This window comes from Bos mutus, chromosome 7 (genome assembly GCF_027580195.1).
Source record: "Bos mutus isolate GX-2022 chromosome 7, NWIPB_WYAK_1.1, whole genome shotgun sequence".
NCBI lineage: Eukaryota > Metazoa > Chordata > Mammalia > Artiodactyla > Bovidae > Bos > Bos mutus.
The window spans coordinates 93014217-93085720 of NC_091623.1; the positions used below are offsets into that span (position 1 = coordinate 93014217).

At 46.8% G+C, this 71504-nt stretch overlaps 1 protein-coding gene across 5 annotated transcripts; it reads right to left on the minus strand.

The window, feature by feature from the left end:
* Positions 1-30127: 30127 nt before the first annotated feature.
* On the minus strand, positions 30128-44643 carry SPRY4 (sprouty RTK signaling antagonist 4). 5 transcript variants are annotated; one of them, XM_070374535.1, is made up of 5 exons: positions 44442-44643; positions 41462-41526; positions 39373-39453; positions 35218-35278; positions 30128-34747 (listed from the first exon to the last, which is right to left on the minus strand). In XM_070374535.1, exon 5 carries the CDS (start codon positions 34698-34700, stop codon positions 33801-33803), a length of 900 nt encoding a protein of 299 aa, XP_070230636.1. In that variant the 5' UTR covers positions 34701-34747; positions 35218-35278; positions 39373-39453; positions 41462-41526; positions 44442-44643; the 3' UTR covers positions 30128-33800. The 5 variants fall into 5 exon arrangements, with proteins under 5 accessions (XP_070230636.1, XP_070230632.1, XP_070230634.1 ...); XM_070374531.1 differs by lacking the exon at positions 35218-35278; XM_070374533.1 differs by lacking the exons at positions 35218-35278; positions 41462-41526.
* Positions 44644-71504: the final 26861 nt, after the last annotated feature.

The following is a 71504-nucleotide window of genomic DNA, read 5'->3' on the forward strand; positions in this document are numbered from 1 at the left end:
GAAAGAAGCAGATCTGAGAAGGCTACTTGCTGTATAATTCCAACTATATGACATTCTGTAAAAGGTAAGACTACAGAGGCAGTACAGGATTAGTCAGTGGGTGCCAGAGTTCTAGCGAGAGAGAGGGATGGATGAATTGGTGGAGCACAGAAGTTTTTAGGGCAGTAAAACTATCCTGTATATACTGTAGTGGTGGATTCCTGACATTAATGCATTTGTCAAAACCCATTGTATGTACAACATAAAGAGTGAACCTTAATATAAGCTATGGACATTAGTTAGTAATAATGTATCAACATTGGTTCATCAGTTGTAACCAATGCACCACACTAATGTAGGATGTTAATAATAGGGACATGATGTAGGAGACAGAGAATAGGACATATGGACTTTTTCTATATTTTCTATTCAGTTCTTCAATTAACCTAAAACTGCTCTAAAAAAATAATGTCTATTTAGGAAAAAAAAAAAGATGGGAATATGTGGTGGGTTGGTTACAAGAGAAAACCTTTCTAGAAAACATAGCCCAGATGTCCCTGAGTGCTTTGTGTTAAATGTTCTCTGAACAAATCAGTTGTGAGGTAAAGATTCTTTAAGGATAATGATGTATTTGGGATAGACAAGAAGCAACAGTTAGAACCAGACATGAAACAATGGACCGGTCCAAAATTGGGAAAGGAGTATGTCAAGGTTGTATATTGTCACCCTGCTTATTTAACTTATATGCAGAGTACATCACGCAAAATGCTGGGCTGTATGACTCATAAGCTAGAATCAGGATTTCCAGGAAAAATATCAACAACCTCAGATACACAGATGATACCACTTTAATGGCAGAAAGCAAAGAAGAACTAAAGAGCCTCTTGATGAAGGTGAAAAAAAAGTGAAAAAGCTGGCTTAAAACTCAACATTCAGAAAACTTAAGATCATGACATAAGGTCCCATTACTTGGCAAATAGATGGGGAAACAATGGAAACAGTGACAGACTTTATTTTCTTGGGCTTCAAAATCATTGCAGATGGTGACTGCAGCCATGAAATTAAAAGACCCTTGCTCCTTGGAAGAAAAGCTATGACAAACCTAGACAGAGTATAAAAAAGCAGAGAGCACTTTGCCAACAAAGGTCTGTCTAGTCAAAGCTATGGTTTTTCCAGTAGTCATATATGGATGTGAGAGCTGGACCATAAAGAAGGCTATGTGGTGAAGAATTGATGCTTTCAAACTGCATTGTTGAAGAAGACTCTTGAGAGTCCCCTGGACTACAAGGAGATCAAACCAGTTACTCCTAAAGGTAATCAGTCCTGAATATTCATTGGAAGGACTGATGCTTCAAGCTGAAGCACCAATACTTTGGCCACCTGATGCTAAGAGCCGACTCACTGGAAAAGACTCTGATGCCAGGAGCAATCAAGGTCAAGAGGAGAAAGGGACAACAGAGGATGAGATGGTTGAACGACATCACTGACTCAATGGACATGAGTTTGAGCAAACTCCGAGAGACAGGGAAGAACAGAGAAGCCTGGCGTGCTGCAGTCTATAGGGTCTCAAAGAGTCAGACATGACTTAGCAACTAAACAACAATCCTGAAATGAGGGCCTGGTTTGAGTGACTTTGAGATTGTTTGGAGATCTCTATTTTAAGTGCATTTGAACTGGAGGAAAAAAGAGGAGCTACTGATGTTCATAAATTTCCTCTCCTGTACATCCCCACCCTACCCCTGCTCTCTCCCTCTCTCTCTCTATTATCATTACCATATTTTCCCTCAAAACCTGTGCTATGAAGCTCCAGATACCCAAAGGAAACTGGAAGCCTGTTCTAAAAAGACAGAATGAGTCATGCTCAGTAAGTAGGAATTTTCAGAGAGGGGCATTGTTCAAAACCAGCACTGATACCCCAGCCCCCACACCCACCTTGCTGACTCACACCATCACCTTTAGATTAAAAGTGCATTTGAGGACACTAAGCCTTCAGAGATTCCTGGGAGACAGATGACACTTCAAATAACCCAACTGGGCACTGACAGTGGTACTGCTCTAGGGAGGAATGGTACCGTCCAGTGGCCATAGATCCTGATTGGTCTGAATCAGTGTATCCTATCCCATGACCATGGTCATTGTTTGGAGAAGGGCATGTGTCCTTAGTTCAGCCAGAAGTGTAGAAGCAATCTCAACCTGTGTAGGAACCACTAGGAAGACCCTCTTCCTTCTTCTAGAATGGGAGATATAAAGACATATGGTTTGAAACTGTGTTGACCATTTGGCTACTATGGGAGGGTGAAGGTGACACTGTGGAGGCAGAGCAGAGACAGAAAGATGTGAAGTCCTTCATGATGTCACTTGAAATGCTGGATCAAACCTCACCTGAAGGCAAATACTCCATGACATTTTTAGCTACATTAGCCTATATATCCTTCTTACTGTTTGAGTTGTGTTTTCCCATAATTTGTAATTAAGTGCGTCTTAATTTATGGTGAGGAAAGAAATATATGAATCAAGATAAGAAAAGTGATGAGTGATATTCCATACGTCTCCAAGAAGCACAGAGAAGTCATATGTAGTCGAGAAATTGGGGGAAATCGGGGTCGCTAGGAGTCGGACACGACTGAGCGACTTCACTTTCACTTTTCACTTTCATGCATTGGAGAAGGAAATGGCAACTCACTCCAGTGTTCTTGCCTGGAGAATCCCAGGGATGGGGGAGCCTGGTGGGCTGCTGTCTCTAGGGTCGCACAGAGTCGGACACAACTGAAGCGACTTAGCAGCAGCAGTGTGTAAAAGTGATAGAGCTCCCTGTGGCTACCCAGCATCTGAACCCCCTCCTATGGAATCCTGCATTGTAAGAATCCTGATGGTAGGATCTGCCTTCTACTCCAGAAGCCCGCTCCACCCCCCGGAGGTGAGGGTGGGGCCAAGTGAGTGATGTGCTGCCAATCCCATGTTCCCACTGGGGCTTGGGATCCAGAACAGGCAATGCAGAGAAGCTGGAAAAGAGGATTCATCCCAGGTAGTGGCAGCTGCATCCATTTTCCAATAGCAGCAAACTGTCCATTGATGTAGTAAGAGCATTGGTGTCCTCACCTGGTGGATGACTGGTCTACCTGGATTCCTGCTTGTTTTCCAAGCAATTGTTTCTGGCAATTTCGTGAGCTACCTCATAACATCCAAATAAATCCCTCTCCTGCCAAAACAACCAGAATTGGTTTCTGGTGTTTACAAATGAGAACTGGCTCGCCGAGGTAGAGGTCAGTACTGCTAGGAAAAGAGGGACTAGTCAGGAGAGGAGGCTGTGAACATCTCCTGGAGAGAAACAGCCTCCGTGTCAGTTGCCAGGGATGTGGGGACAGACACACCCAGATTGAATCCCAGCCCTGTCATTTACTCCATGGGTAACTGTGAACAAGTGACCTTGATCTGTCTGAGCCTTGGTGTCTCATCTGTGAGGGGGATGTGGCAGTAGGGCCTACCTTACCGCACTGTGGGATGATTAAATGAGACGATACACACAGCAGTCTTACTCCAGATTCTGGCACAGACGTGGTCTTTAAGGAATGGTAGCTGCTGCCATTACCTTGCTCACATGGGGTTCCACTGAACCCTTTTATGAGTCTACTCAGGCATAATATTTACCCTTTATTTACAGGCGGAAGGGAGAAAATACTCCTGATGTTCAGTGGAAGACATTTCAGTTGGATCCAGGCACACTTGTGCTTTTAAATGTTTAATAACCAGCTCCCTGTGGAAATAGAAACACTGATTTGTAGCATTTTCCAGTTGCCACGGTGTAAATACTTCGAAGCAGCCAACATGATGTTGCTAAACATGGAAGTGGGAAGAAATGTTCTCTAGCAGCTGAGGTGTGTTGAGAGCCAGTACTGGTAACATCGCTGGACCCAGGGAAAGATCTCTCTAAAATGCTGGAGAAAATAGGTGGTTCCTGAACTCTGGTGCAGATTGTCAAAAGAAACTCCCTAAGTTGAAAAGATGGGAGATGGAGCCATATTACGCCTTCAAACAGCAGAGTTCTCTTTAAACAATACATTTTGACATCCAACACTTATAGCTAGTCAGCTTCCAGGCCCTGACTAATCCTTCTTTAAAATCTCTCCTACATTCACCCACCCCTTCCTCTTTATGTCCGCCATGGCCACCCCTGCTCATGGACTCAGCCTGTCAACTCTGCAACATTCTCTCTCCCTTCTGTACCATTGATAGACTGGACCAAGTCTGCCGTCCCTGTCAGCTTTCAGTGTATCATCCCCACTCAAGGTTTAAGGTCACATCCACTGTAAATGCTGCTGCCCAGCCTTCCTCCAGTCTCACTCAGTCTGAAAGTGGTCTGAGTGGAAGTCTCAGGTCCTATGCTTGCTAACTGTGAGCTCCCATGCAGATTACAGAACACTCTCCTAGCCTTAACTTCCTTCCCTCTCAGATGGTCAGCATGTATGTGGGGAGAGATGTTCTCTAAAATGATGAGAATAAAAGAACTTTCTTAGGGTTGTTTTGAAGATTAAACAAAATAATTTTTAAAAAGTCTTGATATAATACCTGGTCCGTTGGAAATGATGATAATGATTATTGCTGCTCCTTCTAGTGGAAAATGGTAGCTGGTACAAGGATGACCTTCCTCCCACCTGGAATTCTACCCTACTCTCTCTCTCTTGCTATTCCAATTTCACTTTCCCCTCAGCTTTGATTCTTTCTTTTTCTGATATGGTTTTTCTCTGCTCTCATTATCTCCTTTTTTTTTCCTCTGAGCTTCTGAGGCAGTTTCACCCCACCATGGAACATTTAATTCAATACTGTCCCTTATTGTTCCCTGTTGATGCCAATCATGTCATCCTGGCTGCTCTGTAATCATCTTGCAGGGAGTGGCCCATCTCCTTCATTTTTCCCCCTGAAGGGTCTTGAGACACAGCACAGAGCAGCGGCCACAGTGCCTGATGCTGTTAACGGTCTGGAACTGTGCTGGATATTTTTCACTTGCGTCATCTCATTTTTTTTTTTTTTTTCCATTCAGCCAAGATTTATTTGAGCACTAGCTATGTGCTAGGCACTGGGACCACACAGTGAATAAGGGCCTCTGCCTTCTGAGAGTCTGCAGCCTGCTGGGAGGAGCTGGCCTTCAACAATGAGATCACCCAAATTGGTGTCTGATGATGGATGGGGCCAAGTGCTGTGAAAGGAAAGAAGAGCTGTTGCAGGGGGTTAAATCAGGAGCCCGATTTAGAAAGGGCTGGTGTTAAGTTAAAAGTTAAAACTGGAAAGAGTTACCCAAAGAGAAGATTTTCCGGGAAGCTGGTACAATGGGTGCTGAGTGGAATGGCTCAGAGTGCTGAGGACCTAGACAACGTCAGAGAGCCCGAGGTCCAAGCTGGAAGAACAGAGCAGGCTGCCATGGCAGGCTGGCAGATAACCTAGGGCCTGCTGGGCTTCCTAGACCAGAAGGTATGTTGATCTCCAAAAAGCAGGAAGCATTTGTCCTCTCAGAAATGTTATGAGGTAGTTGCTATGATCAGTCCCATTTTCCAGCAAAGGAAACAGAGGCCCAGAGTGATCAAGTCACTTGCCCAGGGTCACACAGCTATTTGGTGCCACAGCCAGAATGTCATTGTTGCTCAAGGTGGTCTAGATCCCTACCTGCTGAGTGACTAATGGCAACACTGATCACTCAAGACCCACCAGCCTCATCCTTCCCACAGGCTATTCGGAAAGGGCCCTCTAGTTGGGCCTCTTCTCAGGGGAGACCCAGCCTGATACCCATCGGGCACAGAAAACCAGTTTGGCAGGAATAAAATGTCAGCAATTTTCATGTCATAGTCAGGTGTGTATAGTGCCTGCCTTGGACACGCTGAGGGCTTCCCTGGTGGCTCAGATGGTAAAGAATCCGCCTGTAATGCAGGAGACCTGGATTTGATCTCTGGGTTGGTAAGATCCCCTGGAGGAGGGCATGGCAACCCACTGCAGTACTCTTGCCTGGAGAATCCCATGGACAGAGGAGCCTGATGGGCTACAGTCCATGGGGTGGCAAAGAGCCGGACATGACTGAGCAACTAAGCACAGCACTGGGCACATTGCATCCCGTGGTCATGTCCCTTCCCGGGCTCTGCATAGCTCAAGAGAAACTGCATGTGTTTTATTTTGTTTGTCAGAAGTCTGGGGCTGTGGACCCAAGTCAGGGAGGTGGTGGTTTACCATGAGCGGATTTTCAGGAGTTTTGCTGGGATATCTTGGCTGAGAAGCCCAGGCACAAAGAACCTAAGGAAGTCTCGTGGAGACAGGATGTGCTCAGGAATCTGAAATAGGCAGCGTTTGTCCTCACAACTCCTCGGAGTCCCCTTCAGCCTAAGACCTCCTTCCTTTCTCACCACCCCCCAGGGAGATTCAGTCTGGAGCCCCTTCCTTGGGCCTCCCTTACAGCCTCGGCTCCCAGCCTGACCTCCACGGCCCCTCCCAGAACATTAAAACTTACTTAAGATGCCAGTAGGTGATAATGACACCTCCCAGGGCCTGGGACCCCCAGCAGTAGTTAAGGGTGGGAATTTCAGGCACCAAATGGAGCCAGCCTTTTGGCCCCCCTCAAGTCACCCAGTCACCTCTGGGAGGTAACTCCTTTTATTTCCAGAGTCTTCCATAGTTGGGAGCTGTCCCCTTATCTATTAGGAGCCCCCCACCCCCACCCCTGGTTCTGTGGTGAGGAAGGAGCCTGCAGCTCAGTGAGCCGAGGGGCCACTGGCCCAGCGAGAGGCAGGAGAGAATGAGGCAATTGATTGAGCCTCTGGGCGGCTTCCTACCAAGGAAGGTCCCTTTGTTCACCCTGAGCCTGGCCCTTTGGCCACAACATGACCAGAGACCCTTGGGTCAGGAGGCTCGCCCCCTTTATGGCCTTCTAATGGACCTTCCTTCCGGCCACTTGACCAAATGCCCCAGCCTGTGGAGGGGGAGCAGCCCCATAGCTCTGCCGTTGGTCTCCCTCAGGACCCCTCCCCCCAGCCTCACCCTGTGAAAAGAAACTAGCACTTCCCGGGCTGGAAGAGGAGGATGCAGCCTGTTTTCCCACGGGCTCTTTCGTCTGTGAAGAAGCTGGAAGTTTCCGTGTCTCCCAGCCGTGAGGAGATGCCCCCCATCCCCATGCCTTTCTCTGTGTTGTTTAGTTAAGTATCCGTTCAGGGCTTCCTGGTACTGCGTGTCTGAAACTCCAGCACCATTTAGTCAGGAGGGGTTGGCCTGCAGTTTTCATAATGCAGAAATGGTGTCAGCAGGTTCCAGGAGCCACTGGGTGCCCCCAAACACCACCCGCCAGCAATACCTTCAGCTCACCCTGGCATACCCTCTGCCTTCCTTGTGTCCATTTACCCCCAGTATGTGCCTTGTATCCTTCCCTCTTTCCTCAGAGCCACACTCTGATTTAGCACCTACTTGACTAATCTTCTGTCTCCTGCCTCCCTGAGCCATCCTGTAAATGACCAGCATTTGTGTACCTAATCACAGTTGCTGCCTCTATTGAGCCCGTACTAATGGCAGCTAACATCCTGTGACAATGTCCTGTGAGTCAAGAAGTGTACTAGAAATGTACATTAAGCTGCCAGTATTACCTCCTCTTTGCACTTGAGGAAACAGCCCAAGTCACACAGCTCGTGAGCAGCAGTCAGGATTTGAAGGCAGTCAGCCTGCGCTCATGACCGTCATTAACATGGTATTTAAAAATTTTTTTCCGAAGTGTTTATTATGAGGAAAGCCGGAGGTCCTGAGAGCATTTAAACATGAGTGGATGAAACGTGCTTCCTCCTGCAGCTCCCACCTCGGGGAGCTGATGATAACAGAGGTCATCGGGGAAGATGAGTAAGAGATGACCTACTGCGGGAAAGGGCAGAGTACGTGCCGTGGTGAAGATACACAGAGGGCCTTTGGTACAGAGGATGGAGAAGCCACATCCGTTTGGGAGACTCAGGAAGTCAGGGAACGTTCCAGGGTGGGGGATGGTGTGGAAAGACAGATTGGGGTTTGTGGCATGGTCCTTGGGTGAGGAAGGCCCATATTGGAGTGAGGGTGAGGGGGAATTGAAGGGTATGGAGAGGGCAGTCCGATGCCTAAAAACTGCAGAAGAATGAGAGAATCAAAGGGGAGGTAAAAGTATTCTGATTACAAGACCCAGATCCCCAAGAACTGAGTGCAGTAGTTGAAGACCATGCACTGCTTGGGTCTAATTTCCGCTCCAGCAATTAACATCTCAGCTCTGTAACAAGACAAATAACCCCTCCCCCATGTACCAGTTTCCTCATCTGTAAAGTGGGTTTAATTCAGGGCCAGGACCAAGGTGAGGTGGCTGTGGCACTTGCCTTGAGAACAGAATTTAAGTGATGACTCACATCCCCCACCCCACCCCTGCCAAAAGCTCAGAGATCAAGACAAATAATAATCTCATGTGATAATTTTTGAGAGTCAAAATCAGTGTCAAAAATCCACAATGAGCACATTGTCAAAAATTTAAATAAGGAAGGGTCATGCAGAACCATATTGGAACCTAAAGCAAAAGGAAAAATCAGTAATACTGATCCTGTTTTTAGTTAAGGTAAAGGCACTCAGCTTACCCTTGCCCTGGCCCTGATAACAATACTAGGCTTTGGGTGGCTGCAAGGATTCAGTGAGATAGACATGGTGACTGGCATGGCGACTGACCAGGGAGCACCTTGGCGAGTCTAGGAGTCTGAGGCTGGTGGTTGGGGTGAGACAGAACTGTTTGAGCACCTGCTCCACAACTCTGCACCTGTGAGATTCTGGTGGGAGCCTGTTCCTTCATCTATAAATGGGGAGAGCAGCTTGCTCATCAGGCTATAGGGTAGCCTGGGATGAAAGATGCTCGGTGCTTCACCCAGGACCTGCACGTGGAGACCAAGAGTCCCCTGTGATACTCAGCAAGTGGACCTACACACCAGGCTTTCTGGATGTTCTTGGCAAATTTCTGTTTGTTGGCTTAAAAAAAAAAAAAGCAACAAAAAAAACCCCTGGTTTTCATTTAATTAGACATTGAGGTGAGGGATTTAGCTTTATCCCATGGTCCTAACCAGTAAACCAATGCCTCACTCATATTTCTCTATGGCATTTGCTTCTGTGTGCTTACTCCTGACCAGGCTGTGAGGGGTTCCATGCCTCGGGCTCACAGAGTCCTGATGCTCTGACTATAGCCTGGTCCACATCTGCTGCGTCTCTGTAGGCCGGGAGGGGTTCTGGATTATCTGGTAGGATTATCACTTGAATGCTAGGGGCCTTGGCCTGGCCCTTCTCTGGTGCTTTAGACCAAACCATTGCCATTCAGTGAATGTCATTAAAGTGACCCTTTTAAAATTCATCCCTGCCAGGGTCAACAGTCAGACTTAACTGTGAAATCAGCAGAGCCATTTCCCATTCTGTGGCCCTCAAGGCCATCTCAGAGATGAGGTCTGACTCTCCTATACAGAAGGGTAACATGGTTCTTGCCCTACATTATACCAGTTTCCCAGGGTAGGTCAGTCTGGGTTAAAACCTGGACTCTGCTTTTTACTGGTTGTGGAACCCCAAGCAAATCTTTGCATGTCTCTAGCCTCAGTTTCCTCATTTGCAAAATGGTGCTGGTCTCTGTGGCTTTCCATGAGGATCAGATGGAAAATCAGTGGCCACTTCCATGTCAGTTGTTTACTTGACTCGTTTAGAGCATGGATTGAGTGAATTCACTCACTGGGCATGTACTATGTGAATAGTTCTAGATTGTACAAGGAGATACAAAGATAATATATAATCCTTGCACTTAGTCAGCAGTCACATGGAGGGGAAAAGAAATAAGAGCAAAAGATTGTACTGCAAGATAGAACTGCGAAGTGTCTGACACGATAGGCACACGATAAGTATTTGTTGAATGAATCAAAGAAAAAACTAGAAAGACATTAACATTCAAGAGAGATTTCCATGGGGGCAAGCAGGCAGGCTTTGTGGAAGAGACTGAATTTAAGCTGTCAATATGTCATAGTTATTAAAAGATCTTTTTAGCAGGCACCAGAGATAGAACAATATATATGACAGATAATACCCATACCTTTAAGGAGTTGACCCTTTAATGGGGAGGATGAATCATAGCAAATACTTAAGCATAACTCATAGTCACAAGTGTAAAAAGTGTTAGGCAGAGATGCTGGGGGACCGTCAACTCCTGAAAGACAGGAACTGTGCTAATGTGTTTTGCTTTCTTTTCCTCTGTGCTTATGTAAGCTAGACCTGAAGGACAAAAGGTTTTAAATTTACAAATAAATTTTTAAATTTATGTCTTCTTTGGATAGGTGTTACTTATCCAAGTGCTAAGTGGTACAAAAATTGTAAATGCCAGAGTGTATAATGAAAAGTCTCTACGCATCTCCCTGGCAACAGTGAGGATGCCACCTGGCCTTGGATATCACCCCAGATGTCCAGCCAAAATCCAGCCATGAGGAGTCACAAGAGTGGGGTCATGCCATTAAGACTTACCTTTCTCTTAGAGATTGTTCTCAACCAGGACATAATTTTTATGACTGATTTGTTCTGTTACAATTGGTGGACACTTGGTATGTTGTTTTCTTTTTTTCACTTAAAAGACTTTATTATTTTTTTTAATATTTATTTATTTAACTGTGGTGGGTCTTAGTTGCAGCATGTGGAATCTAGTTCCCTGACCAGGAATTGAACTCAGGCTCCCTGCTTTGGGAGCTCAGAGTCTTAGTCACTGGACTACCAGGAAATCCAAGACTTCATTTTTTAAAAGAAGTTTTAGGTATACAGATAAATGAGCAGAAACTACAGAGTTCACATGTTACCCCTACCTCCCCCCAATTTTTCCTATTATTCACATTTTATATTAGTGTGGTGCATTTGTTACAATTGATGAACCAATATTGATACATTATTATTAGCTAAAGTCCATAGTTTACATTAGGGTTCACTTTGTTATACAAATATATAATGGCATACGGGGCTTCCCCAAGTGGCGCTTGTGGTGAAGAACCTGCCTGCCAACGCAGGAGACTTAAGAGACATAGGTTCAATCCCTGGTTTGGGAAGATCCCCTGGAAGAGGGCATGGCAACCCCCTCCAGGATTCTTGCCTGGAGAATCTCATGAACAGAGTAACCTGGCAGGCTACGGTCCATAGGGTCGAGCAGAGTGAGACACAACCAAAGCGACTTAGCACACATGCATAAAGACATACAGCCACAGTCACAGTATCGTACAGGACAGTGTCACTTCTTTAAAAGTGCCCTGTGTGTTGTCACTCTCCATCCTTCCCTTCCTCCCTGAAAACACCTGGTGAAATGCAGTTTTTTCCAATCAAAGGTATTTGTAGCTCAGCTTCAGAGCTTTTGTAACCTGCTTGAGCCCTTCTCTCCAGCCTTACCTCCTGCCCATGTACTCTGGCTGCCCCATGTTACTCCTGCTCTCTGAAACATACCAGGCACTAAGACATATAAGCGTCCCCTGGCTCGCAGTCCTGGGGGCTGCTCTTCCCACGGGGTACTCTCATATGCCACCTTCTCTCTGACACTTTCCCTGGTCCAGTCTCACCTTCCGGCCCTCACAACATAGTCAAGGTCCCTCCTCTGTGTGATTCTTGTGTTAAATTATTCATCCATGCAACAGATATTCAAGGGAGTGCTTTCCACATGCCAAGCAGGGCGCTAGCGCTAAGGATCTGGGAGGGATTTGGGCATAAAGCCCAGCTCACAAATGGCCAAAAGTTCCTTGAAGAAAATAAAACCAACTAACATGATGAAAGATGCCAGTATGGTCAGGGACGGATTCTTGGAGGCGGTGACATTTAAGAACCAGAGAGGAGACTATTCAAGGTAGATGAAATAGCATTTGATGCAGACCTGGTGGAACACTTACCATCACTCACATAGCTGCCTCTCCTACTCTTTGAAGGAAGGGAATAGCCTGGGCAAGAGGTGACCTGTGTGTGCTCAGTGACCAGCCCGGGTCAGGGATGCAGGCAGAACAGGAGGACGGGCTGGGCTTGTAGGGGCTCCCAGCGCACACTCCTCACCTCCCTCTCCCAGCTGGGTGCTAGCAGCTTTGTTTGCTGAAGCAATTTGAGCCCTTGCTACCAAAACCCCAATTACCTGTGAGAAGGCTATTGCCTATTTAAAGAGTTCAAAAGCCCCAGACTTCTCTTTCTTTCTTTTTTATAAATAGCTCGTATCCTTTCACCAACCCTTAAGACCAGGATTTATGGCCCACTTCCCCAGAAGCAGACAGACCAACAGACAGGTTACTTCCCTTGGAGTCCGGGTTCTTACAATTGTGGGATGCTCCCACTTCCTCTTTGCATTTTATGACCTCCTGGCTGGCTAATCCTGCAGTGGGTTACACGGGAAGGAGGTGAACTGTGTGCGGCTGCAGCTGCCTGGGAAGCCAGAGGGCCACGCAGACTCAGGAAAGGGTTGGCAGGGGTGAGGAGCCAGGCAGCTCAGCCCCTTGGCCACACTGGCTCCTCTGGTTCCCAGGACCTTTCTCCAGCAAGACGCCCTGAGCGGAGACCTCAGGGTGATGGGTGCAGGGTGGAGTCTGCCTCAGAGGACAAACAGATAACCTCAGTTCATAATCTCAAGATCTAGTGGGGCGATGTGGCACAATTAAGGAAGAGTCTCGTCACAAAGAAACGTCCCCCTTTCACCTTTAGAACATGGGCATATTCCTTGTCGCCTTTCATTTAGTTCTTACAGGATTCCAGTGAGGTAGGTCTATGACATCCTCACGACAGACAAGGAAACTGAAGCAGAAACTAGGCCCTGGTTGCGCAGCCAAAATATGACAGATCCAGCTTCAGATCTTGGCTTCCAGTGTGAGGTCAGGTGGGGGTGGGGGGCGTCAGAGGCAGCAAGAGCAGTGGGAGGTCAGGAGAAGGAGTGGACATTGGGACAAATGGGTCCGCTTTCAAGAGACCATGAGGAGGGGCTGGATTTTCCAGGAGGGGACTTTGCATGTGGAAAGGTGAAACCGCTGTCAGGGACAGAGATGTTGCCCTGGAGCAGGCTTGGGGAGGCACAGACTTCTGGACATATCTCTGCAGGTCTCTTCCATTGACCTCCGGCCTCTCCTTTTCCACAGCTTTTTCACTAGGTCCTGACATCTCACAGAGAAGGGCGAGGCAGTGATCAGGAGTTGGGCTGTGAGTTTGAATCCCTTGCACCAGCCATGGGGCTTCGATTGCACCTCTCTGAGGTTGGTCTGCAGCACAGCCTGATGACAGTAGGGCTGGAGCGAGCCCAGGGCTCCGCTATGAGAGCTGACACTATATTCTTTCTGGGGTTGTTGCCCCTCCCTCCCTCCCCCAGACAGTGCTTCTCTGTCAAATACAGCTCCTAACCTGTCATTTGTCCTGCTCAAAAACCAAGACTGGATGTGCTGTTTTGGCCCTCAAGGCCCCTTGACCTTTGATCCTAAATTCCCTCCAGTGAGACTTTCTGCAGATGGTCTGAAATCCTCAGGGGATGGGGACATACTATGTGACACAGAGGAAGGAATAGTAGCTTGGGAGTCTAGAAAAACCAGTGTTCAAATCCAGGCTCTTCCAGCAGTCCCCATATGAGGGGCACCTGGCGTCTTAAAATCCAGCAGTCTTGCCTGCATGGAGGGGCCTTCTTTTCTGCCAGCTGCTCTGAGAGCCCAGGACTACAAGGTGCTTCATCTTCTAGAGCATCGTGGGTGCTTCAGTGTGTTACCTTTCCTTCATTTCAACAATAGTCTGTTCATTCCACATCATCTCTGCTTTTACCTGTAATCAGGAGACTCACCAGTAGAACTGGCACCACGCCCCCTCCACCTAGGTGGCTGGGCTTCCCAAGGGTGAACCTCAAGCCTGTCTTGCTCATCCCAGATCCTGGCCTGACAAGCAGTCAGTGCTCAGTAAGTATTTGTTGGATGAATTAATTATTGAAGAGAAGCCCTGAGCGCTGTGCTCAGTGTATGGAGGCATGTGTGAAACACGTGTTACGAATCTTAAAGGCCTCTGAAAGTAAGCACGTGCTCATAGAAGTAGGCTTGGCAGGTACCTTACAGCCATGGCGCCTGAACCAGTGTGCTTGCAACAGGAACGGGGACCCCTTGTGTGGGTGGCGGTTCTCAGTTCGGCCCTGGACCTCCTGGCTGGGCGTGCCTCTCCCTCTGGGGAAATGAACTAACATATGACAGTGCCCCTACCTTGTCCTCTGTCCTTGGCATTTTACAGGCGCCGTCCCTCTTAATCCCAACAACTGTGTAAGGTGAAAATTATGATCCCCACTTTACAGATGAGAAAATCAAGACAAAGGAAGGACAGAAGTTCGTTCCGATTTCCCAGTCAGTGGGTGGTAAAGCTGTGCCAACCCCTGAGCCCATATTCTTTGGACCAACTACTCCCTCCTTCCTGCCTCCGCCCAGTGAGCCCGCTGTGGCTTTCAAACTGTGTATCTTTCGTCCTTTTCTTGGCACCCGTTTCCCAAGCTAGCAGGACCACTTTTGAAAGACCAGACCAACCCATCAGAGTTTCTTTCCAGCCTCGGACAAGTCCAAACTGCTCTGTGTGCTGGGTGCTGGCAGCGCTCAGGCGCGCGCTTCCGACAGTCCCCGAAGGGGGTTGAAACACAGGGCAAGTGGAAACTTCCCCCAACATGGTGTTCAGAGATGGAATTTTTTTCTCTCTTTCCCAATTTTGAAACCGTCAGGGATCGGGGCTGCTCTCTGGATGGGGCTCCTCCGGGCTGGATGATTTATTCATCAGGTGGCTTTGGTGTACACATTCTTCCACAGGAATTTGTCGTAGAGGGAAGTAGCGATACGAGGAGTCCCAGGGGCCTTGTGTCCCCATCGGCCCCTCAACCCTCACCCAGAGGTGAACAGTGACAGTCCTCTGGCTCTGCACCCCCACCCAAGCCGGGTGCTTGGCTGCCAAAGCGATAGCATCTGGGCAGCAGGAAACAATTAGCTGCCGTTATATTATTTAGGCTGGAGCCAGAGCGAGGCTGGGGACTGGGTGGGAGATTTGCAAGGTTATTAGCGCTCTCCTTCTCTTTTACACACAAATGTACACTAATCCCCTGGAGCCTGGGGTTGGCTAAGTCAGTAGTAAGGTCAAGTTTGGTTTCCTTCCTTCCTTCCACGTTGAATGCTAGCTTTATCACTTGAATGTCAATTTGCTGAACGCCTCAGTTTCCTAATCTGTAAAATGGCAACATTTATAGTGCCGTGTGAGTTTGTTATGAGGCTCAAATGAATGAATCCATTTTAAGTGTTTGGCACCTGGCCTGGCCCATAAAAGGGACAAACTAAATGTAAGCTTTCACTATTACTGCTGTTGACTTAGCGAACAGTAATCATGAGCCTCCCATGTGCCGTGCACTGTGCTGGGTGTCAGAGAGGCTTCACGCCTTCCAGTAACGTCCAACTAGTAGGAGGAGATGATGGCATATTAAATAACCAATTACAACACAGAATGGCAAGCAAAAACACAGATGGAACATGGTATTAGGACGTATATGCCAGACAATTTTTGGAGATCATTACTTATTTCGTCTAATCTTCACAACAGTCTCATGGGGCTGGAACTTTTTTTTTTTTCTGCACTTTTTGAATGCAGGAACTGAAGTACAGAGGAGTGGAGTCACCTACCCAAGGCCACCCAACTGTTGGAAGTAAGACTATTGAATAGGAAGCCAGGCAGACTCGCCTGGGTGCCAGAGGGGTGCCTGGCCCACCTGGGCAGAAGAGGCTGCGTGGAGAAAAAAATGTCTCAGTTGACCTGGAAGGTCCAGTAGGCCAGGAACACCAAGCAAGAGTGAGCATCGGCAGGGGGAGCAGCATCTGGGGCCCCTTCTGCTTGGGGCTCACCCTGCTGTGGAACGTTCAGTGCTCGGCCAAGTTACCTTTGGCTTTAAAATGGAAGCTCCACTTAGTAATACAATGATTTGATGACTGAACAAAAGGATGTGCAGTGTGTAAAGTGCCTGTCACAGTGTTAGGGTGCTTCAGTGCTCAGTCAGTTCATGTGTTCATTCAGTCATTCATCCATCCATCCAGCATGTTTTTATCAAGTTCCTACCATGAGCCAGGCACTTTCCTGGGCGTTTGGAATATAGTGGTGAAAAGGACACCCTCCTTGTCCTCATAGAGCTTACAGCCTAGTGGGCAAGAGAGAAGACAAACAAGGGAACAACGTATGCATATGTAATACAAGAGCAGGTAGTGGTGAAATACAAAATAGGCTAAGGGGAGGCAGGAGATTGAAGGGGGGACTATTTTGGGCAGGGAGGTCTGCTGAGGCCTTTCTGAGGAGGTGATAATTAGGCCAGGACCTGAATAATGTGAGGGAATGAGCTATATAGATGTCTGGGCAAAAGGCTTTTTGGACAAGGGACCGGCAAGTGCAAACGCCCTGAGGCAGAGCATGCTTATTGTGAAGGAAGGCCAAGTGGCAGGAAGGAAGTGAATAAGGGAGGGGTGTTGGAGCAGATACAGTCAGGGACAGATCATGTGAAGCCTTCAGGGCCAGAGTGAGGCTTTTAGATACTGTTTTAATGAACGGGAAGCCACCAGGGAGGATCTGAGCAGAGGACTGACTTCTGGCTTTGTGCTGGGTGGTAGGTACGTTCCATGACTTCCCGTAATACCCAGTGTAGCGGAAAGAGATGACTCTTAGAAAACTAGTTACCATACAGCATGATGAGGGAAATGATAGATCGTACTACTAAGCCTTACTGTGTGCCAGACACTCTTATTTCATTTACTCTTCACAGCAGTCTCATGAGGCAGGTCTGATTATTTTCTGTCTTGTTTAGAGGCAGACTGAAGTGCAGAGCAGTGGAATCACCTGTCCGAGGCCACCCAGCTGGTGAGTCTCCTCAGTCAGTTCCCTCTGGCCACTACACAAAGGGTCAGTGGACTAGAGAGGCCACAGGAGCGACGGAAGCCGCTGCAGCAATTCAGAGGAAAGAGATGATAGGTGGCTTGGGTGGTGGTGGGGGGGCTGGAGGCGGTGACAACAGACCAGATTCTGGGTATATTTGAATATAAACCAATATGATTTGCTGCTGGAGCATCAGATACGGGGTGGGAAATCAAGAGAGACGCCAAGACCGAGCCTAAGATTTTTGGCCGGAGCTATTGGGTAAATTAAATATTTACTGAGATGGGGAAAGCTGCAGGAAGAGCAGGTAGGGAGAGAAAGTCAAGGCTTTGGCTTGCTTCATATGTGTAAAAATACATGTTTACTGAAGGAGGACACTGTCTGCAAAACGTCCCATATCCGCCCTTCCCACACTCTTTTGTTACCTTTGAGGAGCATCTGTCATTGAAATGATTGGAAAGTGCTCTTCAGTCAAGTCCTTTTCACACCATCCACCACCCCAGGGTTCCAGAGAGAGAGAGACCCATCCCATGTGACCTTCTCACTTTGCTTTTACACCTTTCATTTTGTTTTGGCAGCTTTGACCTGAAGAGAGCAATTTCAACTCAACTTGTGCTCAGGGTCAAGGGGAGGCATCTTGCCTTGAATTCTTTCCCTGGCTTCCCCTGGGCCCCCACCCCTAAGCATTTTTTTTTTTTTTTTTGGTCTGTAGATTATAGTCCTGTTGGCCTTGGGGCAAGGTGGAGGTGGGTTGGGGGTCTGTGGGGCTAGAAAGTGTGAGTCTCCCCAAACCCCTGCAGCTGTCAGAGGAAGCCTGGGTGATTCAGTGAGCGAAGGGGCTAGCATTAGGAAGGAAAATAGCATGCAGTGGAGAAATTTCTATCTGGGCCATTTGTCTGTGGCCCCCTCCTCACCACGGAGGGTGACCCTGAGGGCTGGCAGCCTCTCCTGCCTGGGGGGTGGGTGGTGACTAAATTGTGAAGAACTGGCTGTCTAGTTCATCTCCGGCCTGTTTTATTTGGGCAGTTCCTGCAGATTTCTTTGACTTTTCTTCGTGGTGTGTGTGTGTGGATCAGGTTCTGCAGGTATCTCTTTGACTTCCCTTTGTGGTGTGTGTGTGTGTGTATGTGTGCGCGTGTGTGCGCTTGCATGTCAGGCCCAGGTCCTGGGACGGCCAGTGAGTGAAGACCATTTATCTTGAGGCTCAGTTCTTAGATTTCTCACTGGGTTTCAGCTCAAACATGCCTTCCTCAGTGAGGCCTTCCCTGACTACTCTCTGGGTCATTCTCCACCAGGTCCCCCGATTTCTTTTCCCAGAAGCACTTTTTACTCTTTGAAGTGATGTTGACCATTTCTCTCAGACGGGGTCTTCATCTGTCTTTCACTCTGTACTTGTGAGAACCATGACAGTGTTGTGGGTGACTAGCCCTGGAGCCCAGGCCTGTGCCTGCACGTGTGTGGCCCTTGGTCACCGCAGGGGACGGCAGAGTCCTGGGGCAGGGCCATTCGCCAGGCACTGCCCCCTCCTCTGTTGGCACTCCGCTTGCTGTGTGAGAGGACCCTGTTAGGACTGTGGCACAATCATTACCCTTAAGGCGGTGGGGAATCTGAGGTGAACATTAAGCTCAGCTCCCAGCATAAGGCCCAGGCAGTGATTTAGGGACCCACTAGGAGAGGAAGCCCCTCTGCCCCACGTCTCCCCTCAGGACTCCTGGACTCCAGCTCCCTGTGTTTCTCTCTGGTTCTGGGCTCTGCCTGTCTCTTCCCGAAGCTCTGTGTCTGTGATTCCCTCTGCTTCTCTTTCTTCTTCCCCCATCCCTCTTTCTCTCCCTCTCCTCCTTTCCCTCTTTGTTCTGCCTTCTTTCATTTACTGAATTCTTCCTCATGGTAAATGCTGGTCACACAGACTGTCACTGACCCCTTACAAGAGTCCACGTAAGACAGATTTTTATCATGCCCATTTTTCAGATGGGGAAATGCAGGCTTAGGGAGACTTGGTGACTTGTCTGTTCCCACAGCCAGCGTGTGGTCCAGGCGGGATTGGAATCCAGGTCCTCTGGTGTTTATATCTGTGCTGTGTCATGGTTCTGACAGATAACCAGTGCTACCCTGTGAGAACATGGGGACCTCAGGCCCACTGCTCCAACAGGCTTCTAAGCACAGAAAGAGAAAGAGTGAGGGAGACGAGGCTGGGCAGGCTGAGGAGGGTCTGGGGGGGTAGGCTGTGAGGTCGTACCCTGCAGTCACCCTCCAGGCACACTGCGCGTCTGAGCGCTGCCCGAGGAAAGAAGTGAGGAGCCCCTTGGGTCTTGGGCTAGGTGCTGCCTGCCAGCCAGTGTGGGTTATTTATAATCCCAAGGCCAGAGCAACTGGGAGAAGTTAAAGCTGGAAGGGGAGAGGCAGCTAAACACAGCCTCCACCAGTTCATCTGTGACAGATGTGAGAGGCTAACTCCAGCAGATCCTTTTTTGGAGGGAAGTGAGTGGTGAGGGCAGGAATAAAATTCTCTTCTTATTCAACCTACTGGGAAAATGAGCTCTCCAAACTTCAGCAGGAGGATAGAATGGCCAGGATGGGTCAAGCGCAACCATGATCTCCCAGACTGCATTTTCAAGAGGAGTCTGGGACAACCTTGGAAATAGCTACTCCCCAGCTCTTCTGGCAAGTAGAAATTATTGTTAGAGAGGGAGGGAAAAAAATGCACCTAATGCATTACGCTCCTGGCCTGTACCACTCAGGTGACCGGTGATGGTTATTTACAAGGCTGGCTTATTCATGGCCACTGAAGCTAGGAGAGGCAGGATGGAGACAGGATCTAACAAACGAGTTATTTATATCTACCCCCCCCCGACCTCAGAAGGAAAATTCCCATACTTAGGCATTCCTAGATGGCCTGCGACACAGGATATTTAAAGTAACAATGGGCCAAATTCCTGCTCACATTTTTGGCTGTGCGCCAGTCTGAAAGTCCGCATGAGAGAGACTTGTCCGGGCTGGGTAGCTTTAGCGGGATGGGGGGGAAAAAACTGTTTCTATTTCGAGACTTATTTAAGATCTGACTTCCCCCCTCCTTCCTGGAATTACGAGGAAAACATGAATTAGAGACAACAATCCATGTAATATACTCTGGAAGATTTTAGGAGCTCTGAGGGTACCCCCATCTTGAATAAAGCGAGGATGTTAAACAAATGAATAGGACACACTTTGAAAAACGCTTGAGCTCCTCCTACATTTCTTTACCTGGGGTTGGAAATAGCCACTACCTGTGGGCAATCTGATAGCCAAACTCTGAATGCTGCAACAATTGTGTGCAGCTGGATGGACATGGCTATAAAACAGTCACTGGCACATTTAAGTTATGACCCTGTGGCATTAGTTTCAAGGAAACCCCAGGAAGAGCTGAAAATGGTGACTTCTTGTACTTACACAGTTGGAAGTTACAGTTGACTTCTTATAGCCCCTCCGAAGCCTATGATATGTCTAAGCACCAGCCTTGTAAAGAAGTAGAAAATCTACAAGCTCTATTAGCAAGGATGCCTTTGACAGCAAATCACAAAAATTACCCAGCTCAGACTGGCTTCAATTATATGAAAGTGGGACTTCCTTGGTGATCCAGTGGTTAAAACTCTGAGCTTCCCAACGTTGTGTGGCAGCCTGGATTGGAGGAGAGCTTGGGGGAGAATGAATACATGTGTATGTATGGTGAGTCTTTGCTGTTCACCTGAAACCATTACAGCATTGTTTGTTAATCGGCTATACCCCAATACAAAATAAAAAGTTTAAAAAATAAAAGCAAACAAAAAACCCCTCCTAGCTTCCAATGCAGGGGTGTGGGTTTGATCCCTGGTTAGGAAACTAAGATCCCACATGCTGCATGGCCACAATATATGTATATATACTTCATATACATATATGAGTATGAAAATTTTATTCACTTAGATAAAACTTCAGGTAGAATGACTTCAGGACTGGCTAATTAGGCTGCTCAGTGATGTCAAAAAGGACCCAGGTTTTTTCCCTGTTTTCTCTCTGCCATCCAATTTCTGGCCTTTATCCTCAGGCCACCTCTGTTCATGGTACCAAGAAGGCTGCTATTTCAGTGTCATAAGACACTACCGTATTTTCCTTTCTTCTTGGTTTGTCATTTTAACAATGAAGAAACTTCCTAGATTTCCCCTCCCATCCTATTGGTCATTTCTGTATTACTTGTTCATTCATGAACAATTCACTAGCTAGGAGACTGGGGTCAACATAATTTGATTACACTCCTTAGGGCTTATCCGTGCAGCTGTAACAGTTACTTCTGCCTGAACCCTGGAAGAAATCCAAACAAGAACAGGGAATTGATATCAAGGTGTCTGCCTCATTAGCTATGAGAGCAAAACTTTGGAAGTAACTTAAATGTCCATCAATAGAAGATGGGTTCCTTTGTAAAGAGGGAAAAATGATAATCAGTATGCCAAGAACTGTTTAGACCTGTAGATACAGCAGTGAATAAAACTACTCTTGACGGGGGGAAGACAGATAGCAATAAGTACATGAACACATATGTGTATAATTGCAAATTAAGCGCAGTGAAGGAGAAGACCAGGACAAGAGACAGCCCAGGAAGTCCTCTCCGAGGAGGTGACAGTTCAGCTGAGAGAAGAGACAGGTGAGCCATGGAAGAATATTTTAGCAGAAGCAAGAGGCAGTGCAGGGGTTCAGGAGCAGGAAGCGGCTTCTTGGGGTTGAGAGACAACAAGATAAGGGTGGGAGGGCTGGATTAGGTAGGATCTTGTGGGCTTTGGTAAGGAGTTTGGTTTTCATTCTAAATTAAGTGGGAAGAAACTGAAGATTTAAAAGTACATATTCCTTTTTAAAACTTTATTTTTTAAAAATTAATTTTATTGAAATAAGTTGATTTACAATGTTGTATTAATTTCTGCTCTACAGCAAAGTGATTCAGTTATACATACATACATACATACATACTCTTTTTCATATTCTTTTCCATTATGGTTTATCACAGGATGTTATAGTTCCCTGTGCTATTCAGTAGGACCTTGTTATTTATCCATTCTATATATAACAGTATGCATCCGCTAATCCCAACTCCCAGTCCATCCCCTCCTTCCCCCTTGACTGTTACAAGTCTGTTTTTTATGTCTGTGAGTGTGTTTCTGTTTTGTAGATAAGTTCATTTGTGTCGTATTTAAGATTAAACATTTAAGTGGTATCACCCGGTATTTGTCTTTTTTCTGACTTACCTCACTTAGTATGATGATCTCTAGGCTCACCTGTGTTGTTGTAAGTGGCATTATCTCATTCTCTTTTATGGCTGAGTAATCAGTCCACTGTATATATGCACCACATCTTCTTTATTCATTCATCCGTTGATTGGACATTTAGGTTGTTTCCATGTCTTGGCTCTTGTGAATAATGCTGCTATGAATATAGGGATGCACGTATCTTTTTGTATTATATTTTTTGGGGGATATATGCCCAGGAGTGGGATTGATGGGTATATGACAACTCTATTTTTAGAAAAAACTTTGTATTTTGAAATAATTTTAGATTTACAAAAGAGTTACAAAGATAGTACAGAGAATTCCTGTATTCTTCACCCAGCTTCCTCTAATGTTAACATCTTACATAAATCATGGTAATTTATCAAAACTAGGAAATTAACATTGGTATAGGAAAGTTATGACCAACCTAGATAGCATATTGAAAAGCAGAGACATTACTTTGCCAACAAAGGTCCGTCTAGTCAAGGCTATGGTTTTTCCAGTGGTCATGTATGGACGTGAGAGTTGGACTGTGAAGAAAGCTGAGCGCCGAAGAATTGATGCTTTAGAACTGTGGTGTTGGAGAAGACTCTTGAGAGTCCCTTGGACTGCAAGGAGATCCAACCAGTCCATTCTGAAGGAGATCAGCCCTGAGTGTTCTTTGGAAGGACTGATGCTAAAGCTGAAACTCCAGTACTTTGGCCACCTCATGTGAAGAGTTGACTCGCTGGAAAAGACTCTGATGCTGGGAGGGATTGGGGGCAGGAGGAGAAGGGGACGACAGAGGATGAGATGGCTGGATGGCATCACGGACTCGATGGACGTGAGTTTGAGTGAACTCCAGGAGTTGATGATGGACAGGGAGGCCTGGTGTACTGCGGTTCATGGGGTCGCAAAGAGTCGGACACGACTGAGCGACTGAACTGAACTGGTAATACTCTTTATTCAGATTTCATCAGTTTTTCTACCATGTTACATGTCTCCTGTTTTTCCTAGTATGTGAAAATTTCTTACTCTTTCCTTCTTTTTATGGCCTTGACATTTTGAAGAGTACCTATCAGGTATCTCATACAATCTCCCTTAATTTGAGTTTTTCTGCTGTTTTCTCATGATTTGACAGAGTTTATGAATTTGGGGACGAATAGGAGAGGTGACAGGCCTTCTCTTCGTGTGATTTCAGAGAGTATATGACATCAATGTGACTGTAACTGGTGATGTTTAACCTTGATGACTCGGTCAAGTGGCATCTGCTAGGTCTCTCGCTGCAGAGCTACTGTTTTTCCCTTTCCATGCTCTATTGTTTGGAAGCCAGCAGAAGGAGGAGCTGGACGGTTTTAAGGGCAGTGGCAAGAAAAGATTGGATAAATGGCTGTCATTGTGGAATACAGGTCTCTAGTACAGACCTGGAGCTGTCAGTGAAAGTTGTGTATCTTAAAGACGATTGCCTTTCACATTACCCTTCAGTTTATTTTCATGGCCATCTGTAGGGTGAACGCTGTGCCATCTAGGATTCTGCACTATGTGAGAGATGCTCCACTTGGCAGTTCTTCTGAAGAGAGAGGACTTTGCTGTGTCTCCCAGTGGATTGCCCTGTGCACAGCCCTGCCACCCAGTTTGCCCCATCACACACACACACTCATGGGCCCATGAGGCTCCTGTTTTTAACCACTGGCCTCCTTGGGCAGGATGAGCAGAGAGTGTGTCGAGTGTGGTTTAGTTAAGGTTGGGTGGTTGGTGTGGAGAGCAGTGCATATGAAAGGGAAGGTTGGAAGAGGAGGTGGTGAGGCAGAAAATAAAACGACATGTAATATCAGCTATTAAAAATCAGAAAGTGGAGTGGTGGAGGTATGATAGAGAGTCCAGGTGTGTGTTGAGTGAAGAAAGCATTTTGCAGGAACAGCTTTATGCAGTGTGATCCCATGTATGACTTTAAAGATGGAAGGATAGTCCCTAGCACATAGTAAACACTCACTGTTTGTTGAATGAATGAATGGTATACAGCAAAATGTTAAACTGACACTGGGAATGGGGCGGGGGGTGAGTTTTTCCCCGTTATATTTTCTTTCTTTTTTTTTTTTGGCAACATTCATGTTATTTAAAAAAAAATTAAGTACCACCTTGATTTTCCCCTTGAATCTGATGAGTAATAGTTCTCAGCTGGCCTGGTTTGAGTGGTGTATATTTAGTACTGACCCTTAATAAATGCTTTTGGTAACCATACCTCTTCTAGAAGGGCCAGGAGAACCCAATAGCTTAAGTTCCTAAACTGACTTCCTTTTTCCTTCCTTGGGGTTGTTCTGTCACAGGCAAGTGATGAAGGGAGCAGAGGACTGGGAATTTGCCAGATTCAGTTTTGCAAGCTACTGGCCCCAAAGACCTTTGCATTCCACAAATGATCCTACAGCATGTAGCCAGGGCTCAGGCCTCTTCCCACACATCAAACATCCCCATAATCCACTGACCAGACACCCTCTTCCCAGTGTCCAGGGATGGGAGCACAGGTAGGAAAGCAGGGGCTCTGGAGTCAAGCCTGTGTAACCTTGGGCATATGACTTCACCTTCTAGAGCCTCAGTTTCTTCACCTGTAAAATGGGTCTAATAGAAGTATAGGCACAGAGTGAGGATGAAAAAAATGGGTCAAAAGCACTTGGTTGGCATCAGGCCTTAAATACTCAAGTGTCAGCCACCAGAGGTAAAAGCTGGTCCTGTCGTTCACATCATCCTGGGTATGAGGTGGAAATCCTCCATCCTCTCACAAGGCTGGCTTTGGGACAGAAATAAAGCCTGAGGCCACTTGTCCCTTCCCCTTTGACTCTCCTTTTGGTATATCATTAATTAATTAACACATTTAACAAATATTTATTGACTGCTACTCACATGCCAGATGCTGTACTGGAAGCTTCCCAAGGGGTGTGGTGTGTATGGAAACGCTGATCCCCAAGCTTGGGGCAGTGGGTGTGGCTGGGGGCGGACAGAGGCCTGGACTCTGGAGTGCTGCCAGTCACCAGCAAGCGACCTGCTGCTTTACCACAGTGGACAGTTTCTAAGTGCGCCGTGACAAAGGCCAGGTGGTGCTGAAGTCGAGAACAAGAAGCCTCAGAACAAGAGCTCGTCTGCTGGGGGGAACAGACAGGCTGTGAACAGACAGGTGGGAAGAGGTGGGAAGAGGTCATCACAACACTGCATGTTGCAGGAGTGTCAGGAAGGAGCCCAGTAAAGACCAGAGAGGAGCAGGGTGAGACGGAGTGGGGAGGTGTGGTGCTGATAGCATCATTGCTGTTGCTATCACTGTGGGGAAGTTTTTGGTAGAAGATACTATAGATTGGTACATAAGTGCTTGGAAACCACAATTTCCTAGGGAGACAGAAAGCCTGGCTCCTCTTCTTGGCTTTGCAGCTAACCTGTGGTGTGACTTGGACAAGATGCACTCAGGATCTCACCCATATGATGGAAGTGGGTGGATTGGACCAGCGATTCTGAACACTATAGTGGGTCATATACTCCTCAGAGAAGCTGGAAACTGTCTCTCAGACAAAAAGCAAAAATACACAGAAATTTACCTACAGTGTCAAAGGGCTCCTTTTACCCCCTCCTCCACCTTCAAATCCTAGGTGAAAAATCTCCAGTTTCCATGACCTCAGATATCCTTTCTGGCATTATGACTCTGACACCTATGCCTGAGAGACATGCCTGGAGGGTAGGCATCCTTAGGAAGCCTTCTAGATGGGGGTTGGGACATCTTGTCTTGGGTTCAACTGCCCAAGGAGGCCAGTCAGACTTGACACCAGCTGGCATTAGGAACGGAGAGCCAGGAAGATGATGTGAAAAAGAGAAGCAAGATTGGGCTAAGGGACATCAAGGTACAAACACCATGATCAGTGCCAACTGGCACTCAGTGCAGGGGATTTGGACAGTGAAATGGGTGGGGGGATGCTGTGCGAGAGTGAGGGGATCCTGCCCAGTTTGCAAAGTGTAATTAGTTGCCTTTCAGCTCCAGCCATCTGCTGCCACAGGCGATGGGGGGCCCAGAGCAGTCAGTGCTTTTTGTTTTTCATGAGAAGTTTTAGATCTGGCTTTGGAAGCCTCTTCATTTTCAAATAACAACCAAGTTTCTGAAAACACTGTGAGCCACTGTCTGATTTCTTGCCTATGTGATCCATGTGTCTAGGCTACAGATGGAGGAGACACTGAGGCTAAGGGGAGAGAAGACCGAGTTCTTATACTCTCTACTCTTCTATGAACCATGTTTCTGCCTCTAAGATAATGAGTAACAACATTAGTGCTGCGCACAATCACCGTCAAACCCGCCAAGTGTCATTAGAAGGGCAGTGACCCTCCCAAGGTCACAAGAGAGAAGGTGGCAGAGCAGGGACCCGGGCAGTGGGACCATAAGGCTCAGCTGCTCTTCTCCACACACGGTCCTAAGGGGAGGGGTCTGCGGAAGTGGCAGCCACTTCTCAGAGAGCCCCAAGGCCCTGGCTGTGCCCACTCTGGGAAACGGCTCCACCTGGATGGACACTAGTTCTTTAATCCGATTAGATCCGGCACCTCAGAGAGCCTTGGTAATCCAGGGCTGGCTGGAGCATTGCCTGGAAACTCGTCAAGCAGTGGCCTCGGGTTGGGAGGAGCTCTGCTTAGAAACATGGGGGTCCCCAGCCCTGCTGCCTTATGCATCCACCCGGGCAACTGTGGCTCCTTGGTCTGTGCCTTCTTTGTGCTTTGCCCCTGGAAACCCAGAGAGGGGGCCTGCGCCCTTAAATCATGTGTATGCATCTCTCTGCACACAGCCGCGGCAGCCCCACCCACCCACAAAGCCACCAGACCACACTTCTGAATTATCTGGGGCAACTTAAACTCCCCCCTCACCCTGTTAAGATTCTTGCCTCTGGCCACCACAGACCAAGTAATTCCACAGGTTGGGGAAGCAATTCTCTTTTGATTGCAGAGGAAATGAGAAAGGCTGGCCAAGAGCAGTGTTGGGAGGGTTGTTACCATGTGGTGTGGTGACGCAGCATCCTTCCTGAGATCTGTTTGAGGGGGCCTCAGTATTTTATATGGGATGTTGTGAAGTGATGCTTAGACCCAGGTTCCAGTCCAATCTCAACCAGTCTATGTAATCTTGTTTAGATACTACCTATCCTATTGACTTCTGTAGAAGCACATGGTGGGGGGGTGGGTGCGGGGATCCTAGGAGAGGTGCTATTTAGGGAGTGTTTGAAAGTTAAGAGTAGGCCCTTAGCATTCAGTACACAGGCTGTGGGGGAAGGCCTACCACTTATCAGCTGTGTGGCCTTGGATGAGTGACTTAGTCTCTCTTGAGCCTCAGGGTTTCTTATCTATAAAAGGAGACTGATTATATCAACCTATTTTGATTGTTTTTCAAGATTGTAAATGATAATGCAGCTCAGAAGCAATAGCTTTTGTAATGATTTCCTAAGGCCACTTGACCTCTATAACTCTGAAGGCTTTCTAGAATACTGACTCCAAGTAGAGCATCACCTGGAGCTCTTCTCTTGCTTTGTCCTTGGTGGATCTTCTGTTCAGAGTCTGAAGCCACTCACTCCTTCCTTCCCGAAGCCCAGTGAGAGAAAAGCCAGTTGGGAGACTGGTTACCTAGTCTCTTCAGGTACGGGGAAGAAAGAGGGTAGACCCAAGGGAAAAGGCAGGGGAGGAAGGGAGCAGGGAGGCTTCCAACCTTGCAACAGTTAAATGTTAATATAGGTGTCTGCATAGGAAGTGTCTTCTAATGACAGAAGGAAACGAGGGAGTTTTTCAATCATCTCCTGCTTAACAGATACAGATGTATTCATAATTACCCCTTGCCTCGGGCCTTGAGGCCCAGGTGGGCTCCAGAAGGCCTGTGTTCCTGCCAGACAACAGTCCTTAAGGAACGTCATGTAGACAATTGGAATGCCGTTTATCGTGCAAAACACAATAAAACCCTGAGCTCTCTTCCTGTCTCAGAGACCCATAAATTATGAAAATTATACCTGCCCCAGGCCATGGACATATTGTTTTATTAAAGTTCCGATGAATAAACTTAGGGCTCTGAAAAATGTCCTCTTGGCTTTCATCGGGCACACACCTCCAGCACTGAGCTGTCTGCTGGGGTGCATTCAACGAGTTCACAACCCAACTTGGCGAAGTTAAGCTGATTTCAAGGTGCAGTTTCAACAGGCTGCAGGGGCCAGCTGGGGAGCTACAGAAGGGGCTCAGGGCCTCCTGGCCTGATGACATGAATTGTCCAAGGGGTTCTTGTTTTCTGCCATCAGCGTGGGGACTCCCCCTTGTCCTCACTATTCTCTTTTTTTGGAATGAGCTGAGGCTTGTGGTGCCGTCACATGAGGTGTGTGGTTATGGATGTGGAGAGAGTTGAAATCCTTCTCTATTTTTAAATTTAGTTGCTGGGGAGTCTTTTTAGTCCATCCTGTGCTTCTGCCCCAAACTGAGTTGCTAAACCTTCAGCTCTCCCTTTTCCCATCTACCCTTCAACCGTGACAGGCCTGACCCTCAATTTCTGCATCTTGAAGAAGTAACTAACGATGGTATCAGTCAAGTATGTTCAAGACTTGGCAAAAAGGAACCATTCACTATATTCTAAGCATTGTTACTGCCCCAAGTCATTTCATAACTGGGAGCCAAGAGGAACAGGACCAGGCGAGGAAAGATGACGAAGGCACGGGCAGGGCTTTTTCTCTGGCCACCAATTTTTAAGAAATAAGCTCACATTTGTTTAGCTTGTTTCCTCAAGAGGTTTTGGGTGGGTGAGACAAACCCAACATCCTGTATAGGTTTCTGTTATTTTTAATCTCTAAATTGTAGAAACAAAACCAGGGGCAGGCCTGCCCTACGCTTCCACCTATCAAGACACCAAAGACTTAAAGCCTGGGTGTCGGTAACTGGGATTGAGCCAAGGAAAAGGAAAACCACCTCCAAGTGTCATCAGTGAAGGAAGACACCAACATCCAGGAGCAGGAGAGGCCACAAGTTCTGGCTGAGGGGGAGGCTGGCGTCTTTATTCTGGAGCAGTTCTAGTGCTGAGAAGACCACAAGGAGGATGGACATCCTTTATGCCTTTTTGGGAAGTTACCAGGGGATCCTTGGCATGAGTTTGGATGTTTCGAAGAAGAGTCTTAGGCTTTCACAAAGACTGGAAATATGCCATCCCTGGTGACTCCAGAGACAACCCAGAGTTGGATTCAGGGCTCCAGATGGCACCTGTCTGTCTAGTTTCTTCTGTCAACCATTGTTGGGCCCCTTATGGCTAACAGAAAAATATCTTTAAAACAGGAGGCATGTGTTCACAGTTTGAAAATAATAGTCCAAGTCTCCTTGTGATTGGTATATGCAATGAAAGTAATTAAAGTCTCTCCTCCCTGCCTCCCCCCACCCCTTCACTGCATCCTGATTTAAATGTCTGCATGGTATAGGGGAGATGGATAGATGGAAGGTGTGTTGGAAAGGAAGGCAGAGGCACGTCATTTACTAGATGGAAGTCCAAGGGGACGGGTTTGTTACAGTAGCCACCAGTCCAGAGAAAATAAGGAAACTGCCAAGGGTTTTTTTGTTTGCCTTCTGTAAGCCTGTGTGTGGGAATATATGTGAAAATCTGCTTGGGGAACACCAAGGTGAAAAGAAAAGAGCTGCAGAATTTGTATAAATTGGACAGGTAGACGAACCTCCCCCACTTCCCGGTCATCCATCTGTTACCAATACACTCTTGCATAGGGGAGGGCTTGCCAGAGGATTTAGCAGCACCTGGCAGGATTCAGCTTCATCAGAAAGTGAAGCTTTCCTCCAGGGGCTCTAAGGTCATCCTTGAGCCAGGACCAGGGCCAGGAAGCCCTGTCCCCCCGCCACACTGTCCGCCGGAGCCTGGTCACTCATTTCTATTTAGCAGGTGTTCTTTGACAAACTTTGACACCTTGCTGGGTGAGGATGTCAGGGGTGTGAACACACAAACACACGAGAAACAGCAGTCCTATGTATATTTAACAATATATATTTATATATATTTTCTAGATCAGTACATTCAGTTTTTAACTTGCTTTTTCTTCACAAACAGAAGAACTCTTACAATAGTAGACTTTCTAAAATAAATACTATTAAAATAGAGCTTCAAAATAAATATTCTATACAAAGGAAACCTTCTGTGGTAACTTTTGATGTGGGATGAGAAAGGGTTACAGTGAAGAGGGAAAATATGCCGGGATGGGACCCTTGAACAGCTTTTCTGTTTTTAACACAAAACTGAACTGTGGGGCAGTGAGAAGAGAAAGCAAGACAAGACAGCACACCGACTTACCCACAGCAAAGATGGCAGCTTAAGATTTGTCGTCGACTGTCACAGTAAGCAGAGGGCATGAAAATGCTTACCCAAGACATAAACCAGAAGGCCAGTGCAGTTCATAGGATGCCCTAGTGATGTGTACAGTGCAAAGTGGTGGTGCCTACACCCCGCCGGACACCTCCTGGGGCAGCATGGAGACCATGAACGTGACGGGATCTGGTCCCAACCCACACTTTCCACACTTGGGACTTGTCATAATCTAACTGGGCCTCACCATCAGGAGGGGATGTGTGCAGACTCCAGAGCACTGAAAAAACCAGACACATCACACGATAGTCTTCCGTCTGTCAGCTGTGAAGGGGCCCATGTCAACAGCAGGGACTGGTCTTCACTCCTCCCAGACAGAGCCAGTGAGGAGCCTTGGTGGACCCCATGTTCCACCTAGAAAGGTCTGGCTCTCCTAGACCCTGTTCTCAGGGCACTTGCCAGGGTTTTGGGACTTTACAAACCCACCCTCCAGGGGAAGCAGCTGTACCCCCTTAGGACAAGGGTCCTGGGCCCAGGCTTGTGGATCCCACCCCCAGTTCCAGGCAGAGCCACCAGCCATCCCAGACTGAACCTTAGTAGGAAGCAGCTGGCAGTCTGCTAAAAAGGTCAAGATGAGGAGGCATAAACCAGCCAAGCAAGCCGTTGGTCACAGGACACACAGTCAGCCAGAAGTGGCGGCAGAAACGCGTCGTGTTGCTGAGAGCTTGATCCCTCAGTGGCCCTTGACTGGCCCCTGGGGGCGACAGGCAAGCCAGTTTTTTCTTTTTTCCAGAAAAACATGCTGAGGGACTGCTATGCAACAGAGCTGGGAGAACGAACGAAAGCTGACTGCACAGGACACAGAGAATTCTGCAGACATCCACCTAGCAGGTTAGATGCAAACCAAAAAGAACAAGCCAAAGCAGGGGAAGGAAAAAAAGAAAACCAAAACCCAGAAAAATCCATGTTTACAACTATATACACAAAGTCAGGGTTCAGGAAGCTACTTGCCAGGAAACAAGGGTCTTTGTAGAGATGGAGGGGTAGGGGTAGGGGGTGTGTGTGTGTGTGTGTGTGTGTGTGTGTGTGTTCAGGAGGCTACTTGCCAGGAAACAAACAAGGGTCTTTGTAGAGATGGTGGGGTAGGGGTAGGGGTGTGTGTGTGTGTGTGTGTGTGTGTGTGTACACAGCTTATGTAAATCAGTTCTCCACAGAATGGGCACATAGAACACCAAAGATCACCAAAGTGCAACTTGCCACTGGGTCAAGTTTCCCGTGGAGACATTTGAGGGAGGGGCTTTGGGGAAAGTTCTGAGGCCTCTCCCAGAGTGGACGTATGCCCTCTCTTTTTGGGGGTAACCTCTGCACACCTGTTCTGAGGAAAAACGTCTCCAGTCCCTTCAGTACACATCTGATACATTCAATTAGGACAAGTGGTTGGCTGAATGTGTTTTTTCTATCATTGCCTCCGATTTGTGCAATAACATCCATACATCCATGACAACTGTGGCAAGGGTAGCTACAGGAATCAGCCTTAGAAAACGCAGATTTCATATTCGCCTTTTACAAGCTAGCAAATGTTATATAAATAAAGCCTAAAATAATAAGACATCCCCTCCTTTCCTCCAGTCAATAAATACCTACAGTTACAATTAACTTATTCTAAATCATAAGATGTTACTACCAGTCTTCAAGAAGGGAAGGAAAAAAAAAGTCCTTGAGAAGCATTGGGTACGTGACCATCACAGCTACCTGCCTCCTTCAAGGAGGCTGTTCTGTTCCTACAGAACAAACTGAAGTGCTACAAAGGCTGTGCCCAGTACACTTCCAACACCGCCCCAGGGTAGCTCTTCAGACCCAAGCTACTTTCTGTCATGGCGGGGAGGGGGAAAGGGAGGAGGCACAGAATACCACATGAAGCAAAAACCCCACACAATTGCTGGGGAGTAAGGACCAGACACACTACAGCTTTTGCATGCAACAAGTACCTACCCACGGGACGAGCTGCGCTTGCTGAGTCCTTTAGCACCTTGAGAGAGAGTTGCTACGTCTTTGGGGGCTGCTGGGAGGGGCTCATGTGGCCATGCACAGAAGCAGGGCTCAATCCCAAGAAGTCCCCCGGAGAATCTTTCCCCCACCTGCATTTTTCTGACTCCCCCCGCCAGGGCCTCCTAACACTAAAATAGACTCTTTTGTCACCATCTGTCTATTTACATTAAAGATACAGACACTGTACACAAAAGGCTAGGACAGCAAGCAGCAGAATCAGGAGAGAAGAAGCCCACACCCAGCCATCACTCTGCCAGCACGAGGTGCTGCCTCTCTTCTCTGCTGTTAAAATCTTCTTCTTGGTGGGGAGGGGGGATTGTGTTCCTTGAGGTTGCTCGCCCCCCAGATTTTGAAATCAGCCCTTCCTGGGGGTGGCCCAAAAGGAAGCAAGTGTTTTATTATTATTTTTTAAAACACCGTTAGTATCTGATATAAAAACGTGTAACGACTGGATCCAGAGACCACAGCCTCAGACTCATTGGCAAAATGCTATTTGGTCTCAAATTTGCTGCTCCGGTCTTCTCTACCCGTAGTGAAGTTTCTGGAAAGGATCTGGGTAGAGAGAACTGGGGGCACACAGCAGGCAGGTGAGTCTGTGACTCAGTAAGAGCCGAAGGACGGTATCATGAGTGGAACACCCCCGAGAGTTAGTGAGGAAGCTGGAAGGGAGAAAATGTACTGTGCAGTGGCTCCTAAATCCATCCATGGCTCCAGGCAGAGCAAGGTACGAGGGGTGGGGGCTCCCGAGTATATACAACAGGGATTGCCAGGGTCTACACCTTCCCCAAGATGGGGCAGACTGGGGTGGAGGCTGGGAGAAGGTACAGATGGTCAGACTCCAAGTGTCTTCTTCCAAGTCCCCTGGCCACTCAGATTTCCTCCCAGGCAGCCAGAGAGAATGCAAAAGAGCAGGGAGAAAGCGAGGGAGGAGGAGGGCCAGGAAGGCATTCAAGCAGCTGCAACTTCCGGATATGTGTCCACATCTGTGTTCCATCTTCTGGAAAAGAAAAATCGCCCCCGAACCACACCACACCCCTGCCACTGTCTGTTTCACACAAAGTTCCAGGATCCTGAACAAAACAACCCCAAAGTGCTTCTTCATCCTTTTGGGGAAGAGAGGGTGGGTGATGGTGGTCCCTGTTTCTTTCGCAGCTGGGGGTGGGGGGTAGGTGGACTAGCAGGGTCAGCCTCGGGATGCTAAACCTCTGGCTGTGCTGTGATGCTCTTCTCAGGTGTCAGAAGGGAACCAGGGTTCCAGGCGGAGCGCTGGGACTTGACCCTGAGCGTCAGAAAGGCTTGTCCGGTCTGCTGGCCTTGGCGTCCCCAGCCGCTGCCTTGCAGATGACGCTGTTCGTGTGCTTGCAGCGGCATCCGGGGCGGCGCAGACGGTCGTAGCCACGCTGGGCCAGCTTCACACAGCCAGTGGCGGGCAGGTAGCAGAGCAGACAGGGCAGCACCAGGGACAGGGCGCCCATGAAGGACCAGCGGGCGCAGCAGTTTGAGCGGGAGCAGGAGCAGGGGTGGTCGGCGCAGGAGCCCTCATCGTCCTCGTTGGTGCAGTGGTAGAAGATGCCCTGCACCAGGCACATGCAGGTGCCATAGTTGACCAGTGTCTGCGCCGAGCACAGGCACTCCTGGTTGCAGACCCAGCAGGAGGGCAACGTCCGGGGGGACGCGCACTCCTTGCACTTACACTTCCCGCAGGCCTCGCACAGCAAGAAGTGCTTGTCCAGCTCTGGGGGGCCAGCGGGGCCCTTAAGGTCCAGCGGCTTGCAGTGGATGGCCTTGGGCTGGATGCGCACAGCCCTCGGGGAGGCCTGATCAGCCACGGGTGGGGGTGCCATGTGGTCTAAGAGGCGCTGGTCAGAGGACGTGCTGCTGCTGCTGCTCACAGAGCTGGGGCGCCCGCTGAAGGAGATCCAGTGGTGGGTGACGTCCTGGTCACAGCGGGCTGGGGTTGGGGCCAGCTCTGGGGCTCCACCCCGGGTCCGCTTGGGGCCAGAGGGGGGTGCCAGGCCAGGGTTGTCGATGTAGTCGTTCTCCACGTGGCTGGTCTTCATCTGGTCGATGGGAAGGATGGTGAGAGGGTGCTGGAGCCGGCTGTGGGCCGTACGGCTGTCCAGTAGGGGCTGGACCATGACTGAGCTGGGAGTCAAGGGGACGCTCTGTGGGATCGGGGGCTCCATGGGGCCGGAGGTCCTGGGATGTGCGGAGTAACAGGCTTCTAGGGGCCCTGGGTAGGCGGGGAGGAAGAGAATGGATTCCAGGCATCAATAGGTGGCCTGTTAACACCCCCATCCACCATTAGGTCCTTGGGAGCCCAAGTGAAATAGGATTGCTTTGGTGGACTACCCAGCATTAAGGCTTAGATGATTAGTATTAACAGTAATGACAATTTTAAGTGGTAGAAATAACTTATTTAGCGCTTACAAGGACTCTTCTAAGCATCATATTATTATGTTATCAACTTTTCACAATAACCCTAGAATGTAACTACCATTACCCCTTTTCTAGTTATAGGAAACTAATGTTCAAAGTAACTTGTCCAAAGTCACACAAAACCATTAGTAGCAGAACTGGGGCTCAAACTTGGGCCATCCATGTTCATTCTTATAATCCCCATGAAACATGCTTCTGATTTAAGACAGAGCTTAGCAGTTATAAATGCAGGCTCTGTAATTAGATCCAAGTTCAAGTTCTCACCTTTGCCTAGCAGTGCTGCTGTGAATGAGGTTCTTTAACTTCTATGCCTTAGTACTGTCACCTGTAAAATGGGTTCTTGTAAGAACCAAATGAAAAAAATGCATATCCAGGACCTAGCATTTTGCCTGACACACAGCATGTACTGTAATTTAAGACCATCCCAGAGAGCAACCTTTGGATTTCCTGAGCACTAATAAGCATGACTAATAAGTACCAAGTGTTATGCTGAGTGTGAGGATGTGGTGACTACTTTAGTCAGTCCCTGTGTGCTCCCGTGGAGTTTTTATCAACTAGATAAACAAAAGCCTTTATTTCAGATAGTCACAAGAGAAGGAGGAGCTGTATCTGATGCCTACACATCCAGAATATTAACTTATTACTACTACTTCTAAGAGCAACAACCTCCAGTGGCTAATAACCCCTGGACAGGTGCCCTCCGACAACTTGGATGGGAAATCCTCTCCGAGGGGCACTCACTTCACCCATTTCCAAATACTGAGCTAAACATTCAGCCTAAATGCTGTTTACTAGAATAGCTAAGCCAAGCCTGGATCAGTTTCTAATTTCACCGAGAGAGTGCAATTTTAAGTTGGAAACTGGCCAGAGATTCAACTGCAGTGCCTGACACGGAACCCCAGGAAGTCACTTAAATCAAAGAGCGGAAACGGCTTGGTTCAAATTTAGAAAGTGCACATTGTTTTCTATTAGAAGTGCCATTTCCTCGCCTGCTGACCTTTACATTCGGAATTCGGCTGGAGATCAATTTAAAGAAATAGCAGCAGAGGCCAAGACCTCTGCCCAATTTGGAATCCCAGAGAAAGATTAGACTCTGGGAAGATTCCACTGGGCTTGTGGCTGGGGGATAGAACAGACAGCCAGGGTGAAGATAGAAGGAGATGATAACCACCTTTGAAAAAAAAAAAAACAAACCACATTGGATTAATGTGCTATGGGGTAGGGCTTCAGTAAATGCTTTTTCAAGATGCTAATGATGTTCTAATTTGGAGAGCGGACGGTACCTCTGCTATTAGGTTCATCTTGCCTCAAAGGTGATACCTAGGGACTTCCCTGGCAGTCTAGTGGTTATTAAGACTCCCAAGCTTCCACTGCCGGGGGTGGGGATTCGATCCCTGGTTGGGGAAATAAGATCCCACATGCAGTGACAAAAAATGAGAAAAATCCTTAAACTGAATAAAAATGAAAATACATGGGGAGGGAGGAGGGAGAAGGGTTCAGGATGGGGAACACATGTATACCTGTGGTGGATTCATTTTGATATTTGGCAAAACTAATACAATTATGTAAAGTTTAAAAATAAAATAAAATTAATTAAAAAAAAAAAAAAAAATACAACACATCAACTTAAAAACAATTAAACTTAAAAAAAAAAAAAAAAAGTGGTACCTAAGAATAGGATGTGGATAGGTTTCCACTTCCAGTTCTAACCTCACATCCCTCCAGACTTGGGCCCCAGCTAGTCATCCTAGTATTCCAATCACAGGAGATACCTGGCTCTGAGTGACACATCCATACTTATCAATGTCTATAATAAAGAATGAAGAGATAGAGAGAGAAAAGCCATTCAGGACACTCTGCATTATACTTCCTCTGCTTGGAAACAATGGTTTGATTAGAAATGGTTCAGTTGTTGGGGAAGGACTTCTTAGATGCTTTCTAGCCTGACTGAAATAAAAAGCTCAGTCTAGGTGCAAAGTTCATGAAGTGAATGAAAGGGAGCTTATCCCCAGGGTTCTCATCTGTGTACTGCAAAATGCAGAAAAAAGCACTAAGTCTTTTCTACAAGGTTCATTGCTCAGTCAACTGATATTTCCCCTTCACAAAGGCCATGAACTACTGGCTTTGGTCCCACAGCCCTATCTACTTAAGAGATGCTGGTGTTTCTGTGCAGTTTTTCCCATTTCGGAGAATGTGTGCCTGGGGATAGCCTCTCTCCTGCCTTGTGTTCCCTCCACATGTCAGGAAAGCATCATCTTCAACGAGGAGACTTTCCTACGGCAGAGTGTGACTTCAGTGTCAGGCAGGTTTGCCACCAGGAAGTCGTTCTTTGCCGAGACAGCCTCCTTTAGGGGTCCTGGGTTTGGGGCTGGATGGGAGATGTCAGTTGAGTATTTTGGGAGAGGAATTTTTTCCAAGGCTCAAGCTGGTCATGGGGCAGAACTTCAGGAATGCTAAAGTGGGCTCACTTTGTTCTTTGCAGGGATTCTAAAGCCTTGCTTCTAGAATAAATGGGTTTGGGGTCAAAAAAAGAAGAGTTAGGAGCCCCGGGTTCCAGCTCTTTGCTTGGAGGAAAAGGTGTGACTAGGCAAAAGAATGGAAAATGCTGACAGAGGCTCAGGAGACGACTCTCTGGCGCCAGCCAAGAGGTGCCTCCGCCAGAACCCCCACCCCAGACAAAGACAACGTGATTCCCTTATGCCAGAAGCTCAGGTCACAAAGCTCAGGGTCCTGCCAACAAAATGTCAGTGGCAGTTTGAAGGTTGTATTGCCCCATGTAGTTGAGCTTTCATTTCTTAGGACCAGGGCTGGGACTTGCCACGCTGTGGGTACTCCCTCCCCTAAACCGATCACCCACTCTCCTTCCTCCAATCCTATTCCTGAGATTCTTTAAACAACGAGCACACTTTCTATGGATGAATCAAAGGCATGAACAATGCTCAGATTTTAACAGGCCCTGGACTCATCACAAGGCAGATTCCTGGAAAAGTCCCTCCAGGAAGCCAGGGTGGGGACAGTGGCTGCTGGCAATGGGATATTGGCATTACCCCACTCCTATCACCCTCCAGGGGCAGCTGTCAACATCTGGGTCTGCACTTAGGGCCAGACAAGAGGGTGGGAGCTGGGTCCCTGGTAACTCAGCTGTCTCAGGGCAAGCCACGCCCTGGATGGCTCCAGCCAGCATATTCTAAAATGCATCTTCCCCATCATAACACTGATGCAGGATTCCTTCTGGCTACAGCCCAGCAAAAGCCAGCAGCTGGCTCAGACCTATAGGTCTCCAATCTTCTCAGGCTTCATCTCCTAGTTAGCTGGGACCGTCCCTCTACAGGACGGTTGAATTCATTTGACTCACATGAAAAAAAATACTTGCTGATAGCCTGATAGATAACACTTCAGCACAGCTAAGTGAAGTTTCAAACCCCCACTTTCCCATTCCTCAGTTTCAAAGATCAGTCTCTACTCACTGGGATACACCTACCGTCCAGTCTACCCAACACTGCCGAACTTAAGTGTAGTTTAATATGTACTCTGTTTCCCCTGCAAGGAAGGAAGAGATTTGTAATACAAATAGGAGAGAGGAGGCTTTTGCTTCTTTTAGGTTGTTTGGGAGACTGATGGCCCATTTGGAAGACTGTGGACAGAGAAACAAAGCCAGCACTCCACTTAGCCAGAGAAGCACCTCTGTGGAGTTGTAGGTGACAGCCTTATGGATTAGCACGAGGAAAGGAAACTTTTACCTCCACTCCAACTTTTTAATAGTAATTAATAGTTAGGAAAGCATCTAGTATTTATGAAACATTTCTTGGTGCCAGGATCTGTGCTAAATCCTCAGTGATGTTCTCCTTAAATCCTCACCATCACTTTGGAGAATAACACCTACTTTGCAGAGGAAGAAACAGAAGAACAGAGGGTCATAGAGCAGGCAAATGGTCAGGGCAGGACTTGAACCCAGTCATCCCCGTTGCCGGGACTTGCAGTAACTTCTGGATATTCAGGGAAGGGCGTGAAAGCACCCTTCTCTCTTGTAGCTAAGAACTCTGCCAGTCTCCCGGGTCTGCCATCAGCCCTCGGGGAACCTCATCAGGCCATCTTCGGGCTGTTAACCCAACCAGTCTGGAAATGAAGCCAGACAGGGCTGGTATCAGACTGGCCCCCAGTTAGGGGAATTTTCAGTGTGGAGAGTGGGGGGCCAGGGCTTTGAAACCTGTCACTAAAGGAAGCTTCAGTGCTTAAGACATTTCTGCTTCCAACTCCGTTTTCTTTGCTGTCTCTTTTGTCCTCAACACACCTCCATTTTACTAAGCATTTTCATTTTTAGTTTTCTTAAGGTTGAATGGGTCTCACTTGTAGGATCTCACCACAAAGCAGCCCCTAAAAGGGAAGCCTAGAGTGGGTGGGAATCCCCTCTCCTCCCACCTGTAAAGCTGAACTTCAGGGTCCCCAGGGCACATTCATGGATGTGGCTTCCTGGTCCAGGTCTGTGGCGAAGAGGAGGAGCTAGGGTAAGAGGAAGGCAGAAGAAAGAATAGCGAGTCAGTGATATTAAAAAGCCTAGAGCACAACGCCCTGTATTTGTAGTCTATGATACCTGCGGGGAGAGGCTGAGCATCAAGGTGACACACAGCTCAGTGCAGGCTGGCTGGAAAGAATCAAGACCCATGTTAAATGTCAGCTCCAGCCATCCACCACTTCCCCTGGACTTAACCCGGGGAGAGGAGTTGGGAAATATTAGGAAAATCTGACAGCTGTACTTTGAAAACTACAGGTCAGCTAATGCCAAACTGACAAGAAGCTCTGAACGAAGGGGCACTTTTTGTACTGCCTCGTTCAGTCCTAGCAGATGCTTTCAGGGAAGGTTGTTTAACCCTTTAACAGCTCAGAGAAAAAGGTCTCTAAGCAATGCACGAAACACGGGTTCTATCCCTGGGTCAGGAAGATCCTCTGGCAAAGGGAATGGCAACCTACTCCAGTATTCTTGCCTGGGAAATCCCATGGTCAGAGGAGTCTGGCAGGATGCAGTCAGTCCATGGCATTGCAAAGATTGGACACAACTGAGCAACTAAACAACAGGCTGCGTGACAGCCCACTGCTACATCTGCCACTATCCCTTGGGTTCTTTGGGACAACATCTCATTTCATTAAGCTCCAATTATTGCTTCAGAAAGACTTTAAAGGGGAGGAAGGGAGGAACTTCTCTGATAATCCAGTGGTTAAGACTCCATATCCTCAATGCAGGGTGCAAGAGTTCAATCCCTGGTCAGGGAACTACAATTCACTAAAGATCCTTAAGATCCCACATGACACATTTAAAAAAAATAAAGGGGGTGAGGGGAACGAGGGAAGCCAGAGCTTGTCTTCCCTGTACCCTACACAGAGGGAGATCATCTTGGCTGAGAATAAGGCATTTAGACAGCTGGATTTGTCTGAGAATTCTTGCCCCGCCTCCACCGCCCTCCCCCCCCCAATTCCAGCACCACACTAGGAGCTGACCTCTGGCCATAACCTGTCAGAGATCACAAAAGAAAACAGCTGCTTATCCTCACTTAGTCTCATCCTCAGTTATCAGTTCCCAAACTTCTTTTTCCACAATCAGTCAGCTGAGCTCCAGAGCCCCTGTACAAGGCTGAGTTGGAGAGGTCTTGCTGTAGTTTTTGGTTCTGGACTATTTTAACCAGCTACACATTTTGGCTTTGATGTATTCCCCTCATAACTGTTGTCTGCTCAGATCCCCTTAAAGAGGGATTAGAAGTCAAGAGTGAGAAAAGAATGGAGCTAGAAGAAGCCTGTTAAATACTGGTACAGTTTTAGAACCCCTGGCCTGCATCAGAGTTTGGGGGTGGGGGACCAGGAGCCTAAACCCCAGGGAGGGACTCCCACCCCCATTGGCACAAAGATCACTTTATTGGTCTCACCATCCTCCACTAAGAACTGGAGTTACAATAATAGGTTTTAGCTTACTCCTGGGAGGGGGCAGGAAATGACTCTCCCTCCCCCCAACCAGAAAAAGACAAGGGAAACCACTTTTCTGCAAATGGCCACCTGCCCCAGAAGGGCCCCTTCCCTCCTCCACAAGATCCAGCACATCTGTGCTCCCTCCCTGGTGCCCTTGCTTCCTCTACTGACTGTCCTTGGAAAGAACAATCATGATCACAGCTGAACAGTGGAGCCTCTTAAACCCAGCCACATGTCCCGGATACATCCCCAGCCTTGTCAGCTGTCTGGATCTGCAGGGTGGCCCCAGGCCCCCTTGAGAGCTCCGCATCCTCCCCTCTGTACATCAAGAAGTACCCCACGTCTCCTGTGGAGGAAGGGGCTTCCTTACAACCAGGCCCTCCTAACAGGCACCCCTAGTAACATGGGCACAGCCCCAGCCCTGCACACTTGGCTAGCTGCTCGGCTGGCCCTGGCCCCTGGGTGGGCGCGGGGGGTTTTCTCCCCACTCTGCAGATGGGGAGACTAAGCCCAAGTTTCCTAACCTCTCATCTGCTCTGACCCAGTTCCCTACCTTGGTCTAGAAGAGGTAATACAGTCTTCCGTTATGTTGCCCTTCATCACCTTCTTCCTCTGGCTCTTTTGAAAGAGTAAAAATATATTCCAGTGAGTCATTGCTTTCCCTTCTGTCCAATAGCTCCAGGTTGGCCATGCGATGGAAGCTTCTCCACTCTTGCCCTTCCCCTTCCTTAAAAACACAGTCATATTGATATCCCAAATCCAACATTTTCAATTCTGTCCCTAGATCCAGAGGTTTTCCTCACAGGGAAACTCCTGCCTCAGTTGGGGCCAGATGACAGACAACTCTGGATGCAGAACCAAACTGAATCCCATAGTTTTTACACTGAACTCCTTCTCTGAAGAGAAGGGGCTCCTTTCTAAGCACCCTGGTACCATTACCTGCGCCCTACCCAAGAGGAGAGCCTGGGAAAAGAAAAAGGCTTGTGGGACCCCAAAAACTGGTGCTGGAAGATGTGACATGAAGGGACTAACAGCATCAAAAATTGGAAGAGAATTCCACACATGTGATCCCAAGCATTCCAGAGCAGTACATCTCAGGGGCCATTTCTGAAGTGTTAATGGGTGTTTTTTCCTCCCTTAATTTTAAAATTCTGGTCTCTCCACCTATTCTGGAAGGATAAAAGCAAAAATGACACCTGCAAGCTCCAAATGTCTTCAGCCTCTGCCCTGCTTTAACTAGGAATCATTCTGTTCCAGGTGGTCAGTCTCCTCCCACAAAGCCCCTTGGAAGCTCTAAGGAGATGTTGCCATTTCCGAGGGTACTAGTAGAAAAGGTGGTGGGAATGAGCAGGAGAGCACTTATTCTCCACAGAACAGAGAGTAAGAATCTAAAAAGGAAGATAACCAAGAGATGTCGTCCTCACTGAGCATTTGTCCATCAAGGAGATTTTACAAATCTGCCACCAAAACGCCTACCTTGTACTAGCCATGCAGCTCAGTTGGTCAGGATGTGCACTGTTCATATTAGAATTCATCTAGAGCCTTCTGGCAAGTGAGGACCCTCCCAAGGGCTAGGAAAGAGGCAGTCTGATTTTATACCGGACGTGTCTACAATTTCTTTCCTACCCTTCTCCTTAAAGAGATAGAGGGAGACAGAGAAAGGGGCGGGGGGGTAGAGGGAGGGTGGTAGAGGTGGAAGGGTGTCGGTGGCTGCCCACCCTTTCCTAGTCTGCCCCATACCCACTTAGTCTTTCACTAAGGGGAAAAACTGAAATTTTCAGATGTTTATGCCCCATTTGTGTTAAGATCCAGGGAACTCTAAACATTGTGAAATCACCAGTGCAATATTGGGCAGGGCCTCAGGCCAGACCGAGCTGATTAAGACGTTGATAAACCCACATTTCCTAAATGCTCTGGGCTTTTACCTCCCAGCTTTGTATCCCTGAGAGGCTCAGAGGCACTGAGAGCCTCCTCAGTCAGCGAACCAGACTGACAGGCACTTTCTCTTACCCAACCCCCAAAGTGGAGAGAATCATGCTCACTGGTTTGGAAGCAGGAAAGAGGGGGTTCACGCTGGGTCTGGGCACCCCATTGAACACACACCCTTCCTTTCTTCACAAATCATCCTGAGGGGAGAGGTGCCCTCCGAGCCCTAGTGGGCCACAAGGCAGCCTTCTGCCCCCTCATCCAGGCCTGGCAAAATGGATACCCATCCAGCAGCTGGTGCATGAGGCAGCCAGCATCTGTCCCCTCTGCCCACCATCCAGCCCTCCAGCCCAGTTCTCTTCTTTCCTTCATCACTCAGCCCATCTAGCCATGCAACCATTTTCCACCTCTCTTGCTTCCTCTGCCCACAACCCCCAGTCCTCAATCAAAGAGAATTGAGAAACTGGCTTCTTGCACAAGAGCAGCTACTGTCTAAATGCTTTTTGATCGTCTGCAGGGAGGGGAAACTGGGCACAGCCCTGGCCCTAGCCCTGGCCCCAGTGATATGGAGCCAAGCTCCAGCTGTCGTGGCTGGCCAAACCTGCCCTTACCCCCCTTCATTGCCTCCCAAGCCTTGGCGATTCAGAATTTTCATAACGTACCGTCTCTGTCCTTCTTTCTTCTCGGTGATGTCAAGCCTGGTACCACCAAGAAGGAAGGAGGGAAGGCGGGAGACTTATCTCTCCTAGGCACGCAACCTCTTCCTCCAGCTCCCACACGCCTGGCGTTATGTAAACGCACCTTCAGCCCCCACCACAGCCCCAGAGCGGCCGGGAGCCTCGGGGCCTGGCACAATTCGGTGCCAGAGTATAGGGGGACACGAGGAGGCCGAGGAGCCTTGGCCCCTGCAGAGGCCGGGGAAAGGAAGGCAACTGCAAGGCAGTTGCACAGCATAAAATGCGGCAGCAGAGCAAAGGTCAGACGGCGAGGAACCGCCTCATCAAAGAGAGAGCAAATGCCCAGTCCCGGGCCAGCCCTGCGCTGACCATCGAGGGGTAGGCAGAAGGAAAGAAACCTAGTCCATCACGGCTCCGAAGGGTAAACTAAAACCTACGTCGAGCATAGGCCTCTGCGGCGGGCTGGGGAGATCTACGGCAGACTGGCACCGTGGGCAGAGAGCCCAGGGTGGGCGAGCCGCCCAGGGTGAAGGCGCCCGCCGGACCCAAGAGGTGGCTCCTCACGGAGCCCAAAATCGCCTGTTCCAGCACCCGAGGTGGGTAGTGGTAGGTGGAAAGGGGCCAGGCCAGAAGCAAACTCCCGGGACACGCACGGTGCTTCTGAGTGGTAGAGTGGGAAAGCCCGGCTTGGCAATGCCCGGGGGTCGGAAACGCCGGTGCCAGGCTGTGAGCACCCCCGGCGCCTAACTGGCCCAGCCGAGGGCGTCAGGGAGCTGCGGCGCACCGCAGCTGCTCCAGGAGGCGCAGGGAGAGGGAAAGAACATTGAGGCGCGTATAGACATAGCGCAGCATCTGCCCCAGCCCGAGGGGGAGTCGCGTTGCGACTCAGAGAAGGGTAGCTTCACATCCCGAAACCGGTCGAGGACTTACTTTGAGGAGCCGCAGAGTCACAAGCATTGCTCCACGTCTGTGTAAACCCCCGAACCCGAGCGGATCGGACGCCGCTATCCTCGCAGACGCCGGCCGGAGGAACAGGCTCGGCTCCCTGCGCTCCGCAGCGCCAGCTCCGCGCTGTCAGCTTCTCTCACTGCCTCCGCGGCGATGTTGCAACCACTGCCTGGGAAAATGGCTTTTTTATGAATGGGAGGGAAGGGAGCTCCAGTGCGCACGCGCGCCGCTCGCGATTCTATGAATGGGTGGGCACAAGAGACCCCGCGCGCGCATGCGCCGCGTTCCTTTTTTTATGAATGGGGGGCCGGAAAAGGACTTAACCCGTGATTGCTGGGGTTGGCTCTCGCTCCTCCAGGGGCCGTCGCTCTTTTACAAAGAGGGGTGGAGGTTGTTGTTGCTTTTTTTTTTTTCCTTTATGAATGGAGGGTGGCGGCGACTGCTGCAGCTGGTTCAGCTGCGCGGGCTGTACCCCCTCCCAGCCTGCGAGAGGAGGTAAAGGCTACCTTCACGCCACTGCGGACCTGGGTTGGAACCGTCCGTGTTGCTGGGGGCGGGGTGGTGGGGGGGAAACACTGCGACCTCAGGATCCTGGGCTAAGAGCTGGGTGGGGGAGGACACACCTAGATCCAGGGATTTCTACCCGCCGCAGTCAGAGGGCGGGGAACGGGAGGACCCCTGCTAGGGGCCTTCTCTTTCTCTAGAGTAGGGGCGTCGGGGGGGAAGGGTCTTGAAGCTGTGTTTACCAAAAATTTTAAGAAAATGTCAAAGGTCCATATCAAAGAAGGGCGGAGTGGGGGGTTACTGAGTGAATCTGGTTCCCTTCCTGAGGCGGAGTCTCCCTTGAATAAGTGCAGAGCACCCCTCCCCCACCTCTTGGGTGTGGACAGGACTGGGCCGAGCCTTTTCCGGCCCTAGTACCCCCCGGAGTGGACTGGCTACTCAGCTAGAGACCTGGCTCTCGCCTGGCAGCGCCCCACTTCCTCCCACCCCAGTGTAATGTCCGCAGTGCTCCGGCGTCCGCCCGTCCTCTGCTGCCCCGGCTAGTGCTCCCCTCCACTCCCGCGTGTTTCGCAACCCTCACGGGACGCAGGCCTAAAGAAGGCCACAGCCTTTGCTGCTGTAGGCGCCGCTCTCCAACCGCCCTGACTAGTGCCCCGCCGGAGAAGCGGGAGCGGTGCAGAACTGGCCAGGTGGATGGGTGGAGCCGTCTGCGCCAAAGATGCTGCTCGGGTGGCCGCGGGATTAAATAACAACAGGGCTCTTGAGCCGCAGAGGAAATGGAAATGGCCGGGATCTTTTCTTGCAGTTAATGATGGGGCGGGTGGGGCGAGGGGGGGAGGTGGGAAGAGCCTCAGCCCCGGCGGGTGAAAAGAAAAGCCCCCGCCATTAGGCCCGACTCCGGGAAGGCGGGGAGCCCTCGCAGCAGGCCCAGCTCCGCCCTGGAACGGAGGAGGCTGTAGCCTCCGGGGAGTACGGGGTAGGGGGTGGCTTTGATGCAGGGATAAGGCTGGGCTAGGGCCTGAATCCCCCTGAAAGGTTTATCTTGGTGGTGTTTTCGCTTCACCGGGAGGTGGTGAGGCTGACTTTTTTCTTCCTACGCCACCATAGGACTGCGCTTGGCAGTTGTCAGTGGAGCATATGCAAAGCTCCAGACCAGAGGTTTGGCCTTGGGCTGGAGCTGGGACCCAGGGGATCGGCAGAGGGAGAGACATTTTACAAACCCAGACCAGAGCCCAAGGTCACCGAGTCTAGGCTAAAATGGCTTCTCGCTAGTCAAACGCACCTGTGTAATTTGATTTACTTATTCATCTCCTGGGTCTTCCTTGGACCAAGATCTTACCGAATGCCAAGAGAAAAACACTTTACTAGGATAAGAGTATTTTAAAGTCGTTCAGTTCTTTTCGTTACAGGCATCTAAGCTCAATATCATTATTCCTATTCGTCAGATGTAGAAATTCTGGCCAAGGGTCCTGCTCCTGATAAATGAAAGATTTACTAAATTGTGGTGCTGATTCCCTAGACCTTTGCAACTCGGATCTTTCTATCACCCCGTCTCCATATCACCAACCGTGTTGTTCAGTCACTTAGTCAGTGTCCAACTCTGTGACCCTGTGGACTGCAGCATGCCAGTCTTCCCTGTCCTTCACTATCTCCTGGAGCTTGCTCAAACTCATGATCACAAACCTAAAAACCTGTTTTTTGCAAGTCATTTAAGCATGTTAAACAAGGAAAGTTGGAGCAGTAATTTTCCAGCCAGTGGTTGCTCATGGCCTTGCTTAAACAATTAAAAGAAAGAGAATAAAGAAATACTTTCTGAACTCTATAAGATCAAGATGGGGATGGGGGTGGGGGGTGGTGGCAGGGGTTGGAGTTATCCTGTGTTCTTTATTAGAGAAATTAGCCAAGAAATGTGTTCCTTTCATTCCTGGTCTTTTTTTCAGCTTTTCTAAAGGAGGAGTGAGGAGACCCCAGCTCTGGTGGGATGGTGGGTCCATGAAGGATACCAGTCCTGAACTGGGAGGAGCCTCTGATGCCTGAGCGGACTGTGACTCAGTGACTAGGAGGGCACTGGGGACCGTATTCCACTGTTCCTGGAAACCTAAAGAGAGGAGAGGTTTGGGGGTTACTTAGGAGAAATCCATCCATTCATTCATTCAATCATATATTCTGTGCTGCGGCCTGCCCTGACTCTGGGCACTTGGTCGTGAGGGACAGACAGCCCTCCCTGCCCTGGTGAAGCTCACAATTTGGGGAGAAGGCAGACTATGCAATTTGAGTCTATGATAAGTGCTAGGAGGGAGATGTAGCAAGATCTGAGGGTATGTGGAGAGCCAGGAAGGACCTGATTTTAATTTGGCATGGCGGTGAGGGGGTCAGGTCTCTTTCTGATAAAGTGGTTATGAGTTGAGAGTTGGAGACAGGGAAGGAGTGACCCGAAGGAGGGTGAGGAGACAGGCAGAGGGAGCCCAGCGGGGAAAGGGAAGTGGATAGTTGCCTGGGGAAGGCCTCATTAAGTTGCCTACGGGAGGCCTCTGTGGCCACAGCTTGGCAAGTAGGGTTGAGATCAGCCTGGTGAGGAGTTCAGATAGTGTCCTCTTCAGGGTTTTAAGCAGGGTCCCTACACACTCCGATTTGTGTTTTAATACTAGCCGGAGGAGAGGGGACAGAATGAAAGATGGTGGGGGAATGCTAGGCATCTGTGCCTTCCCGGTTTGATGGTACCACCTTCATTCTTTAGATTGAGTGCCAAGTAGACCTGCACTGGATTTTTTTTTTTCCCCTACTTCCTGGGACTTTGTTCATTCCAAAGCTGGCTTGTCTATTCCCCAGGTGTAACTTTCCTGCTAGAGGTGGATCCTAACAGCCCTGCATTTCTACCTATGCAATTACAGTCCTTTTACCCTAACACAGGTGTAAACGTCTTCACCCCTACCAGATTGTGTCCAGAGAGTCCAGTGGCTTCAGTTCTGTGCCTTGTCCTTTTATTAAAATGGGAGCTGAGTACAATGGGAATGAGGAGAGGCAGGAATTCCCATTCAGTGCCACACATTTATGGGGAACCTACTGTATGCCATTCCTGTGCTCGACCTGTTTTCATATGTCATGGTGCTTCAAAAAAACTGTGCTCTGGGTCTTATCTTCTCTCTTTTTCAGATGAGAAGTCAGAGGCTCTGTTTTAATTATTTATTAATTCCACAAAACATTATTATAGACTTCTTATTTATCAGGTGTTGGGTTTACAGTGATGAAAGAGATAGATGCTATTTTTACCCACATAGAGCTTACTGTCAGTGGTGATACCATGGTGTCATCCCTTATCTTCATCAGCAACCTCATTTATTTGTGTTTTCAGTTGACTTTTTTCAACCTTATATCAAATAGGAAGCCCTGGAACCAAACCCCCAACACAAATAATGACCTGCCCCCACCTTTATAGAAACTCTGGAACTGCTATTATTTATATAGTCAGAAGGGGAGATAGATGTTAACAAATAATAATTTGTTTGTTTCCAAGGATGATTTAATTACAGTTAACATCAGTGATCCGAGAATACAGAAAGCAAAGGAAGGCCCTGGGGGCCCTGGCGGTGCTTTCCTGCATCTCGCGTCTGCAGGAAGCCAACTCAGCCAGGCGAGGGGTGGCAGAAGTCCCAGGAGCAGGAAGGAGCCATGCGGAGTGGTCCTGCAAGTTAAGATAGCCAGGGCGACATGTCAGACCTAAGGTGAGAACTCTGTTCTGGCACTAGCCCCTAGGGTTTCTGGCTCAGTGTATTGAGGTGTTTTGAAGCCTGGAAATCTTGAAAAACAGATGTACAAACATTGACCACAGGCTGCTGGGGTTCAGTTCCACCCTTACAAGCTCTACAGCCTTGGACAGGTTAGCTAAACTTTATGTGCCTCTCTCTTTTTCATATGACAGAGTTTCTTTCTCATATGAAAACTAATAGTAGTACTTAGCAAAAACGCCTGAGTGGACCTTGAATGGAATAATGCTCATAGAGCACTTAGGATAGCCCCTGGCACATTCTGAGTGCTAAATACACATTTTGATGATGATTCAACATATCCAACCATTTTAATGTAGGGAGTGAGTTAGAATTTTAAGAGAAGCCTATTTATCTGGGTGCATCAAAACCTCAGAAAGAGAAAAACACTAAAATGCAAACAAAGTTTTCTTTATCAACACAGAGTTCAAAGGGTCATACCGTGCTGTCGTTGCTGCTTTAACTAGTACAGTTTTTACAGGACAAAAGTTATACTTTTAACTGTGTGGCTGGGTATCTTAAATAGTTTGCGAAAAAGTTGCTTTTAGATGTTTGGCTTTAGGTAGTAGCAGATCCTGTAATATTCTGGGAATAATGGTTCTCTTATATCAGTATTGGGATGGGGATTGTTAAACATTTGGTGACTTTACATAATTCTTAATCTCTTTAAATCTCTATTGTGAAAAAGGAGATAGTCATAGTATCTGCTTCAGTGGGTTATCATGAGCCCTAAAGGGCGTGATATTCTTCAAGCAATCCAGCTCAGAGCCAAGTGCACAAGTAGTTTTGAGATCCTCTCATTGCTCTGTTTAACAGAGAAGTTTTGAAGATTTTAGTTTGGTTAAGATAATACAGGTCACTAGCCTCCTCTTCCCCATTCTTCCTTCAAGACCGTCCAAGAACAGGGTTGTGGAAGGCTATGCAAAAGAAGCTTTCCTAAACTTCAGATAGTCCAGAGTGGTTTCCTCATAGGTGTGACTGTAAAGTCGGAATTGCATTGTTTTAGCTTTGGCTAACTGAATCAAGATTTTTATGAATATATTTAAATGGCACAGGTTCAAATTTGCATTAGTTCAGGTTCACCTACAATGAAGCACACTGCTCATTTCAGATGTGGGAGCTAAATCCAGAGCAACCATTGAGAACAGTAAGTAGGAAGTGAAGAAGAAAAAGAAAAAAAATGAGTAGCTCTCTTGGTCCTTGCTTGCAAATCACAGAAATTCCCTGGTAATCTTGAAAAACTCAGCTGATTTTGTTGTTCAGTTGCTAAGTCATGTCTGACTCTGCAACCCTGTGGATTGCAGCACGCCAGGTTTCCCTGTCTTTCACGATGTCCCAGAGTTTGCTCAGACTCATGTCCATTGATGCAGTGGTGCAGTTAATACCTCCTAAGTGTCTGTGTCTTTCATAGGACAGAATGGGGACCCTGAGAGAAACACAGGGATAAGGAACAGATATCTGGACTCTGGAGGGGTCAGCAACTTTTTGGAGGCTGATCTTGGCTTTCGTGTCCCTTGAGAGAAATTGGAGCTGCATCCACTTTTCCATCTTGACAGTGTGCTTTGGGCCACCTTTTGTCTCTTGGCCTTATGCCACTTCATTTGGTCAGTCATTCATTGTTCATTCATTCAGCCAATATTTAAGCAGCATCTAGGTACTAGGTGCCATCCTGGGCCCTAAGAGTACAACAGTGAATAACTTATAGGAATCTCCTGCCCTCATATACCTTAGTCTAATAAGGAAAGCAAATATTAAAAAGTAAACACCCAAATAATAACAATTTCAGAGGTTGATCAAATCCATGAAGGGAATGTGACAGTGATGAAAGGAAAGATCTTTAGGGAGGTCAGAGAACATCTCTTTGAGAAGTCTGAAGGCTGAGGAGCAAGAACCTTGCAGATGTCCAGAAAGGAGGTCACTGTGAGTGCAAAGAGCAGGGCAGGCGTGACCTGGTGTGTTGCAAGAACAATGACACCCTGAGCCTGAGGCTGGAGTGGTTCCTTCATCTCTGCCTGAGGACATCCTGGCCTCCTCTAGCTGACTTGTACCACACCAGGGCTGGCTGGACTCTGGACCTGAGTACAAGGCCAAGTGCACCAGCCTCAGGCCCTGGGGAGGAATTTATAACCATCCTGAACCTGTTTACCATCTGCCAAAGAGCCCTTGGAAGGCACAAGCTCTTTCTCATAACTAGTTTTTACAGAGCTGTGTACAAAGCAATTCAACTGGGCAGGACTTTTTTTTTTCATAAGTAATTCTTTCATTGAAGTATAACATTTTAGTTGAACCATATGAAATTGCTAATATTCAGTGACTTTTCATGGACAAAGTAGCATTTCATATGATTCAACATAAATATATTATTTTACAACATAAAAGTGTACAAAATCAGAAGTGTATAACTGAATGAATTTTCACAAAGCGAACACTGCCATGGAACTAACATCCAGGTCTAGAAACTATATTACCTGATTCAGGAAGCCCCACTCACACTCTTCCCGTCCCAAACGACCCCCAGGCCCCACCTCCACCCCCAAGGATAGTCACTATTTTGACTTTTAGCAACATAGATTAATGTAGTCTATTTTAAAAATCTTTCTTTAAAGGGAACTATTGCAGAAGGAAATGGCAACCCACTGCAGTGTTCTTGCCTGGAGAATCCCAGGGACGGGGGAGCCTGGTGGGCTGCCGTCTGTGGGGTCGCACAGAGTTGGACACGACTGACGTGACTCAGCGGCAGCAGACAGTAGATGCTTTTTTCTTGGTGAGATTCATTCATGTAGTTGCATATAGTTGTGTTTTCTTTTTTGTTGCTATATAATATTCCATCTTATGATTTTACTATAATATGTTTATTCATTCTATTTGATGGACATTTAGGTTGTTCCGAGCGTTTGATTTTAGGAATGTTGCTTCGGTGAATATTCTTGTACATGGCTTTTGGTTGGACACATGTTTGTGTATCTGTACCTATAAACTAAGGACTGAATCATTGTTAGTATTTCCAAACAGTTATCCCAAGTGACTGTATCAGTTCATACTCTCTGTACTGGTTTATTCAATGCCTCTTTACTGTCTAGCTCTTAATCCAGGCTCAATGTAAAGAATGAAAATGGGAGTAGTAGTGGGGAGGATACAAGACATGATTCATGGGATGAATCCCAGTTTGCCAAGGCCTAGGGCCATTACCATCCATGGGTAAAGTCAGTCAAATCAGAGAACAGGATGTAATGATTCAGAGCACAAGTCCAGGAGGAAGTAGGCCTGGGTAAGATTGTTACTCATTGCCTCTATTTACTCACTGTCCCTGTGACCGTAGACAAGCCACCCAATGTTATTAAGCCTCAGGTCCTTCATTGAAAAAACGGTGTAGGTATCTTACAGGGTCTTTCACCCTTTTTTTTTTTTAACTTGAGAAATGTTTGTGGAAGGCCTGATACATGCTGGCCACTGTATCAAGTTCTGGCCACTGAGAAATCAAGAGTGAACAAGATAGATAAGACTTGGCTATCATGGAGTGTATGTTCTAGTTAAGAGAGACAGATGGTAGTGGAGTAAACAAAAAATTAATATAATTTCAAATAGTGGTACTTGCTATGGAGGCCATAAAATGGTAAGGTGATGGAGCTATAGGGTGAATGGGGTAAGGGAGTCAGGGAGGTAGTAACTGAGGTGAGACCCAAGTGACCAGCAGGAGGAACCCACACAGATCTGAGGGATGAGCACTTCAGGCAGAAGGGTTAGCTGGTGCATCGGTGATAAGGTAGGAACAAGCTTGACGTCTGTGAGTTGTGAAAGGAAGGTGCATGCTGCTGGAACTGACTGAGGGGGGAGACCATGTAGTGTAAAACAGCAGAAATCATTCATGTAGGTTCTTGAAGGCCATGATAAGGAATCAGAAGGGCTTTAAGCAGGGGACCAACCTGAGTTCATTTATGTGAAGATTAAGAGATACTACCATGTGGGAGACCCGGGTTCAATCCCTGGGTCGGGAAGATCTCCTGGAGAAGGAAATGGCAACCCATATATATATATTAAGAGATACCACATATATGTATACATGTGTAAAGAACTTAGCACAGTCTGTCACAGAGTGGTGTTCACTAACTAATTGGTGTTCACTAACTAAATGTTAGTTGCTGCTATTGCTCTTATTGCTATTTACTGATGCTCTTTAAGAACCTAAAAGCATTCATGCTTGTTGAAGATGAGGAAGCCGAGGCATACGGCCATTACCATTCATGTGTAAAGTCAATCAAATCAGAGAACTTTAATAATCAAAGAAAATGCTTTTTGCCTCTTTCCCAAATGGGAATTTTGAGGCGGAGGATTTTCTCTGTAGTTAGCAATTGTCTGGAGCCAACCAAACTCAGCTCCATCAGCCCCACTGTGCCAAAATGCCCAGAGTTCAGTCAGTTGGGTGCCACTGACTGTGGCCCTGGCCACCATTTAGGGCCCTGGGAAGGGCTCATGGTTGACTGTTCAATCCTAGCTCTGTGTCTGATGGGCCAAGAGTGGGAAGGCACCCCCTATTTTCCACCTTGAGTGCCCACCAGGTTTACTGAGATGCCATCTACTGCCCTGGCTTGAAGACTCTCCCACCATGTTCTTGCCATGTATTCCGAAAAAAATTTTTGAAGGAAGCTGCCTTGAGTTCTGACACAGAGAAACGGCAAGTAAATAATCTGTGAATGAATGAATGTAAATTTAACGAAATTGGGCAAAGCTTCTTAGGGTATATAATGCTTATTTCTGTGCAAAGTGCCCTTCTCTTAGGATATTTTCATTTCTTTATTCATCAATATGTATTGAGCTTCTGCTAGATGCCAAGGGCCACACACTGCACCGTAGTGAGCAAAAGGGTACCTTTCTTGCTCTCATGGAGCTTCCAGTGTAGTGGAACACACATACATCAAACAATTGCACAAATACGAATTGCTGTTCAGTTGCTAAGTCTTGTCCAGCTTTTTGCAACCCTATGAGCTTGCAGTCCAAGGGACTCTCACTAGTCTTCTCCAGCACCACGGTTCAAAAGCATCAGTTCTTAGTACTCAGCCTTCTTTATGGTCCCAACTCTCACATCCACATATGACTACTGGAAAAACCACAGCTTTGACTATATGGACCTTTGTTGGCCAAGTGATGTCTCTGCTTTTTAATACACTGTCTAGGTTTGTCATAACTAGTCTTTCAGGAAGCAAGTGTCTTTTAGTTTTGTGGCTGCAGTTACCATCTACAGTGCTTTTGGAGCCTAAGAAAATGAAATCTGACATTGTTTCCACATTTTCCCCATCTACTTGACATGAAGTGATGGGACCAGATGCCATGATCTTAGTTTTCTGAATGCTGACTTTTAAGCCAACTTTTTCACTCTCCGCTTTCACTTTCATCAAGAGACTCTTTAGTTCCTCTTTAGTTTCTTCCATTAAAGTGCTATCATTTGCATATCTGAGGTTATTGATATTTCTCCTGGAAATCTTGATTCCAGCTTGTGCTTCATCAAATTGGGCATTTCACATGATGTACTCTGCATATAAGTTAGATAAGCAGGGTGACAATATACAGCCTTGACAATATACATACTCCTTTCCCAATTTTGAACCAGTCCATTGAATAGAAAATTAGAATAGTGGTGAGTGCTCCGCAGGAGAGAGATTAATGTCCTGAAGGTATATTATGAAGGTGGGGTTTTGGGAAAGTTCCTCTAGTAAGTGACACTTGAGCTCAGCCCAGAAAGATGAGTGGGGTTGAGTGGGTTTAGAGAGTAGAGTGAGAAGTACTGTATGCAGAGAACAGCACATGCAAAGGTCCTGAAGTGGGAAGGAACATGCTTGGTGAAGCCAAGAATATAAGAGAAGGCCATTGTGACTAAAAAGCTGAAAGAGAGGTAGACTCTGGTCCCAGAAAAAGCTGGAGATAAGGCATAGAGGACAGATCACAAAAGGCTTTGAGGCTATGTGAAGGCGGTTTTAACCTCAAGGACTATGAGGTTCTCTTAAAAGACTTGAAGCTGTAAATGTGTGTGAGTGAGTGCATGTATTAGGGAGTATGTCACTCTGGCCACAGTGTGGAAGATGGATTGGAAGGAGTCAGGATGGGTTCTCGTAACTGCCCAGCTCTCCTTGGCCTTTCAGTCCTGGAGGTGATAACAGAGCCCTATGTTTTCCAGTTCCAGGGTGTTGAACTTATCCCTCTGGTTTCCTTACACTCTACCCGAATGTTTGCCAATAGTTCCTTTATCAAACACTTGTCACATGACCACATTTGTTCTGGTTGACTTTATGGAAAAGTTGCAGATGGATAAAGCAGGAAGAAACTTTCAGTTCAGTTCAGTTGCTCAGTCATGTCTGACTCTTTGTGATCCCGTGGACTGCAGCATGCCAGGCTTCCCTGTCCATCACCAACTCTCATAGCTTACTCAAACTCATGTCCATTGAGTCAGTGATGCCATCCAACCATCTCATCCTCTGACATCTCCTTTGCCTCCTGCCTTCAATTGTTCCCAGCATCAGGGTCTTTTCTAATGAGTCAGTTCTTTGCCTCAGGTGGCCAAAGTATTGGGGCTTCAGCTGCAGCATCAGTCCTTCCACTGAATATTCAGGGTTGATTTCCTTTAGGATTGACTGGTTGGATCTCCTTGCTGTCCAAGGGACTCTTAAGAGTCTTCTCCAACACTACAGTTCGAAAGCCAGATCTAATCCCTTGAATCTATTTTTCACTTCCACTGTATAATCGTTAGGGATTTGATTTAGGTCATACCTGAATGGTCTAGTGGTTTTCCCTACTTTCTTCAATTTAAGTCTGAATTTGGCAATAAGGACTTCATGATCTGAACCCCAGTCAGCTACTGGTCTTGTTTTTGCTGACTGTATAGAGCTTCTCCATCTAGAAGAAACTTTAGCAGCTCCTTAACCTAGCTCTTTTACTTGTAATACACCCCCATTACTGGATTTTGTTTTCTAGCCATTCTGACAACCTTTGTCTTTTCAATGCAGAGCAAAATATTTCAGTCAGAATGAATGTAAGAGCTGAAGATTATTGAATTAGTCAGATTTCTTTCTATCTTATTTTGTGCTGTTTGTGCTGGGTGTGTGTGTGTTTAAGACATAATTTTTTTCAGCACAATTTTAGATTTGTAACAACATGGAAAGGAAGGTACAGAAAGTTCCTATATACCCCCTGTCCCTACACAGAAATAACTTCACCTATGTCCTGGTTTTTATTTTTGTTTTTTCCTTCTGCTTTCTTTTATTTTTACAGATTGAACTTTTTAATACCCCATTTTTCCCCTATTGATTGCCATGGAAGTTACAGTCTTTATTTATTCTTTTGGTGGGTCCTCTAGATATTTAAAATTTAATCAGAATTTTTAACTGCTAAAACAAAACAGTGTATTCTGTGCTCAGTTGTGGCTGACTCTTTGCAACCCTTTGCACTATGCCCACCATGCTCCTCTGTCCACGAGATTTTTTAGGCAAGAATACTGGGTGTGTTGCCAGTTCTTCCTCCAGAGGATCTTCCCAACCCAGGGACAGAACCCACATCTCCTGCATCTCCTGCATTGCAGGCAGCTTCTTCACTACTGAGCCATTGCGGAAGCCCAAACAAAACAATAAAGGACCTTAAACTACTTTAACTTAGGCCCCTTACTCCCTCATCATTTATTTCCTGTTATAAACCAGTATTTTCATTCTGTGTTTTTTTCCAAGATAGATGAGATACCATTGTTTCTTTATGCAATCAAATGTTGTTCATTGGTGGCTTACAGAATCACCAATCTCTTTGTTCACAGTTCCTTTTTAAAATTAATTAATTTAAAATTTTTGGCTGTGCTGGGTCTTTGTTGCTGTGCACAGGCTTCTCACTGCAGTGGTTTCTCCTGTTACGGAGCACAGGCTTCAGTAATTGTGGCACACAGGCTTAGTTGCCCCACAGCATGTGGAATCTTCTTGGGGCAGAGATTGAACCTGTGTCTTCTGCATTGGCAAGCAGATTCTTAACCACTGGACCACCAGGGAAGTCTCCATAGTTCTTTTTGTAAGACTGTCCACCTGAGATTGCCTTCTTTCTGCCTGAAATTCATCCTTCAGTGCTTCCTTCAGTGAGGGTCTATTAGCAGTAAGTTCTCTTAGTTTTTGTGAGCTTGAAAATGACTTTCTTTTACTCTTGGGGGCTTCCCTGGTGGATCAGCTGGTAAAGAATCTGCAATGCAGGAGACCCCGGTTTGATTCCTGAGTCAGGAAGATCCCCTGGAGAAGGGAATGGCTACCCTCTGCAGTGTTCTGGCCTGGAGAATTCCATGGACTGTATAGTTCATGGGGTTGCAAAGAGTTGAACATGACTGAACAACTTTCATGTCTTTTACTCTCATATTAAAGTTATTGAATGAAATTCTCGACTGCCAATTATTTAATCTCAGTACCTTGAAGATACTGTTCTGGCTTCCACTGTGGCTGCTGGGAAGTCTGTGGTCAGTCTGATTGTAGTTTCTTTTTTATTGATCTGTACTTGACCCTGGCCCTCTGCAGTTTTCACTTTGCTATTACTGCACATGAGTATATTTTATTTATTCTTGGAATTTCTGGCTCCAGAGTTTGGTGTCTTACAACATGCTGGAAAAATGCTCAGCAGGACCAGCACTAGTGTATAGCCCGTGACATGCCTAGGGCCTCAGATTTAAGGAAGTGCTCATTTTTGAGTTTGTGCAAATGCAGGACTGGCTCTGAGAGTGATTGTCTAAACTAAATTGCCTTAGGTCCCTCTGTCAACTCATCTAGTTCTGGTGTTGAGTCTACAAATACCTCTTCTTCCTTATTCTTTCCTTTACTTTCTTCTGTAAATACAATTAAATACATATTAGACCATCGTATTGTACTCTCCAGTGTCACATATGTAGTTATTTTATTCTTTGTCTCTTTGTATCCCTGATCACTTTCTAGATTTCTTTAGATCCATCTTCTAGCAAGTGAATTCTGCCTTTTTTGTTCAGTTGCTCAGTCATGTCCGACTCTTTGCAACCCCATGGACTGCAGCACAAGCTTCTCTGTCCATCACCAACTCCCAGAGTTTACTCAAAGTTATGTCCATTGAGTCAATGATGCTGTCCAACCATCTCATCCTCTGTCATCCCCTTCGCCTCCGGCCCTCAGTCTTTCCCAACATCATGGTCTTTTCCAAGGAGTCAGCTCTTCACATCAGGTGGCCAGAGTATTGGAGCTTCCGCTTTAGCATTAGTCCTTCCAATGAGTATTCCTTTAGGATTGACTGGTTTGACCTCTGCGTAGTCCAAGGGACTCTCAAAAGTCTTGTCTAGCACCACAGTTCGAAAGCATCAATTCTTCGGTGCTCAGCCTTTTTTATTGTCCAGCTCTCACACGCAAACATGACTACTGGAAAAACCATAGCCTTTAACAGTATCTAATCTGCTATGTAATCCATTCTAGCTCCTTCCCCATGCCTACCGCTACAGATAGGGTTTTTATATAGTCTTTTGCTCTGATGGCTCAGATACTCAAGAATCTGCCTGCAGTGCAGGAGAACCAGGTTTGATCCCTCGGTTGGGAAGATCCCCTGGAAAAGGGAATGGCCACCCACTCCACTTATCTTGCCTGGAGAATTCCATGGACAGAGGAGTCTGGCAGGGTACATTCCGTGGGGTCGCAAAGAGTAGACACGACTGAGCATCTAACAAATATATTTAAGGCTCACATTTATTGTACTGGATAATTTCCAGATCTCAAATTTTAGTGAGTCCAATTAAGCTGTTTGTTGTTTCTGCTGGTTTTCACTTATGGTACCTTGTTTCTTGTGTGTTTTGTGATTTTTAACTTCAGGCATGATTTCTTAGAACTTTGCATTCTTTGAGGCAGGAATTGAAATTGTAGTCACTCATAGGATTTGTATTTGCTGTTACCAGTTGGGTAACAGCAAATAAATTCCCATAAATAAATTCCCATCTCCCACTTTTAATCTTTCCCAGCATCAGCGTCTTTTCCAGTCAGTCAGCTCTTCACATTAGGTGGCCAAAGTATTGGAGTTTCAGCTTCAGCATCAGTCCTTCCAATGAATATTCAGGACTGATTTCCTTTAGGATGGACTGGTTGATTTCCTTGCAGTCCAAGGGACTCTTAAGAGTCTTCTCCAACAGTACAGTTCAAAAGCCTCAGTTCTTCAGCACTCAGCTTTCTTTATGGTCCAACTCTCACACGGATACATGACTACGGGAAACACCATGACTTTGACTAGACGGACCTTTGTTGGCAAAGTTATGTCTCTGCTTTTTAATATGCTGTCTAGGTTGGTCATATCTCACACACTAGTAAAGTAATGCTCAAAATTATCCAAGCCAGGCTTCAACAGTACATAAACCATGAATTTCCAGAATTTCAAGCTGGATTTAGAAAAGGCAGAGGAACCAGAGATCAAATTGCCAACATCCATTGGATCATCAAAAAAGCAAGAGAGTTCTTCTGCTTTATTGACTATGCCAAAGCCTTTGACCATGTGGATCACAACAAACCCTGGAAAATTCTTAAAGAGATGGGGCTACCAGACCATCTTACCTGCCTCCTGAGAAATCTGTATGCAGGTCAAGAAGTAACAGTTAGAACCGGACATGGAACAACAGACTGGTTCCAAATTGGGAAAGGAGTATGTCAAGGCTGTATATTGTCACCCTGCTTATTTAACTTAATGCAGAGTACATCATGAGAATTGCTGGGCTGGATGAAGCACAAATTGGAATCAAGATTGCTAGAAGAAATATCAATAACCTCAGATATGCAAATGACACCACCCTTATGTCAGAAAGCGAAGAAGAACTAAAGAGCTTCTTGATGAAAGTGAGAGAGTAAAAAAGCTGGATTAAAGCTCAATATTTAGAAACCTAAGATCATGGCATCTGGTCCCATCATTTTATGGCAAATAGATGGGGAAGCAATGGAAACAGTGAAAGACTATTTTATTGGGCTCCAAAATCACTGCAGATGGTGACTGCAGCCATGAAATTAAAAGATGCTTGCTGCTTAGAAGAAAAGTTAAGACCAACCTAGACATCATATTAAAAACCAGAGATATAACTTTGCCAACAAACATCTGTGTAGTCAAAGCTGTGGTTTTTCTAGTAGTCATGTATGGATGTGAGAGTTGGACTATAAGGAAAGCTGAGTGCTGAAGAATTGATGGTTTGAACTGTGGTGTTGGAGAAGACTCTTGAGAGTCCCTTGGACAGCAGAGAGATCCAAACAGCCCATCCTAAAGGAAATCAGTCCTGAATATTCATTGGAAGAACTGATGCTAAAGCTGAAACTCCAATACTTTGGCCACCTCATGCAAAGAGTTGACTCATTGGAAAAGACCCTGATGCTGGGAAAGACTGAGGGCGGGAGGTGAAGGGGACGAGAGAGGATGATATGGTTGGATGACATCATCAACTCAATGGACATAAGTTTGTTAAAACTCTGAGGTCGGTGATGGACAGGGAGGCCTGGCATGCTGCAGTCCATGGGGACACGACTGAGTGACTGAACTGAACTGAGGATGTACATAGCTTTTTTTCCAAGGACCAAGCATGTTTTAATTGCATGGCTGCAGTCACCATCTGCAGTGATTTTGGAGCCTAAAAAAATAAAGTCTCTCACTGTTTCCATTGTTTCCCCATCTGTTTGCCATGAAGTGATGGGACCAGATGCCATGATCTCAGTTTTCTGAATGTTGAATTTTAAGCCAACTTTTTCACTCTCCTCTTTCACGTTCATCAAGAGGCTCTTTAGTTCTTTGCTTTTTGCCATAAGGGTGGCATCATCTGCATATCTGAGGTTATTGATATTTCTCCTGGAAATCTTGATTCCAGTTTGTGCTTCATCCAGACCAGCAATTCTCATGATGTACTCTGCATATAAGTTAAATAAGCAGGGTGACAATGTACAGCCTTGACGTACTCCTTTCCAATTTGGAACCAGTCTGTTGTTCCATGTCCGGTTCTAACTGTTGCTTCCTGACCTGCATACACATTTCTCAGGAGGCAGGTAAGGTGGTCTGGTAGCCCCATCTCTTTAAGAATTTTCCAGGGTTTGTTGTGATCCACACAAAGACTTTAGCATAGTCAATAAAGCAGATGTTTTTCTGGCATTCTCTTGCTTTTTCTATGATCCAGTGGATGTTGACAATTTGATCTCTGGTTCCTCTGCCTTTTCTAAATCCACCTTGAACATCTGGAAGTTCATGGTTCACGTACTGTTGAAGCCTGGCTTGGAGAATTTTGAGCATTACTTTGCTAGCTGTGGGATGGGTGCAACTATGCGGTAGTTGAACATTCTTTGGCATTGCCTTTCTTTGGGATTGTGATGAAAACTGACTTTTTCCAATCCTATGGCCACCACTGAGTTTTCCAAATTTGCTGGCATATTGAGTGCAGCACTTTCACAGCATCATCTTTTAGGATTTGAAATAGCTCAGCTGAAATTCCATCACCTCCACTAGCTTTGTTCATGTGGTGCTTCCTAAGGTCCACTTAACTTCACACTCCAGGATGTCTGATCTAGGTGAGTGATCACACCATTGTGATTATATGGGTCATTAAGATCTTTTTTGTACAGTTCTGTGTATTCTTGCCACCTCTTAATATCTTCTGCTTCTCTTGGGTTCGTACTGTTGCTGTTCTTTATTGTGCCCATCTTTGCCTGAAATATTCTCTTAGTATCTCTAATTTTCTTGAAGAGATCTCTAGTCTTTCCCATTCTATCGTTTTCCTCTGTTTCTTTGCATTGATCACTGAGGAAGGCTTTATTTCTCCTTGCTGTTCTTTGGCACTCTGCATTAATATGGGTATATCTTTCCTTTTCTCCTTTGCCTTTCCCTTCTCTTCTTTTCTCAGCTATTTGTAAGGCCTCCTCAGATAACCATTTTGCCTTTTTGCATTTCTTTTTCTTGGGGATGGTCTTTACTACTGCCTTCTGTACAGTGTCACAAACCTCCATTCCTAGTTCGTCAGGCACTCTTATCAGATCTAATCCCTTGAATCTATTTGTCACTTCCACTGTATAATTGTAAGGGAATTGATTTAGGTCATACCTGAATGGTGTAGTGGTTTTTCCCTACTTTCTTCAATTTAAGTCTGAATCTTGCAATAAGGAGTTCATGATGTGAGCCACAGTTGCCCCGGTCTTGTTTTTGCTGACTGTATAGAGCTTCTCCATCTTTGGCTGCAAAGAATATAATTGATCTGATTTTGGTATTGACCATTTGGCTGTGTCCATGCGTAGAGTCTTCTCTTGTGTTGTTGGAAGACGGTGTTTGCTATGACCAGTGCATTCTCTTGGCAAAACTCTGTTAACTTTTGCCCTGCTTCATTTTGTATTCCAGAGCCAAACTTGCCAGTTACTCCAGGTATCTCTTGACTTCGTACTTTTGCATTCCAGTCCCCTATGATGAAAAGGACATCTTTTTTGGGTGTTAGTTCTAGAAGGTCTTGTAGGTCTTTATAGAACTGTTCAACTTCAGCTTCTTCAGCATTACTGGTTGGGGCATAGACTTGGAGTACCGTGTTATTGAATGGTTTGCCTTGGAAACGAACAGAGATCATTCTGTCTTTTTTGAGATTGCATCCAAGTACTGCATTTTGGACTCTTTTGTTGACTATGATGGCTACTCCATTTCTTCTAAGGGATTCTTGCCCACAGTAGTAGATATAATGGTCATCTGAGTTAAATTCACCCATTCCAGTCCATTTTAGTTCTCTGATTCCTAAAATTTCGACATTCACTCGTGCCATCTCTTGTGTGACCACTTCCATTTTGCCTTGTTTCATGGACCTAACATTCCAGGTTCCTATGCAATATTGCTCTTTACAGCCTTGGACTTTGCTTATATCACCAGTCATATCCACAACTGGGTGTTCTTTTTCCTTTGGCTCCTTGTCTTCATTCTTTGTGGAGTTATTTCTCCACTGTTCTCCAGGAGCATATTGGGCACCTACCAACCTGGGGATTTCATCTTTCAGTCCTGGTCAGGAAGCAACAGTTAGAACTGGACATGGAACAACAGACTGGTTCCAAATAGGAAAAGGAGTACGTCAAGGTTGTATATTATCACCCTGCTTATTTAACTTATATGCAGAGTACATCATGAGAAACACTGGACTGGAAGAAACACAAGCTGGAATGGAGATTGCCGGGAGAAATAGCAATAACCTCAGATATGTAGATGACACCACCCTTATGGCAGAAAGTGAAGAGGAACTCAAAAGCCTCTTGATGAAAGTGAAAGTGGAGAGTGAAAAAGTTGGCTTAAAGCTCAACATTCAGAAAACTTAGATCATGGCATCCGGTCCCATCACTTCATGGGAAATAGATGGGGAAACAGTGGAAACAGTGTCAGACTTTATTTTTTGGGGCTCCAAAATCACTGCAGATGGTTACTGCAGCCATGAAATTAAAAGACGCTTACTCCTTGGAAGGAAAGTTATGACCAACCTAGGTAGCATATTGAAAAGCAGAGACATTACTTTGCCAACAAAGGTCCGTCTAGTCAAGGCTGTGGTTTTTCCAGTGGTCATGTATGGATGTGAGAGTTGGACTGTGAAGAAGGCTGAGCGCTGAAGAATTGATGCTTTTAAACTGTGGTGTTGGAGAAGACTCTTGAGAGTCCCTTGGACTGCAAGGAGATCCAACCAGTCCATTCTGAAGGAGATCAGCCCTGGAATTTTTTTGGAAGGAATGATGCTGAAGCTGAAACTCCAGTACTTTGGCCACCTCATGTGAAGAGTTGACTCATTGGAAAAGACTATGATGCTGGGAGGGATTGGGGGCAGGAGGAGAAGGGGACGACAGAGGATGAGATGGCTGGATGGCATCACTGACTCGATGGACGTGAGTCTGAGTGAACTCCGGGAGTTGGTGATGGACAGGGAGGCCTGGCGTGCTGCAATTCATGGGGTCACAAAGAGTTGGACACGACTGAGCAACTGAACTGAACTGAACTGTTCTGGGGTTCTCAAGGCAAGATTACTGAAGTGGTTTGCCCTTCCCTTCTCCAGTGGACTGCGTTTTGTCAGAACTCCACCATGAACCTGTCCGTCTTGGGTGGCCCTACACAGACAGCATGGTTCATAGTTACATTGAGTTAGACAAGACTGCGGTCCATGTGATCAGTTTGATTAGTTTTCTGTGATTGTGGTTTTCATTCTGTCAGCCCTCTGATGGATAAAGATAGGAGGCTTATGGAAGCTTCCTCATGGGAGAGACTGACTGAGGTGGAAACTGGGTCTTGTTCTGTTGGGCGGGGCTATGCACGGTAAATCTTTAACCAATTTTCTATTGATGGGTGGGGCTGTGTCGCTTCCCTATTTTTTGACCTGAGGCCAAACTATGGTGGAGCTGATGAAAATAATGGCAGCCTCCTTCCAAGGTCCCATGCCTGCACTGCTGGATTCAGTGCCCCCGACCCTGCAGCAGGCCTCGGCCGACCCATGCCTCCGCCATAGATTCCTGGACACTCACAGGCAAGTCTGGGTCAGTCTCTTGTGGGGTCACTGCTTCTTTCTCCTGGGTCCTGGTGCTCACAAGGTTTTGTTCATGACCTCCAAGAGTCTGTTTCCTCAGTCCTGTGTAAGTTCTGACAGCTCTATAGTGGGGTTAATGGCGACCTTCTCCAAGAGCGCTTATGCCATACCCAGTTCTGCTGCATCCTGAGCCCCTACCTCTGTGGCAGGCTACAAATGACCTGTACCTCCACAGAAGACACTCAGACACTCAAAAGGCAGGTCTGGCTCAGTCTCTGTGGGGTCTCCTGGTGCTCACAAGGTTTTGTTTGAGCCCTCCATGCATCTCTGGCAGGTATAGTGTTTGACTCTAAACGTGATTACGCCCCTCCTGCTGTCTTTTCCTTGGAAGGAAAGTTATGACCAACCTAGACAACATATTAAAAAGCAGAGACATTACTTTGCCAACAAAAGTCTGTCTCGTCAAGGCTATGGTGTTTTCAGTAGTCATGTATGGATGTGAGAGCTGGACTATAAAGAAAGCTGAGTGCCATAGAATTGATGCTTTTGAACTGTGGTGTTGGAGAAGACTCTTGAGAGTCCCTTGGATGCAAGGAGATCCAACCAGTCCATCCTAAAAGAGCTCAATCGTGGGTATTCATTGGAAGGACTGATGTTGAAGCGGAACTCCAATACTTTGGACACCTGATGGGAAGAGCTGACTCATTTGAAAAGACCGTGATGCTAGGAAAGATTGAGGGCAGGAGAAGAAGGGGACGACAGAGAATGAGATAGTTGGATGGGATCACCGACTCAATGGACATGAGTTTGAGTAAACTCTGGGAGTTGGTGATGGACAGGGAGGCCTGTTGTGCTGCAGTTTATGGAGTTGCAAAGAGTTGGACACGACTGAGCCAATTAACTGAACTGAACTGAACTGTCTTGCTGGGGCTTCTCCTTTGTCCTTGGACGTGAGGTATCTTTTTTGGTTGGATCCAACATTCTTCTGTTGACAATTGTTCAGCAGCAAGTTGTAATGTTGGAGTTCTCCCAGGAGAAGATGAGTTCACGTCCTTTTTACTCTGCCATCTTGTAGAACCCTATGTATGATGTAGGTCCCATTGTAATTCCCATTTTATAGGTCACAAGCCTGCCTAAGGCCATAGAATGAAACCAGGAACCAAAACTATGTGAAAAACTTACAGCTTTTACCCTTTAACCTTTATAACAGAGCAGGCTACTGAGGCCTAAACATTCAATACTTATCTAAATATAAATGCACTGAAATATTTAATGTTAGGGGAAATCAGGATAAAACAAAACTTTGGACAAGAGGCACCATGATTTTGGAATCCACTTGATTGGCTATGGGATGAAAGAGAAGAAAAGATGACTTCACATTTTTGAGTGGTGACCACCAGAAGTATGGTGCTTTTAGGAACAGGGAAGTCAGGAAGAAAGCTATCTGTTTTTTATCTGTTTATTTTGTTTAGTGCCTCAGTTTCCTCATCTGTAAAGCAAGGAGATTTGGGTGACTTTAAGGCTTCTGTAGCTGTAAACCTCTTGAAGTTTTGTTGTTCATTAGCTCAGTCACATCCTACTCTTTGTGACCCCTAGCTCAGTCACATCCTACTCTTTGTGGCCCCATGGACTGCAGCACACCAGGCTTTCCTGTCCTTCACCATCTCCCAGAGTTTGCTCAAGCTCATGTCCTTTAAGTTGGTGATGCCATCCAATCATCACATCCTCTGTCGTTCACTTCTCCTGACGTCAGTCTTTCCCAGCATCAGGGTCTTTTCCAGTGAGTCAGCTCCTCACATCAGGTGACCAAAGTATTGGAGGTTCAGCTTCAGTATCAGTCCTTCCAATGAATATTCAGGGTTGATTTCCTTTAGGATTGATTGGTTGGATTTACTTGCAGTCCAAGGGCTTTTCAAGAATTTTGTCCAACACTACAGTTTGAAAGCATCAATTGAAGTTTAAACGATTGGCAAAAATAATTAATTAATTAAATCAGGAGGAATTATCTGGTAGGCAATTGGAATTCAGAGCTAGATGTGGATTAATAGAAGATGGTGTCTTTGTGGGTAATGGTTCGTTCAGTACAGGGAGTATATTAGTTTTCTAGGGCTAAAATGACAGAGGACCATAGACTGTGTCACTTAAACAACAGAAATTAATTTTCTCACTATTCTAGAGGCTAGACGTCTGAGATCAAAATGTGAACAGGGTTTGTTTCTTCTGCGGCCTCTCTCTCAGTTCAGTTCAGTTGCTCAGTCGTGTCTGACTCTGCGACCCCATGAATCGCAGCACTCCAGGCCTCCCTGTCCATCCCCAACTCCCAGAGTTCACTCAGAGTCATGTCCATCGAGTCAGTGATGCCATCCAGCCATCTCATTCTCTGTCGTCCCCTTCTCCTCCTGCCTCCAATCCCTCCCAGCATCAGAGTCTTTTCCAATGAGTCAACTCTTCGCATGAGGTGGCCAAAGTACTGGAGTTTCAGCTTTAGCATCAGTCCTTCCAAAGAAATCCCAGGGCTGATCTCCTTCAGAATGGACTGGTTGGATCTCCTTGCAGTCCAAGGGACTCTCAAGAGTCTTCTCCAACACCACAGTTCAAAAGCATCAATCCTTCGGCGCTCAGCTTTCTTCACAGTCCAACTCTCACATCCATACATGACCACAGGAAAAACCATAGCCTTGACTAGACGGACCTTTGTTTGGCCATTTACGAGTGACAAGCGGCCTCTCTCTTGTCACTCATAAATGGCCATTCTCTCCCTGTTTCACAGGGTCTGCCCTCTACCTGTGTCCCAATATCCTCTTATAAGTATACCATTGGATTCAGGTCCTAATGACCTCGTTAATTACTTTTTAAAGATCCTTTGTCTAAATATCGCCACACTGTGAGGTACCTGGGGTTAGGACTTCAACGTATGGATTAGGGAGAGAGGGAGGGGACACAATTCAGCTCATGACAGAAATCAGGAATCAGGCATGAGATGAGAGACAGGTGGATAACTGAAGAATATAGTGTCCCAGAGTAACCCATGGAGGAGAAGTGTGCTGAAAGAGAGGTGGTTGTTGTTCACTTACTAAATCATGTCCAAATCTTTGTGACCCCATGGACTGCAGCATGCCAGGCTTCCCTGTCCTTCACTATCTCCCAGAGTTTGCTCAAATTCATGTCCATTGAGTCAATGATTCTGTCTAACTATCTCACCCTCGGCCATCCCCTTCTTTTGCCTTCAGTCTGTCCCAGCATCAGGGTCTTTTCCAGTGAGTCAGCTCTTCAGGTCATGTGGCAAAGTACTGAAGGTTCAGCATCAGTCCTTCTAATGAATATTCAAGGTTGATTTCCTTTAGGATTGGTTTGATCTCCTTGTAGTCCAAGGGACTCTCAAGAGTCTTCTCCAGCACCACAGTTCGAAAGCATCAATTATTTGGCGCTGAGTGAAAGGTAATGAGGAACAAGAGTGGAAGAAAGTGAATTAACGGTGGGGTCTCCAGAGGACTACTTGCAAGGAAGCCATTCAGTAGAGAGATGGGGACAGCTTTGAGGGGTTGATGGATGCTGGCATAGGAAGAGAGTAGAGGGGACAGGGCCAAGAAGTGCCCTTCTGGCTTCAATTTCAGGCACAATAGATGCTCCTTGTATGTATTTTTTTAAGTGTTTTTTTTTTTTTTTTAGCTGTTTCAGGTCTTAGTTGCTGGGCATTTGGGATCTTTCTTGTCATGTGGGATCTTTCCTTGTGGTGCATGGAGTCTAGCTGTGGCTTGTGGGGATGGGGTAGGGGTGGGGAGCTCTGTAGTTGTACCATGTGATCTTAGCTTCCCTGAGGCAAGTGGAATCTTAATTCCTTGACCAGGGATTGAACCCCTATCCCCTCCTTTGCAAGGCAGATTCTTAACCACTGGACTATCAGGAAAGTCCCAGATGTTCCTTCTATGTATTTATTGAATGAATAAGTAAATTTACTTTTCTCCTTTCTCTGATGCTCCATGGTCCTGGGAGGCAGCTTCTCTTTAGAAATTGAAATGAGGCTGCATTCCAGGACCTTGGCCTTCACCTCATTGTTCTTATTTGGCTAGGTCTTACCATCAAGCTATTGGAGAAGGAAATGGCAACCCACTCGAGTGTTCTTGCCTGGAGAGTCCCAGGGACGGGGAGCCTGGTGGGCTGCCGTCTATGGGGTCTCACAGAGTTGGACACGACTGAAGCGACTTAGCAGCAGCAGCAGCAGTACCATCAAGCTAGGGAGAAAAGGACATCTTTTTTCCTAGGAATAGAGAGAGGGAGAGGGAGAAGTGAGAATGGGGTGGTGTGAGGTTAGAGAGACCTTAGAAGTCATTTTGCAATTTTCTTATCTGCCCTCCAGAAATGAAGAGGTTATTCATTCATTCATTGAACAAAAAGTCTTCATTAATCACCTACTCTGGATTGTGCACTGTGTTAGGCAAGGGGGACATATATCAATGAAGCAAGTATCACAGATTGTTGACTGCTTGTGGAATGCCAGGCCTTATGTCAAAAGCTTGGTATACGTCCTCTCTCAAAGGCTGTATGTGACAGGGACTGTTGATGTTGCCTTTTTTTTTTCCATCGATAGGGAATTGACTCAACTGAAGCTTAGGATGGTTTGCTAACTCACTGTAAGTAACTTGAACTCAGCCCAAAGGCACTTTTTTCAGCCTTAGCTTCTGCTAGGCCCCTGGGTCTTCTCCCAGGGTACAGGAAGTGACTGGCTTAGGGTGTTCTGCCTGACTCAGGCCAAGCTAGGGATAAGCAGTCCCAGTTCCTGCCCTTGGCCTAAGAAAGGACGCTGTGTAAAGGGATGGATGTGGGTTAGGATAATAATGCCGAGTCACTGCCTATGAAAGCCCTGTGTCTTCCCCTTGTCCCAGCCACCACCTATAGCCTGGCTCAGCCCCTGTCCTTGTTGTCACACTCACATCCCTCCCGGTCTCACTGACAGCAGCTGGCATTGTGTCTCATGAACCAAAAACATGTTTCCTTCCTTCTCTGGAACTTCCTCAGAGCTACCAGAGAACATGGCCAGATTCTGGAATCCTATCCCCCAATGCCAGGGATTCCCCTTGTGCTCCCAGAGAATGAGAGAAACGGGTGTTCTGTGACTTCTGTTGCGTGAGATCATGAGGAAAACAGTCCAGTTACCTGTTTCTTCTATTTTAAAGTGAGGAGGAAGTTGGTCCTGCAGCTGACCAGTGAGTCAGTGGGTCTAGGGACTGAATGCTAGGTGTGGGTGGAGAACTCAGGAGGTAGAACCAGAGTTGGAAGAATCACCTCTAGTCTGGTCTAATCTGGCAATCAGAGGCCTTAAAGACTTAAGGGGTCTACAGATTTTTATCTATATCTGTTTCTATATATGTGTGTGTATATATATACACATATATAAGTATGCATATGTGTATAATTTTTATACTTATGTAAATATATATATATTCATCACATTGTTTTAGTGATAGCAACCAACCTGCCCATCTGGAGGGGATTCATGAAATCAATAAAGGTTGTTCTCTACAAAAGAAATCTAAGTTGCCATTAATTACTGTGTGGTGGACCTATCAAGTGTGGGTAGATATGGAAGGGTGTTCAAGATGGTTATGTGAGTAAAGCAAGCCACAGATGGTGTATGTGTGTGTGTATGTTTCAATAGCCATGGGTGATTTCTAGAAATACTCTTGAGAAACTGCTAATTGGTTATTTCTGAAGAGCAGGAATGGACCTTTGGGTGGTGGCAAGACTTTTGCTCTGTGCGAAGACTTTACACTCTTCTAGACTTTAAAAAGATTGTTTTTTTTTTTTTTTTTATAATGAGTATGTATTGCTTTTATAATACAATGAGAACGAGAAAGGAAAGTAGAAGGAAAAAAGGCCTAAGAAGTTTCACAAGCCAAAGACACCAAAACAATTTCAGTGTTGAATTCAGGAGTGTTGAGGACAGGAGGAACAACACAGTGGGGCCTGAGATGACCTTGCATGATGGAACTTACCCCTAGCCACTGTTTGCAGAGATATGCTTTAACCACCCAGGGGTGGACACAGAGGTAGGAACTGGCAGGAAATCCTATTTGCCAGGCTGACTCATGACTGTAAGTCTAAAGTAAGATCCAGGCCAAAGTTCAACTTCACGGACAGGGACTGGAGCCTCTTATAACCCTGGCCAACGTATATTGAGTGTTCACCATGTTTCAAAGTAATGTACAAATTGCTTTACTTAGTGCTACATAATTTATCTTCACAACTCTGAGGTAGCACTCTTCTTATCCTAGTGTTACTGAGGTTGAGGGCTCTGAGGCTCAGAGGGTCCAAATCACTCTCCCAAATACATACAGTTAATTGGTTAGGCTGGGGTTAACCTAGGTCTGTCTGTGGCAGAAGGCAACTCTCTTATTACTTCCTGAGTACTATTAAATGTTGAGCTCTTAGGGTCTTAAGAGCCCTCAGGTAGAAGAACAGGACATCCTTACTGTGCCATCAAGGAGCACCCAGGCTAGTTGGAGAAAACCACACCAACCTAGGTAGACTGTATAGTGACTTATATAAGGCAGTCATCTGGATTTAATTGGGCTGCGAAGTTGATAAGCTCTATTTGGATTTTCAATTTGGAGAGATCAACAAGGCCTGAAGTTGTCAATGAAGGCATCTTGGAGGAGGAAAGATGTAAACCAGGCCTGGAAGGATGGATGGAATCAAGAGAGGGGTGGGGAGGACATTCCAGAGAAGAGAATGTGCAAACTGTGCAGAAGTCTGCTCTGTTGTTTCTGAAACAGTAAAGCATCTTGCCTAATCAGCATGAAAGTTGTGTACGTGTGATAAGTGAGCTGATGTGTAGAGAGGGAAAAGAGAGCACTAGAAGTCATTCTGAAGGTTGAAACTGGAAGAAGAGTCGAAACTTAAATGTGGAAAGAAATAAAGAGCCTCCAAAGGCGTTTTAAGTGGTGAGGAGACACTATGAAAAGTGATGATTCAGAGAGGTTAATCTGATAGAGCTGTCAAAGTGACAGTGAAAGAGAGAGCCATGTGAAAACCTAGGTGTGGGGTGATGGGGACCTTGAGGTGGGTACCAGCAAAAGGAGTGAAAAAGGAGGGCCAGTGTGAAAGCTGCTTATGAAGGAAGAGGAAGCTACAGGACTTGATGATTGAGAAGAAACAGACTATGAAGGAGCAGGTCTGAGCCAAATAATTCCAGGGCTTCAAATCAAGGTGTCCAAAGAAGGGAACACACATATCTGGAAAAAGGAATTGGGAAAGGGTTTTGGTTTGCTATGAAGTGGG

Bases quoted from the DNA above. Each gene is read 5' to 3' on its own strand.
- SPRY4 (XM_070374533.1), bottom strand. From the start codon at position 34,700: ATGGAGCCCCCGATCCCACAGAGCGTCCCCTTGACTCCCAGCTCAGTC.